This window comes from Cinclus cinclus, unplaced genomic scaffold (genome assembly GCF_963662255.1).
Source record: "Cinclus cinclus unplaced genomic scaffold, bCinCin1.1 SCAFFOLD_32, whole genome shotgun sequence".
Classification (NCBI taxonomy): Eukaryota; Metazoa; Chordata; class Aves; order Passeriformes; family Cinclidae; genus Cinclus; species Cinclus cinclus.
In genome coordinates this window covers 3,748,127-3,816,891 of record NW_026912098.1, presented here as the reverse complement: position 1 = coordinate 3,816,891, position 68,765 = coordinate 3,748,127, and the positions used below count along the sequence as shown (strand labels likewise).

The window sequence follows — 68,765 nt, the reverse complement described above, 5'->3', positions numbered from 1 at the left end:
ATAGTCTCCCTCTCAGTGAACTTTTCTCCTTGACTCTATGTGCATGCTCGTTTTAGTCCTTTGGTCATCTTCCAAATTTTGATACCAGTTTTCCTTGTTCAGTGGTCTGAAGAATCCCCTCATAGAAGGCTGTCACATCACAGAACAGTCTATGACAACCCAGCAGGGCTGTGTGAGGTCACTGGGTTGGTCACTCTGCCACGGCCCCCACTCAAATTATCCCCCCCAGGGAAGTCTTCCCTGCTGCTCATGCAGAGCAGGGTCCTCTGTCCCCCTGGGTCCCCCCTGCCCCAGCGCTGCTGCCTCCCCAAGGATGTTCCACAAATCAACCCCAGAGCCTGACACGGGGACAAGGGGCCAGGGCTGTGGGACCAGGACATCAAGGACGTGGATTATCCAGGGCACTGGGGCCTGGTTTGGGTTCCCCAGGGCAGGAAAGATGTCTGGCAGCTGGAGCAGGGTGAGGGAAGGGCCTCCAAGGTGGGGCTGGAGCCCTTTGGCTGTGAGCAGAGGCTGAGGGAGCTGGGCTTGTCCAGCCCGGAGCAGGGAAGGCTGAGGGGCTCCTCATCCCAGCCTGGCAGTGCCAGCCAGGAGCTGATGGAGAACACAGAGCCAGGATCTTCACCGGGGGGCCTGGGTGGAGACAAAAGACAATGGGTGGAAAGGGGGAAAGAGGGGAGATCAGACAGGACATGTGGAAAACCTTTGTTCCCATGGGCTCAGACAGGTTCTGAAATGATGCTCTGTCACTGTCTTTTGAGATTTCCTGATTCAAACCAAATCTGACCTCAAACCACTTGACCTGACCCAATTTCTGACAGCTTGGGAGTCAGAATTACTGAGATCTCACCCAACCTCAGTTCCCTGATGCTCCCAGGACAATGCTGCTCCTGATTTTGGAATGGGCCAGAGCAGATGTTTATGGGACAGGAACCCTCTGGGGCTGTAGGGAACCTGACGCTTGTAAGGTGCACGAGCACATCTCACTAGCTGGGGCATTTGAGTACTTTAAGAAACACCCAAGATTTCCCACCAGGTGAGAAATTTTCTGGATGTGTACTGATGGCAGGAGAATAAATCCTGTTCTTCCCCTCTACCTGTGTTACCACTATGCTGTCTATTATTTCATGTCCCTCTCCATTTGGGTGTTTCCACATCTCTTGTTTAAATGGTCATGTCTAAGGACACCTCTTCACTAGACCAGATGGTTCTATGGCCTTCCCATTGCTCCCAGATTTCCTTCTCCAGTTGTTTCCTGATAATTTCAAATCAGTCTTAGTTCTGTTTCAATTGTCATGATATCACCCTCTTCTAATGGCTTTGTCTAAAACTGTTCCTCTATGGAAATCCCTTGTGCACGGTGGACACATCAGACACTGCTTTGACATTGCACAGACCAGAGGGAAGAAACTGGATTCTTATTAAACTATATCATTGTTGCATTTCTTATGTTGGCCATGAAGAGAAACCTTTCTGTGCCTCTGAGTCTCAGCAGTTCCTGACCCCCAAAGGACACAAACCTGATGAGCTGTGGTGCCCACTGCACTGGGGGCTCTTGCACCTCCCTCCATAGGCACAGCAGAGCTCCCTTGTCCCACAAAGTCCCTGGCAATGCAGGGATGAAGGAAACAGGACAGGCTGTGGGGATCAGGGGCAGGGCACGGCCAGGGATTTGGGGTGGTTGTGAGCCCAGGGCAGGAGCCGGCCCTTGGCCTTGCTGAAGCTCATCCAATTGTCCTGGGCCCATGGCTCCAGCCTGGCCAGATCCCTGTGCAGAGCTTGCTGCCCTGCAGCACAGCCACACTCCCAGCCAGCTTGGGCTCCCCTGGACACTGACTCAGGGTGCCCTCCATGGCCTGGTGCACATCAGCAAGGAACACATTGAACTGCCCTGGCCCCAGTCCTGAGCCCTGGGGACACCCCTGCATGTGGCTCCATTGCCCAGCACTCCTTGGGCTGCACTTGTGTTTGCCATGGAGCTGGGCCTGCCTTGGCTTCTGTTTGCTGACCCCAAATGAACATCCCTCTGTGTCTGGGGCAGCTCCTTCTCCAAGGAAAGCAGCTGGGACTTGGTGCCAAGGAGCTGAAAGCTGCAGGCACAGCCTGGACTGGAGGAAGCTCAGATTTGCACTGGGCTGCTCTGAGTGCCAGGGCTTGGATGAGGGAAATGGTGGGATGGGGGTAGGGGCAGAGTGTGATTGATTGTCAGCCATAAAGGGTCTTGATTTTCATATCTGTTCAGAGTGCATGAGGAAGTTCAATATCAATTGGACATTGCTCATATCCATCCACATACAGGAAAAAGATAAACAGGGCCCAATACAGAAATCTTTTCACTTGTACTATTAACATAGTGTATCCAATTTGAACAGACTTCTCAAATTGATCAAATTAATGACAGAAGAGTAGAGCACATAACTTTTTCTCAGAGTCATGGCTTTTTAAGGTTTTCTGAATGCTCATGAGCTCTGGGGCACTGAATTCCTGAACTGAAGAGCTGAAGGCTGAACAAGCCTCTGGACCAGTAAAATTCAGCAGCAGCCTCCAGGTTGCTGAGGATGTCAGCAGCCCCCAACTGAGGCCATCCCTGCCCTGAGACCAAGGGGGAATGGGCAGACAAGGAGAGCATCCCCGGGTTGGGGAAGCAGAACTCAGAGGCACCAGTGGGTCCAGTGGAAATGGAGTGTGGAATTTGGCTGTGAAAGCCCTGCCTGGTCTGTGCCAAGCAGGACAGACAAGCCCTGAGCCCATCCCCTGGGAATGGGGAGCAGTGGCCTCACAGGATGCTCGTGGCTGTCCTGAGCAGTGGGATGTGGGGTGGGAATGGTGAGGGCAGGAGAGCAGCAGGAGCCCTCCAAAGCTCTCTGGGGTTGGGGAGGAGGCCACGAGCCCTGGGGCTGGGAGGAACTGGTGTCTTCTCATGGGCCTCATTGGGAGGGACAGCCTGCACAGCCAGGGCACACAAATCTCATTGCTGCTGCCAGGGGTGGTCCCAGCCCCCCAAGGATTTGGTCACCCCCACTGCAGCTCTCCTACCCTAACACAGACCTGTGCTGGTTCCCTGGCAGACTTTTCCAACGCCCCATTTCCCCAGCTCCCTCTGACCCTGGGAGCTCCCAGAGCTTTACTGATGTCCCTCTGGCCTCCCTCTCTGTCACTTCAAACCTCCACCTCTGCTCACAAGAACTGCCCCTGCAGAGACCAAGAACGGCTCAGGAAGCATCCTGAACATACAAGTCAGGGAAGTAACTTATATACATTGAAATGCCAAGGGAACAAACTTTCTGAAAGTCTTTTTATTTCAATACAAAAGGGAGATATTAAGGCATTTATGCTAAGAGAAATAATACAGGATTTTACAAATGACACTGCAATAGTAGAAAAAGAATCAGAAAACAGACCAACAAAAATTTGGGAAAATGCTTTTAAAAGGCTAAGCTTGTAATGCTCAGCAGTACAAGAGAGATAGTTTATTATTTCTGAATTGATCCAATCATCAGTTTCCTCAGGGCATCCTTGAGCTCCTGGTTCCTCAGGCTGTAGATGAGGGGGTTCAGGGCTGGAGGCATCACTGAGTACAGAACTGACAGGGCCAGATCCAGGGATGGGGAGGAGATGGAGGGGGGCTTCAGGTAGCTAAATGTGCCAGTGGTGATAAACAGAGACACCACAGCCAGGTGAGGGAGACAGGTGGAAAAGGCTTTGTGCATTCCCTGCTCAGAGGGGATCCTCAGCACAGCCCTGAAGATCTGCACATAGGAGAAAACAATGAACACAAAACAACCAAAAGCTAAACAGGCACTGAGACCAAGAAGCCCAAGTTCCCTGAGGTAGGAGTGTGAGCAGGAGAGTTTGAGGATCTGGGGGATTTCACAGAAGAACTGGCCCAGGGCATTGCCATGGCACAGGGGCAGGGAAAATGTATTGGCTGTGTGCAGCAGGGAATAGAGAAAGGCACTGGCCCAGGCAGCTGCTGCCATGTGGGCACAAGCTCTGCTGCCCAGGAGGGTCCCGTAGTGCAGGGGTTTGCAGATGGACACGTAGCGGTCGTAGCACATGATGGTCAAGAGGAAATACTCTGCTGAAATGAAGAACGCAAAGAAAAACACCTGAGCAGCACAAGCAGAGTAGGAGATGTTGTTGGTGTGCCAGAGGGAATTGTGCATGGCTTTGGGGACAGTGGTGCAGATGGAGCCCAGGTCAGTGAGGGCCAGGTTGAGCAGGAAGAAGAACATGGGGGTGTGCAGGTGGTGGCCGCAGGCTACGGCGCTGATGATGAGGCCGTTGGCCAGGAGGGCAGCCAGGGAGATGCCCAGGAAGAGGCAGAAGTGCAGGAGCTGCAGCTGCCGCGTGTCTGCCAATGCCAGCAGGAGGAAGTGCCTGATGGAGCTGCTGTTGGACATTTGCTGTGTCTTGGCATGGAGACCTGTATAAAAAGAAATCATGGATCAGTTCAGACTGGAGATGACTTGAAATATCCCAGCCCAGCTTGGTGTCACTTTCCCCCCACTGCCTGCCCAGGGCTCTGCTGCCTGGAGCTCTCCCTGCCAGCTGCTGCTTCCCTGTGCCCAGGGCTGGGCCCTGCCAGTGCTGCCAGAGCCCAGCCCAGCCCTGGGGGCTCAGCTCTGCCCTGCAGACCCCTGCCAGCACAGGGCACTGCCAGGGCCAGCTCTGCCTCTGCAGGCTCTGATGGCAAAGTCAGAGCAACCCAGAGGAGGCTGGAAAGGCAACACTGATCGTGCCTGTAAGGGACCCTGTGCTGATTTCTTTCTTTGCCTGGTTTATTCAGACCTGAAAGAAATTGTTCTTATTGTTCTCAACCTGAACACACATATGAATATCAATGTTCAATTTTCCATCTAGGCAACCCTGAGCAGTAGATTATAAAATCAGGATTTTCCCTTTTATGCAGCCCCTGACTTGCTGTGCTCCCTTTATAATCTATTTGGAAATGTTCTGTAGTTAAATGTCGTGCTGGAGTCAGTCCTGATCAATGCACCATCCTCACCACACAAGGAGAACACTTCCAAGTCTCACCAGCTGTCTCCTTCCACCCAGACCTTGTCCCCCAGTGCTGGCAGCAGCTCCCAGGGCTGGCTGAGAGCTGTCCCTGGCAGGCAGCAGAGTCCCTGCCCAGCACAGCACCCTGGGCTGCAGGACCCTGCTCTGCAGGACAGCCCTGGGCACCCCTGGCTGCTCTACAGGAGAGAGAATCAGAGAATGTACTCACAGAGTCTGTGGGCATTGGGATGTTCCAGCTTTAGGAGATCCCTGCAGGAGCTGCAGCTGCATTGTCCTGCAGCCAGAGGCTTCCTGTGTCCAGGGCTGGGAGTGATTCTGCCCCAGGCACTTGTGAGCATCTTCCCAGCCCTGACTGATTGAAGATCTCTGTGCTGTGCCTGGTGTGGCTGCAGTCAGTGCCCTCAGCCCTGCTGGGCTGGGAGAAGAGCTGCAAATCAGCAGAAAGGTCTTTTTGAAGCTTTTCATGGTTGCCAGGAGCTGCCTCTGTGTTAGGAGCCCAGCCCAGCTCACTAGCAGAGACACAGCACAAGGACTTTAATGACCCTCTTGAGGCTTTGATGCTGTTTACATCAGACACAGTCCCCCATACTGTGCTTAAAATCTTCACAAAAACCCAAAGTGATATTCAAACTGCAAAGTTTCTTGAAGTTTTAACAGACTCCAGTAAGGAACACAACTGAGAAAATGTCCCCATGTTCCAGTTAGAGCAGAACAATGGAGGCAGTGATGACAGGTGGGGACAAACAAGGGAAAGGTGTCTGTGATGCTGAGCAAACCTGGATGTGTCTCAGCAATGCCAAGGGCCAAGGGCTGAGCCCCAGCCCCTGGCAAGGCAGATCCTGTCCCTCCCTCCTTGCTCAGGGCTCTTCCCGGGGCACTGGGCTCTGGGGATGTGCAATGCCAAGGGCAGCACCATGGGGCGGCCCCTGCCAGGCTGCTGAGCAGGGACAAGGAGGCAATGAGGCCCCAGCCCTGCCATGGGATGGAAATTCCTTTCTCCTCGTGTCCTGTCTGTGCTCTCCTCTGCTCTCTTCAGTCTCCACTCCTCTGGGCACAAAGCTCCTTTGTCCCTACATAGTGGTCGTTTGTTTGTAGCCTCCAAACACCATCTTGAGAGATTTTTGGGCCCTCTCAACGTTGCTGGCAAATTAAAACATTCTTCTCATAATCTAACCAAATCAACAGAGGGCAAGACAGCCAAATAGTTGTGTCCTGGATACTTTTGTCTGGGCACAATTCTTGGCTCGCGCCTACATACCAAAATGATGGTCCCCATTAAATTTTAAAAAAATTGTAAGTTTGGTCTGTCTCAATATCAGTGGTTAATTCTCCCTTTGCAGCTTCAGGGAATGAAGCCATGTTACCCCAGTTCGCTCCCCCAAATTCATGTTTATTTATATTTTCAGACCCTGCGGCTGTAGGGTGTCCTTGAGTTTCAGGCCTGGAGGAATTGTTTTGCCTGATCAAAATGTGAAGATGGTAAACTGACATTTTCTATGGCATTTAGAGGTATGCACTGATGCAGTACAGGATTTGAAAAATACCAAGGCTAAAAGCTTAAGGCATCACAGTTGTCACTGAACCAAGGGGCCACTGTGACACTTTGCAGCCCCACGAAACCAAGGAGTCCATTGTGACACTGCAGGGCCCCATGGAACTAAGGAATCATGGAACAGTGTGGGACCCCATGGAACCAAAGGTCCATTGTGACACTGGGGCCTCATGGAATCCTGGAGGCCATGAGGACACTTTGAGGCCTCGTTGAATCGAGGGGCTCTGAAGGGATTCATGGAACCAAGGAGACCCTTGTGACACTGTGAGTCCCCATGGAACCAAGGGTTCATTTTGGTGGCACAAGGCACCAAGGAGACCCCTGTGACACTGCAAGGCCACATGGGAGCAAAGAACCACTGTGACACTGTGGAGCCCCTTGGAAACAAGAGGGCAGTGTGACACAGCTGGGTCTCATGGAACCAAGGATCCAACATGACACAGCCATTGTGATACTTCAGGGCCCTGTGGATCCAAGGGAACATGGAACAGGTCTGGTTGGATTGGCCTGACTGCTCCAACTGCCCTTGGCATGTCAAGGGTCTCTTCTCGTGTTGCCATGAAACACTTGGGCTCTGGGATTTCCTTCGAATGGAAAAGAACTGTCCTTCTCATTCAAGCATCCATGGCCAAAATTAGATTCCCCTTCCAAAATTCCCAAAATCCAGGGAAAGCTCGCAGACAAAAGCTGCCATTACCAACAAGTCTGGCTGCCCTTGTCTTCCTTAGAGCCAGCTCTCACCTTCCTTCAAACCCTGGGGCTCAGTGCTTTCCTTCCTAAGGAAAAGAACCATCCCTCCTGTACAAGCACCCAAGGCCAAAATGGGAACTTTTCCTCCCAGATTTCTATCCTCAAGGGTTTCTCCCAGAAAATGCTGCTAGCACAGATAGGTCTGTCTGGTCTTGGCCTCTGCTGACTGAAGTTTGTCAGCCCCTGAAACACTGGGGCTCTGTGGTTTCCTTTCTGTGCAGACCATTGTGATATTGAGGGGCCCCATGGCACCATGGAGACAAATGTGACACTTTCAGGACTTGTGAAATGACACTTTGTGACACCATCAAAACCCCTTGGAACCAAGTTCATCACTGTGGCACTGCTGGGCTGCATGGTGCCAAGGGGCCGGTGTGAAGCAGCAGGGCTGTGTGGAACCAAGAGGCCATTGTTGCATTACAGGGCCTCGTGCAGCCAAAGGGGAACTGTGATCCTGCAGGGCACCGTGGATCCATGGAGAACATTGTGGCATTGCAAGGCCCCATGGAATCATGGAGACCATTGTGACACTGTGGGGTCCCATGGAACCAAGGGGTCATGGAACAGCTCTGGTGACTGGGACTCCCACAGATTACCTGGCAGGTCTGGCAGAATTTAGCATGTCAAGGGCTGCCTCTCATCTGCCCTGGAGCACTGAGACTTTGTGATTTCCTTCCTATGGAAAAGAACCATCTGCGTTTCCTGTAACCCATAGCTGAAACTGGAGCTCCCCCTAAAACTTCCATATATAAAAGGGTTACTCTAAGGCAAAAGATACAAGACCAGACCGCTCCAGCTGGCCTTGGCCTCCGGTGGTGAATGCTCATTCGCCCCAGAAACACTGGTGCATACTTCCTTCCTTTCTAAGGAAAAAAACCTAGCTTCTTGTCCAGATGCAATGGCTAAAATTGGCCTCCAAAATTCCATGTATCCAAGCATAGCTCCTAGAAAGTATTAGGCAGAACAGAGAGATCTGGCTGCCTTGGTCCTCTGTTTTTTTCAGTAGACTATGAACAGAATGTTTTCAATTGCAAACAACTCTAAGAGGGCCCAGAAATCACCCAAGGTTGGTTTTGGAGGCTTTGGGCACATGACCACAATATAGAGACAAAGGAGCTCTGTGCACGATGGAGTTGAAACTGAGGAGAGCAGAGGAGAGCCCAGACAGGACCCAAGGAGAAAAGAATTTCCCTCCCAGAGTAGGGCTGAGTGCAGCACGTCCCCCAGAAGGAATCTGGAGGAGCCCAAGGCTTTGTGTGTGCAGGCAGAGGCAGGCAGGACGCAGAGCTGTCAGCAAAGGAAGGGGCCAGCCAGGTGGGGCAGCCGGGGGATGAGGACAGCCTGCAGGGACAGAGGGGCAGGGCATGGACACCGTAGGACAGCCTGGGCTGCAGAGGGCACAGGGATGGGCAGCAGCTGAAAGGCCCTGCCAGAGCCAAGTGCTGCAGCACTTTGGCCATGGCTGCTGGCCCTGGGCCCTTGGCCAGCAGGGGACAAGTGAGCCTTGCTGTGCTGGGGCCTCATTGCCTCCTTGTCCCTGCTCAGCAGCCTGGCAGGGGCCGCCCCATGGTGCTGCCCTTGGCATTGCACATCCCCAGAGCCCAGTGCCCCGGGAAGAGCCCTGAGCAAGGAGGGAGGGACAGGATCTGCCTTGCCAGGGGCTGGGGCTCAGCCCTTGGCCCTTGGCATTGCTGAGACACATCCAGGTTTGCTCAGCATCACAGACACCTTTCCCTTGTTTGTCCCCTCCTGTCATCACTGCCTCCAGTGTTCTTCTCTAACTGGAACCTGGGGACATTTTCTCAGTTCTGTTCCTTACTGGAATCCATTAAAACTTCAAGAAACTTTGCAGTTTGAATATCACTTTGGGTTTTTGTGAAGATTTTAAGCACAGTATGGGGGACTGTGTCTGATGTAAACAGCATCCAAGCCTCAAGAGGGCCATTAAAGTCCTTGTGCTGTGTCTCTGCTAGTGAGCTGGGCTGGGCTCCTAGCACAGAGGCAGCTCTTGGCAACCATGAAAAGCTTCAAAAAGACCTTTCTGCTGATTTGCAGCTCTTCTCCCAGCCCAGCAGGGCTGAGGGCACTGACTGCAGCCACACCAGGCTCAGCACAGAAGCACAGAGATCTTCAATCAGTCAGGGCTGGGAAGATGCTCACAAGTGCCTGGGGCAGAATCACTCCCAGCCCTGGACACAGGAAGCCTCTGGCTGCAGGACAATGCAGCTGCAGCTCCTGCAGGGATCTCCTAAAGCTGGAACATCCCAATGCCCACAGACTCTGTGAGTACATTCTCTGATTCTCTCTCCTGTAGAGCAGCCAGGGGTGCCCAGGGCTGTCCTGCAGAGCAGGGTCCTGCAGCCCAGGGTGCTGTGCTGGGCAGGGACTCTGCTGCCTGCCAGGGACAGCTCTCAGCCAGCCCTGGGAGCTGCTGCCAGCACTGGGGGACAAGGTCTGGGTGGAGGGAGACAGCTGGTGAGACTTGGAAGTGTTCTCCTTGTGTGGTGAGGATGGTGCATTGATCAGGACTGATCCCAGCACGACATTTAACTACAGAACATTTCCAAATAGATTATAAAGGGAGCACAGCAAGTCAGGGGCTGCATAAAAGGGAAAATCCTGATTTTATAATCTACTGCTCAGGGTTGCCTAGATGGAAAATTGAACATTGATATTCATATGTGTGTTCAGGTTGAGAACAATAAGAACAATTTCTCTTAGGTCTGAATAAACCAGGAAAAGAAATAAATCAGCAGAGGGTCCCTTACAGGCACCATCAGTGTTGCTTTTCCAACCTCCTCAGGGTTGCTCTGACTTTGCCATCAGAGCCTGCAGAGGCAGAGCTGGCCCTGGCAGTGGCCTGTGCTGGGAGGGGTCTGCAGGGCAGAGCTGAGCCCCCAGGGCTGGGCTGGGCTCTGGCAGCACTGGCAGGGCCCAGCCCTGGGCACAGGGAAGCAGCAGCTGGCAGGGAGAGGTCCAGGCAGCAGAGCCCTGGGCAGGCAGTGGGGGGAAAGTGACACCAAGCTGGGCTGGGATATTTCAAGTCATCTCCAAATCAAACTATTCCATGATTACTGTTCTTACAGATCCCCATGCCAAGACACCAAAAATGTCCAACAGCAGCTCCATCAGGCACTTCCTCCTGCTGGCATTGGCAGACACGCGGCAGCTGCAGCTCCTGCACTTCTGCCTCTTCCTGGGCATCTCCCTGGCTGCCCTCCTGGCCAACGGCCTCATCATCAGCGCCGTAGCCTGCGGCCACCACCTGCACACCCCCATGTTCTTCTTCCTGCTCAACCTGGCCCTCACTGACCTGGGCTCCATCTGCACCACTGTCCCCAAAGCCATGCACAATTCCCTCTGGGACACCAACAACATCTCCTACTCTGCATGTGCTGCTCAGGTGTTTCTGCTGGTCTTCTTCATTGGAACAGAGTTTTCCCTCCTGACCATCATGAGCTACGACCGCTACGTGTCCATCTGCAAACCCCTGCACTACAGGACCCTCCTGGGCAGCAGAGCTTGTGCCCACATGGCAGCAGCTGCCTGGGCCAGTGCCTTTCTCAATGCTCTGCTGCACACAGCCAATACATTTTCCCTGCCCCTGTGCCATGGCAATGCCCTGGGCCAGTTCTTCTGTGAGGTGCCCCAGATCCTCAAACTCTCCTGCTCACACTCCTACCTCAGGGAACTTGGGCTTCTTGGTCTCAGTGCCTGTTTAGCTTTTGGTTGTTTTGTGTTCATTGTTTTCTCCTATGTGCAGATCTTCAGGGCTGTGCTGAGGATCCCCTCTGAGCAGGGAATGCACAAAGCCTTTTCCACCTGCCTCCCTCACCTGGCTGTGGTCTCCCTGTTCCTCAGCACTGCCTTTTTTGCCTACCTGAAGCCCCCCTCCATCTCCTCCCCATCCCTGGATCTGGCCCTGTCAGTTCTGTACTCAGTGGTGCCTCCAGCCCTGAACCCCCTCATCTACAGCCTGAGGAACCAGGAGCTCAAGGCTGCACTGTGGACACTGATGACTGCATGGTTTCAGAAACTGTGAACTTTGCCAATTTCTGTGAGTTGCCATTTTCTCCTAGTCAGTTGTAATATGAGTAATTTTTGAGAATTCTTTTTTTTTTCTTTCTTGACGAATGTTTTTACCTTTGTTTTAGTCTAATAATTTGTGCACAAAATCACGTCTATATTTGTGATATTTTTTTGTCTCTCCACCTTTTCTGTGGCCCCGGACTCTGTCCATGAGGGGCTCTGTTCTCTGTAGCTTTAAATGAACTAAAGGATCTCCCCAATTTTTTTTTTTTTATTGGGGATCTCATTTCTTTGAAGCTTCCTTCTGCTCCCTTCTCTAGAGCTGCAGCAGCAATATCTGTGTGCAGAGGTGGGGGCAGGTCAGGGGTGGCACAGCAGCTCGGCTCCTGATGGTCACACCATTCCTCATCCATTAATATTTTTACAGCAAAAAAAACTTTACACTACTTTAAAAAAAATACTATATATATACAAGTCATAGTAAAATTACACAAAATACCATAACAAAACTACAAAAAAATTATTAAAAAAAGCACAAAAAACCCCCCAACAAAATTAATATAAATCATAGTTTAACCATTCCCCATAACCATACCCCACCCTCTTATCATCTCTTACCAAACTAATAATAGTACTAATTTTAAATTATCATTTAAACCTTATATTCTTAACAAAATAATTACTATTATAAAAATCCACCTAAAAACTACCCATTTAATACTCATCCAAACTAGATATAAACCAAAAAAAAACCCCCAATCTTAACTAAAACTCGAATTCTAAAGCATCAAAAATTACAACAGTTCAATAAACAAAATAAAAAATAATAAAACAAAATGCAATCAATATTTATTCACCAAACCTAATTCACAACAACAAAAAAACCCAAAATGTATATTTCCCAAAATTTAAATACAAATATAAAACCTAACTACAAACATGAAATCTAACTACAACCATCCAATAAAATAAACAAAAAATAAAAAATCCTAAATATTATATAACAAATATATAAATATACATCAAAACACCAAAAAAATAAAAAACCTTCATCCACACAACGACTAGAAAACAAAAAAAACCATAACAACACACCACACATACACAAAACACAACAAAAAAGATACAAAACACAAAAAATTAAAAATATATAAATCAAAACTATCAAATAAAAAATCATGAACCATTAATAAAACAAAAGTCCCCAACCACCCAACACTATTTTACTTACTATCACTTATTAAATAAATTATACTAAATCTAATCAAATTTAATTCTATCAATTCCTATAACTCACTTATAACACAGGCCAGGTGCCATTGCCCACCTGGGCACACTGCTGGCTCATGTCCACCCTGCTGTCCATCACTGCCCCCAGGTCCCTTTCTGCCTGGCCCCTCTCCAGCCACTCTGTCCCCAGCCTGGAGCACTGCAGGGGTTCTTGTGGTCAAGGTGCAGGGCTCTGCACTTGCTCTTGTTAAACCACACCTTGGTGGATTTGGGCCCTGGATCCAGCCTGTCCAGGTCCCTCTGCAGAGCTCTCCTACCCTCCAGCACATCCACACTCACACCCAGCTTGGTGCCATCTGCACATTTGCTGATGGTGCACTGTGCTCCCTTCTCCACATCATCAATAAAGATGTTAAACAGGACTGGGCCCACACTGATCCCTGCAGGACACCACTGCACACACGCTGCATGTGGCACCATTCCCCACCACTCCCTGGGCCCTGATGTCCATCCAGTTCTTAGCCCAGGTACGGGTGAACCGCTCCAAGCCACAGGCTTCAGCTTTTCCAGGGAATGCTGTGGGATGGGGTGTCAAAGGCTAAAGTTCAAGTAGACAACATCCCCAGCCCTCCCTGTATCCACCAGGCCCTGTCAGAAAACTCCTGGTGGGCAGGAGCTGGGCAGGAGGCAGCCGTGTGCCCTGGCAGCGAGGCAGGGCAGGAGCACCCAGGGCTGTGGGACCAGGACATCAAGGACGTGGATTATCCAGGGCACTGGGGCCTGGTTTGGGTTGCCCAGGGCAGGAAAGATGTCTGGCAGCTGGAGCAGGGTGAGGGAAGGGCCTCCAAGGTGGGGCTGGAGCCCTTTGGCTGTGAGCAGAGGCTGAGGGAGCTGGGCTTGTCCAGCCCGGAGCAGGGAAGGCTGAGGGGCTCCTCATCCCAGCCTGGCAGTGCCAGCCAGGAGCTGATGGAGAACACAGAGCCAGGATCTTCACCAGGGGGCTCTGGGGGAGACAAAAGACAATGGGTGGAACGGGAAAGAGGGGAGATCAGACAGGACATGTGGAAAAGTCTTGTTCCCATGGGCTCAGACAGGTTCTCAGATAATGCCCTATCACTCTTCTTTTGGATAATCAAATTCTGATCACATCTGGCCTTAAACCACTTGGTCTGACCCAGTTTCTGACAGCTTGGGCTGCAGACTTGCTGAGGTCCCTTCCATCCTCAGCACCTTGATGATCCTGGAACAATGCTGCGCTCGATTTTGGAATGGGCCAGAGCAGATTTTTATGGGACAGGAGCCCTCTGGGGGTGTAGGGAACCTGACACTTGCAAGGTGCATGAACACATCTCACTAGCTGGGGCATTTGAGTACTTGAAGAAATATCCATGTCTTCCCACCAGGAGAGAACAGAAATTTCCTGGATATGTACTGATGGCAGGAGAAGAAATCCTGCACTTCCCCTCTACCTGTGTTACTACTATGCTGTGTATTATTTCATGTCCCTCTCCATTTGGGTGTTACCCGCTCTCCTGTTTAAATGGCCATGTCTAAGGATATCTTTTCACTAGACAAGATGGTTCTATGGCCTTCCCATTTCTCCCAGATTTCCTTCTCCAGTTGCACTCTGATAATTTCTCATCAGTCTGAGTTGTGTTTTCATTAGTAATAGAATCACCCTTTATAATGTCTTTTTCTAAAACTGTTTCTGAATGGAAATCCTTTATGCATGGTGGACATATCTGATACTGCTTTGACATTGCACAGAGGTGAGGGAAGAATTCTGATGTTTATTAAATTATAACATTTATTCACTTCTTATCTTGGCATACGAAGAGAAACCTTCCTGTGCCTCTGAGTCTCAGCAGTTCCTGACCCCCAAAGGACACAAACCTGAGGAGCTCAGGTGCCCACTGCACTGGTGGCTCTTGCACCTCCCTCCATAGGCACAGCAGAGCTCCCTTGTCCCACAAAGTCCCTGGCAATGCAGGCATGAAGGAAACAGGACAGGCTGTGGGGATCAGGGGCAGGGCACGGCCAGGGATTTGGGGTGGTTGTGAGCCCAGGGCAGGAGCCGGCCCTTGGCCTTGCTGAAGCTCATCCAATTGTCCTGGGCCCATGGCTCCAGCCTGGCCAGATCCCTGTGCAGAGCTTGCTGCCCTGCAGCACAGCCACACTCCCAGCCAGCTTGGGCTCCCCTGGACACTGACTCAGGGTGCCCTCCATGGCCTGGTGCAGATCAGCAAGGAACACATTGAACTGCCCTGGCCCCAGTCCTGAGCCCTGGGGACACCCCTGCATGTGGCTCCATTGCCCAGCACTCCTTGGGCTGCACTTGTGTTTGCCATGGAGCTGGGCCTGCCTTGGCTTCTGTTTGCTGACCCCAAATGAACATCCCTCTGTGTCTGGGGCAGCTCCTTCTCCAAGGAAAGCAGCTGGGACTTGGTGCCAAGGAGCTGAAAGCTGCAGGCACAGCCTGGACTGGAGGAAGCTCAGATTTGCACTGGGCTGCTCTGAGTGCCAGGGCTTGGATGAGGGAAATGGTGGGGTGGGGGTAGGGACAGAGTGTGATTGATTGTCAGCCATAAAGGGTCTTGATATTGATATTTGTTCAGAGTGCATGAGGAGGTGCTGGGGGATCAATTATAACTGAAGATAGGCGATATCAATCTATAACCTGGGAAGAAAATAAATGGGAAAACCGTATCTTCTTCCTCATTATTTTTAAATGAAATATGTTACAAATTGAGTGAAAGCTTAGACAAGTCCTGCCTTATGCTCAGGTTTCTGGCAGTAGCTCTGTTTCAGGATACCTGAACCCCAAATTCCCTTTGCTCACAATTTCTTGAAAATGTAAATTTAGGTCAATTATAAAATGAATTATTTACTGAATGGAGTGGACTCAAGATTAACAGACAAGAGACGTTAAATGGACTATTTACTGCCCAGGATAAACCAAACAAGTACAGGTAGATACAAACCCAGTGCACAATAAAGTTACCTATATTACAGCTAGTGAAGAAATAGCAGAGATCAGGAGTCAATGTAACTTACCACTGAACTGATGAGGGAGTGCACATGGAGCCCTTTCACTCAGCTTCCAGAAAAGGAACCACAAAGATTCATCCAGACTTGGGAGTGAAGCCCTGCCAGTTTCCAGGGACTGTGCAGAAGAGTTTTGTATGGTGAAAATTCTGTGTATATTTGATAGTTTGTACAGTGAAGTGTGTGTCACTCAGAAATTCAAGGCTTATCTCCCTCCCTTCAGTCTGCTCTCAAGGCAGGATGTTCATGGGCAGCTGGGAATTCCACCTCCCTGGCACCAGAGATAACTCAGCACAGGACAGATGTCCAGCCTGGGTTATGTCAGCAATTGCTGAGAGGGGGAAGATGCCCTGAGTGATGGCCCAGCTGATGGACAGAACAGATGAGCTGTGCTGTGCCACAGGGGAAGTCCTGCTGCAGGAACCTCCTGGAACCAGGGGCGTGTTGTGACATTGTGATGGCTCCTGGAGCCAAGGAGAGAGACCATGGTGACACCAATGAACCTCATGGAACCAGGGAGAGAGACCATGGTGACACCAATGAACCTCCTGGAACCAAGGAGAGAGACCATGGTGACACCATTGAACCTCCTGGAACCAAGGAGAGAGACCATGGTGACACCATTGAACCTCCTGGAATCAAAGAGAGAGACCATGGTGACACCAATGAACCTCCTGGAACCATGGAGAGAGACCATGGTGACACCAATGAACCTCCTGGAACCAGGGAGACAGACCATGGTGACACCAATGAACCTCATGGAACCAGGGAGAGAGACCATGGTGACACCAATGAACCTCATGGAACCAGGGAGAGAGACCATGGTGACACCAGTGTACCTCATGGAACCAAGGGACCTTTGTGACACTGCAAGGCCTCAGGGAACCAAGGAGTTCAAAGGTCTCAAACATTCTTTCCAGGTTTCTGCCTTGGGGAAGGGGGAACCTCCTTGGTGGCACCTTGGGCTGGCACACACCTGAGGAGTAACTCTGTTTTTAATGGAGAAAGTTAGGAATTCTAGATTCTTCTAAAAAAAGTAAAGGAAAATCCTGTCTCTGTCTGAGTGCAGCCAGTTCTGCAAGCAAAGCTGGTCCCAGATGAGGGAGGACAGACAGGATGGAGTTGGGGAATATGGAGCAAGGTTATCCACACCGGGTCAGACTTCAAGTCACAGCTCCTCTGAGCAGGCCAGACCTCCTGAGGAGAGACCCTGGATCAATATCAGTCACAGAGAGCTGCAGTCAACTCTGCTCTAAACAGAGCAGTATTAAAAACCATTCATTCAAAATAGGAATGGATATTTCTTAGAAGCTCTTTGAAATATTTCTCCCTAAGTGGATTTGAAAACATTCTTGATGAACTGCAACAGACCAGAGGGAAATCAAGGCAGAGCCGTGGTTTGTCAGGAGTTCTTTGATCCCAATGAGCCCCGTGGTGCATTTGGTGCTGAGCCCTTGAACCTCAGGGCCTGACAGGAGATTGCAGTTATCTTTCAAAGAGTGAGAGTCAGAAGAAAAACCCAAAGTGTCTCAAAGCATTAATGGGTGCCACTGAGGTCCATCCCCAACACAGGATCCTCATGGACTCCTTGGAGGAGAGAACTGGAGGCCATGATTGCACAAAAACCTCCCAGACTTAAAGAACAAAGGACAAAGGAAAGTACCTCAAAAATTGAAGTATCTTTAAGATCCCATGAGGCCCACTGAGTGTTGTTACTGACAAAGGCTCTCAAGAGACTAATTAAAGCAGAAAATGGGAGGCCATGATTGCACAAAGTTCTCAGAGACTCCAAGACAAGAGCAAAACCCAAAGTCCATGGAAAAACCTGCAGTCCCTGGGAGCATGAAGGAGCCCCCAGGGCCATTCCTGACCAAGGCTCCCCAGGGACTGGTCCCAGCAGATCCCTGAGGCCACTGGCATGTGGGGGCATGCTGAGGGCAGGACAAGGGCTGACAGTGCCCAGCCTTGCTGGGGCTGTGCCAGGAGGCCCCAGTGGCTCAGGACAAGGTGTCTGCTCACAGCCCTTGGTGGCACAGACCCTGCTGTGCCCCAGGCCACCAAGACTTGGCTTCTCTTTGTCCCCTCCTGTCATCACTGCCTCCAATTTCCTGCTCTGACTGCAACCTGGGCACACTTTCTCAGTTGTGTCCCTCAGTGGGATCCATTAAAAGGAAAAGAAACTTTGGACTTTGATTCTGACTCGGAGTTCTTGAGAGGGTTCCTAACAAACCACAGCTCTGCCTTGATTTCCCACTGGTCTGCTGCAGTAATGAGGAAAGTTTCAACTCTACTTATGGAGAAATATTTCAAGAATAATTTCTAAGAAACGTAACTATATTCCTATTTTAAATGGTGTCTTTTATTACTGTTCTCTAGAGAGCAGAGGTGATTGCAGCATTCAGTGACCGATATCGATCCCTGGTCACGCCTCAGGAGGTCTGGCAAAGAGGGGTTTTCCCTTTTTTCTTGAAGCAATCCAAAACTCCTAGTTTCCCCCACTGCAAACAGACACACTCCTCAGGTGTGTGCCAGCCCAGGGTGCCACCAAAACCACTGCAGAGCTGCCCTGGGCCAGCTGTGAGGGTGGATCATCATCCCAACCTGCACTGGGCACTGCCAGGGGCTGTGGCCATGGACACTGCACTGACCCCACTGCTGGGTTTGGGTGCCATGGAAACCATGAGAAGCTCAAATTTCCTTGGAAGTACTAGGGAGGACTGGGACATACTGGGGAACATTGGGAATGCTGAGGGGGAATCTGGGTGGACTGGGATGGACTGTGGGCGGGCACAGAAACACACTGGGACACACTGGGACATACCGGGACTAAGACAGGGCAATACTGGAGCAAATTTTGAATACTTTGAGTGATACTGGGGTATACTGAGACAAACTGGAGACACTCTGAACAGTGTGGGGATGACACTGGGGAGAACTGGGCGAGAGTAGGAATGAACTCAGGTGTATTGGGAGGGCCTGGAGAGGTGCTGGGGTTGTATTGAACTGTACTGGGGATGAACTGGGCTGTACTGGGAGGGACTGGAGGGGTTCAATGGGCTGCTCCCACCCCCGCCCATCACTGCCCGCAGCCAATCAGCGCCGGGGATCGGGGACTGGGGGCGGTGCCTGGCGACGGCGCCATCTTTCCTTTTTGCCTCTAACTCCCATCATGCACCGCGGCCCCATAGAGCCCCATTGGAGCTGGGACTACAACGTCCATCATGCCCCGCGCTCCACAGAACTCCGCTATCTGCCCCCTCCCCTCATGTCCCATAAGCGTCCCCCACACTCTCCAGGATCCTGAAGTGCCCCCTCACCATCCTCTCAGAATCCCCCAAAAGCGGCTCCGGATTCCCTGAATGCTCCCAGCCCCACAGATTCCCGTTACAATCACTTCTAGGAATTCATCTGTCACCTCCCGCGGCCCCGCATCACATCATAACAGAGGTTCCCGCTTAAAATTCCTGCCGTATCCTGCGCCCTAAAGGGCCCCGTTAGACCTCCCCAAGCTCCCCCCAAATGCTCCCGAACCGTACACGTTCCACCCTGAGCACCTCCAGTCACAGCTCGGACTCAAAAGTGTCCCCCAGGAGCCTTCCCGGACCCCAAATGCCCCGTCCGGGACACTTCCGGGACTACAGCTCCCGTCATGCACCGCGCCCGACAGAGAGACATTGCAGCTGCGCCTTCAACTCCCGTGATGCTCCGCGGCTCCTTTGAACAGTATTCTACCCGCGCCTACAACTCCCATGATGCCCCGCGCCCCAGAGAGCCCCGTTCGAGCCCCCCAAGTGCCCGCCCGGACCCCGAAGGGCTCCACATTCCCCTCCCTGACCTCCAAGTTTCCCCCCTGGACACCCAAGAGCTCCCCTGGACGCCGAGGTGTCCGTCAGAATCCCTCAGTGCCCTGCCCAGTGCCCACCCGGCTCCCTGAAGTGTCCTCCAGACCCTCAAGTTCTCTCTGAATTCCCTCCACAGACCCAAATCTGCCCCAAATGTGCCCCAGAAATGTCTCCATGGACCCCAGAGTGGCCTTTTTTATTCTGAATGTGAAAATGATAAAAAGGATTAGAAGAGGACTGAAAAAAAGACTAATTAGCATAAGGAGGGAGAAAACAAGAGGCAATAATTAATGGAATTGTGCTACTTAGAACCCATGACCAGGAATATCTCTGGCTTCTAAAAATGTATAGATATTAATATAAATATGAAAATTAGGTAATAAAAATAATATTACTTTTTAGAAATAGAAAAATAAATTTATTTATTAAATTGAGTTAGTTTTCTTTTATTAAATGGTAAACAGATAATATTTCCTTTTATAAAGAAAAAATATTTGTAGTTTTATTATTTATTAAAGTGTAATTATAAGAATAAATTTATAGGGAATTTTTATGTTTCTGGATATCAGTCCCAGGTGGGCAATATCAGACACGGTGAGGTTGGGGGTGAGGAGCAGGTTGTCCAAACAGGGTCAGCCCTGAAAGGGATCATTCTTCTCTGTGCCCAGATCTCCTAAGGAGACATTCAGCATCAACATCACCTGGGGAATGATCTATCATTTTTCTATCTCCTCTGCAATGAGCTGAAAAATAAAAATAATATGCCCTTGATTAAAACCAAAAATCATGAGGTGCACTTTGAAATCCCCCTCCTTAACAGAGCTCCAAAGTGACTGCAAGCAGCTGCACAAGCCCTGGAGGCTTGAAGACAATGGAAGGAAGAAAAAGAGCTCCCAAGGCCTTTGTGTATTTTAATGATGCCCAGATTTGGGGATTTGGGGCTGATGGCAGGAGCCTGAGGCACTGAGAGAAGGTTGAAGAAGCTGCTGCAGGAGTCAGCAGCAAAACTGCAAGTGCCTTGGAGCATCAGTGGCCGCCATGAGTGAGGGCAGGGAGTGCCCAAGGCTCCCCAGGGCCTGGGGAGAGCAGATCCTTGAGGGCAGGATTGCAGGAGCCAAAGGCTGTGAGCAGGGAACTGCAATGCTGAGCAAGGCCTGGGCTGGCTGGAGGAAGCAGAAAGGCCAAGGCTGAGCCCAGGCCTGGGACAGCAGGGCCTGTCCCTCACGGGTGGCTCGGGGCTGTTGCTGGGGCAGTGGGATGGCAGGGGCAGCAAGGACAAATGGCATCAGCCTGCAAGCCCTGCCAGCCTCCTCAGGGAGGGCCGAGGCAGAAGCAAAGTGCGGCCCCTGCCAGGAAAGTTCCTTCTGTGGGGCCTGCAGAGGCCCTGCCCGAGCCCAGGGGACAAAGGCCTGGGTGCCTCTGGCCCTGCCAGCCCTGCCCAGCCCTCGGCCATCTCTCCTGCACCCTGTGCCCCCTGTGCGTGCTGCTCCTCTGCCCTGGCCGGCTGCGCTCGCCCATCTCGCTGTCCCCCCCAGCATTTCTCAGCCCAGCATTTCTGTGCCCTCCCCGGGCTCCCTGCACCCGGCGCTGCCGGCTCCTGGCACACAGAGCCGTGCCGTGGCCCGGCCTCACGCTGGGACACCTCGGCCACCGACATTCTGCCCTGGGAGGGACTTTTGTGTTCCCTCAGCTCCCGGGTGAACCTTCCAGGCTGCACTTTGGGGAGGATTCCTTCTCTTTCTGCCAAGGAAAGCTCTGTCTGCTGCTGTTCACAAAGGGAGAAGGGCTGGTGGGAGGTTATGTGATGTGGTGGTCAGAGTCTGTTTGGGGTACAGGGACCATGAAATTATTGCGTTTTTAAATATTCTGTGAAAGAAAGAGGAGCAGCAACAAAACTTTTACACTTGAATTATGGAGAGAAGTCTTCATACTCTTCAGGATGCAGATTTGGAGAGTAACAAATTCAGGTACTGATTTTTTAAAGGGAACATTTCTTAAGAACAAAGGGGTCCATGAAGCATGGCCACAGTTCAAGAAAGAAATATTGAAGGAGCAGGAGCACACTGTCCCTGTGTTCCAGAATGTGAGCTAGTGAGGAAAATGTCTGGCCTGGTTGGGCACGGAGCTTTTTCCAGGAACTCGGGGGAAGAAGAAGGTGTGTCACTTTTGGACAGAGGGAAAGGAAGCTCAGGTAGTGTTTAAAGATGTCTTTAGGTCATGCAGAAAGAAAAGCAGAGAGGTGAAAATTCCATTAGAGCTTAACCTGGCAACGCCAGTGAAAAAGAATGAAAAAATATTTTTATAACTGCATTAACAGCAAAAGCAGGGACAAGGAGAACCTTATCTCTTTATTGGCTGCAGTGGTGAATATACTAACTGAAGATGAGGAAAGGTTTGAAGTACTTAACACATTTTTTGCCTCAGTTTTCAACAATAAGACAGGTTGTTCTCAGGACCAGTGCTCTCCTGAGCTGGTGGATGGGGACAGGGAGCAGAACAGAACCCTGTAATCCAGGAGGAAGCAGCTGGGGACCTGCTGAGCCACTCAGATGCTCACAGGTGTCTCTGGGAGCAGATGGGATCCATGCTAGGGGGATGAGGCAGCTGGTGGATGAGGTCCCCAAGCTGCTGTCCATCATTTCTCATCAGTCCTGGCTCAGCAGGGAGGTCCCAGAGGACTGGAGGTACCAATGTGACCCCATCCCCAGGAAGGGCTGGAAGGAGGATCTGGGGAACTCCAGGCCTGTCAGCCTGAGCTGGGTGCCTGGTGAGGTGATGGAACAGATCACCTTGAGTGCCACCACAGGGCACCTCCAGGATGGCTGAGGGATCAGAGCCAGGCAGCGTGGATATCAATATGTGCATTGATGATCTGGATGAGGGCATTGAGTGCACCATCAGCAAATGTGCAATTGGCACCAAGCTGGGTGTGAGTGTGGATGTGCTGGAGGGTGGGAGAGCTCTGCAGAGGGACCTGGACAGGCTGGATCCAGGGCACAAATCCAACAAGGTGAGGTTTAACAAGAGCAAGTGCAGAGCCCTGCACCTTGACCACAACAACCCCTGCAGTGCTCCAGGCTGGGGACAGAGTGGCTGGAGAGGGCCAGGCAGAAAGGGACCTGGGGGCACTTGTCTGTGGAAAAGTGAAGTTCTCCAAGGGGATCTTGCCTGAGCTGCGTGCAGAGGAATCCACATCAGGCCAGGCTGGGGGTGCTCAGTGGCCAGTCAGTTGCGTTGACTGGAAGCTTCTCATGGAGCATTTCCAGGGATGGAATATTGGGTCTGCCACTGCTGTGGTGTCCCAGAGGGGGGAATGTTGGCACTGCCCTGCTCCTAGCCAGCAGGAGTAGGACAGTGATTCTTCACCTGTACTCAGCACTGGTTGGGCAGCACCTGGAGTGCTGTGTCCAGTTCTGAGCCCCCCACTATAGGAAGGACATGGAGGGGCTGGAGCAGTAACAGAGGGGGGCAACAAGGCTGGTGAGGGCTCTGGAACACAAGTCCTGGGAGGAGCAGCTGAAGGAGCTGCTATCCTTTATCCTGGACAACAGGAGGCTCAGTGGAGACAAGGTGGAGTCAGGGAATAGACGGGACTTGATGATCTCCAAGGTCTTTTCCAGCCCTGCTCAATCTGTGATTGTCTGAAACCACCCCTGCAGCAATTGCAGGATGAGCCCTGGACCTCCTCCTCAGAAGGTGCAGCAGCCCAGGTCCCTCAGCTTCTCCTCACAGCCCCCAAAGCCCATCCTGTCAGTCCTGCAGAGCCTCTCCAGCCCCTCCTCATTGCCCACAACAGGGAGCCCCACAGCCAGACACACCAGCCCAGATGTGCCCCCCTGGCCTGGGGTGCCTCTGGAAAGAGCAGCACCAGGCACTGCAGGACCCTGCAGACAATTCCTGAAGCACTTGGAGGTTGATTCTGCTCCTTAAGGGATGTTCCTATTGAGCTAGCTCAGGAACTGAAATGGGGAGTGGGGCCAGAGAGAAAAGGGCAAACAGGGATGGACTGATTGCATGGGAGGGCACAGGGAGGGCAAGAGGAAGAAATCTGGATAAGGAAAGACTAAAGAAAGGAAATGTGAAGCAAAGGAAATGCTCAGGGCAGTTTGGGCGTGGCTGCCTGGCAGCCCTGGCTCTGAGCAGCAACGTCTGCAGTGGGACAGGAAAGTCACAGCTCATGGGAACAAACTTTCTGTCTGACTTCAGAGGCCACGACAAACCTGAGTGGTTTCCCTCTGGTCCCGCAGCCCTTGCTGGCCCCAGGGGCTGATGGCATTTGTGCACCCTCAGGTCCCTCTGCCCACAGCAGCACCATGGCGGTGCTGACGCCTGCTCTGTGCAATGCAAACAGGGGCTCCTGAGGCAGTGCTGCCGTGTGTGTGCCTGCAAGGATGGGGCACCTGTGTGAGCTGGGGGAGAGGCCAGGGCTGCAGAGGGGGGATGTTGTTGGCAGGTGCACGAGGACGCTCTGGGACGCTGCCCTGGGGTGTCCAGCGCACTGGGGATGGATCAGCCCCTGCTCTGCTGCTCCTTGCCAGGCTCTCCCCTTGCAGGGACCTTGCAGAGCACCAGCCATGCTGTTTGGGCCCAGCCTGCCCACGGCCAGCCTGGGGCTGCTCCCGGGGCTTTTCTGTGCTCAGCGTTGGCCTGGCCAGGTGTTCTGGAGAGAGCCTGGGCAAGGAGCCTCCAGCCCCCAGGCCCTGCCCTGAGGTGTCAGCGCTGCCCCAGCAGTGCCCATGGCCTGTCCCTGCTGCAGCCCTGGCACTGCCACCCCCAGGGCTGTGCCCGGCCCTGAGAGCACTCAGGCCCTGCAGCAACACCAGGGGCAGGAGGGCAGCGGGGCAGTGGCACGGGAGCAGCACTGGCAACACCAAGTGCTGCTGCTGCTGCTGCTGGGCACAGCTGCTGTGCCAGCACTGATCTGCCCCAGCTCTGCACACAGACATTGCTGCTGCAGCTCCAGAGAAGGGAACAACAGGGACATCTCTGGAAAAAAATGTGCTGGGAGAGAGATCCTTTAGTTCATTAAAGACCCTTAGATCACAGCTACTTACTGAAACCCTCTGTGGACACAGTGAATGTGGAGAGAAACAAAATGAGAAATGGAACAAACAAAGGCTTGTCTTTGTATACTATGTTAAAAAATACAGAAAGAAAGGAACAAAAATGCACAACCAAACCAACAAGAACTATCAAAAATTGCTTTTATTAAATGGGATTAGGCCAGCAGATTAATGTTTTTGTAATACTTGAGTCATCAATCTCCACAGTGCAGCCTTGAGCTCCTGGTTCCTCAGGCTGTAGATGAGGGGGTTCAGGGCTGGAGGCACCACCAAGTACAGAACTGACAGGGACAGATCCAGGGATGGGGAGGAGATGGAAGCGGGTTTCAGGTAGGCAAACGTGCCAGTACTGAAGAACAGGGAGAGCACAGCCAGGTGAGGGAGGCAGGTGGAAAAGGCTTTGTGCCTTCCCTGCTCAGAGGGGATCCTCAGCACAGCCCTGAAGATCTGCACATAGGAGAAAACAATGAACACAAAACAACACAGTGATAAACAGGCACTAACAGCAATGAGCCCAAGTTCCCTGAGGGAGGAGTGTGAGCAGGAGAGTTTGAGGATCTGAGGGATTTCACAGAAGAACTGACCTAGGGCATTGCCATGGCACAGGGGCAGGGAAAATGTATTGGCTGTTTGCAGCAGAGCATTGAGAAAGGCACTGGCCCAGGCAGCTGCTGCCATGTGGGCACAAGCTCTGCTGCCCAGGAGGGTCCCGTAGTGCAGGGGTTTGCAGATGGACACGTAGCGGTCGTAGCCCATGATGGTCAGGAGGGACAACTCTGCTGAGATGAAGAACACGAAGAAAAAGAGCTGTGCAGCACATGCAGAGTAGGAGATGTTGTTGGTGTCCCAGAGGGAATTGTGCATGGCTTTGGGGACAGTGGTGCAGATGGAGCCCAGGTCAGCGAGGGCCAGGTTGAGCAGGAAGAAGAACATGGGGGTGTGCAGGTGGTGGCCGCAGGCTACGGCGCTGATGATGAGGCCGTTGGCCAGGAGGGCAGCCAGGGAGATGCCCAGGAAGAGGCAGAAGTGCAGGAGCTGCAGCTGCCACGTGTCTGCCAATGCCAGCAGGAGGAAGTGCCTGATGGAGCTGCTGTTGGACATTTCTGCACTCTGGGCATTGGGTTCTGGCATGGAGAAAAAGACAGTGAAGAGATAGAGGACACACCTGTAACCAAAATCAAAGCCATTTCCCTTTCATCCTCTTGTCTAAGACAGTCTGACACCCTTTAGTGTTTAAGAATTCTAGATCAGTTTTTTTTACACTTCCCCCCATACATCTCCTGGTATTCCTGGATAGCAGAAATCTCAACATTTGTGCTGCCCTCAGGGTGATCAGAGCATTTTCTCTAAGACAAAGTGATGAATGGAGAGAGAAGAAAAATGGTTTTTCATCTTGACCTGTTCACATTTTCTTTGGGCTTTAAACTTGTTCAGTTGCAGCATGATCACCGTCCCAGGTTTCTCTTATAAACCACCAGGTACTGCTGAGAGGAGATGGACCCACCATAATCCACTACCACATTTGTAATCTAGGAGCCATGTGGGTCATTTTATGACCCCAATTACTTTTTCACTGTCAAAATACCTCTGCCTTTACCTGTGAGTCTTTCAGATAAACTAAAAGTATTCTAGGAGAGGTTTGTGTCCTGGAGAAAGGCTCCCAGTTTGGACTGAAATCTCAGGGAGAGTTCCAAGTGTCCCAGTGATGGCACTGGAGTAAGGGAGATGCAGCTCCTTCCCTGGCTGCACTGACAGCATTGCCCACAGCCGGGCACTGGGGACAGCGTCACCCTGAGCCAGCTGTGCCCCCTCCCAGAGCCCCCAGTGCCGGGCAGCTGCTCCCAGCCCTGTGCTCTGCAGAGGGAACTGGGCCCGGGGCTGCAGAGCTGCCCCACGGCTCTGCTGCAGCTCTGCCTGCACAGGAGGGGCTTCACGCCTTGGAGCCCCAGCCCTGAGGGCAGAGGCTTGGCTGGGGGACAGGAGGGAGGGGGCTTCTTCAGACCGAGGGGCTGCACTGCTGAGGGGGATCCTCTGGAGATCTCTAAACTCCCCCTGCCACAACATTTCTGGGTTTTATTTTCTATCAGTGCCTGATCTTCTCTCTGCTTCCTGCAGGTTTTCCTCCTGGAGATCCTTCCCTGTGCCTGATGTCTCCCTGCCAGCACTCACACACCCCAAATCTCTGTGCACTCTCCTTGGCCCTACAGAACCCTGCCTGTTTTCAGGGCACTGACTGGGGGCAGGTTCTGTTTGCAGCTTGGAGAAAGGACAGGTCAGACTGAGCCTGATGGATCCAGCACAGGGGATGCTGGTGCTGTCCAAGGGCAGAGGAGTGGCTGAAAGCACATTAGGAAACGCCTGTGATCATATTGATCACTAAAAATAACAATTTGCATGCCTCAGGCACTTGTCAAAATTCATACCACCTTTAATATTTATCCCCTTCCACCCCGCCATTCTCCCATACTAGGAAACCGAATACAACGTCTTAGAAAATTTCTTCATTTTTCTTGAAATCCTTCCCTTGGAAATATTCTATGACGTATCAGAAATCCTCAGCATATCAGAGCTTCCTGAGCATGTCACCTCCCCTGCACCAGAAACACACAGATTTTAACTCACAGAGTCTGTGGGCATTGGGATGTTCCAGCTTTAGGAGATCACTGCAGGAGCTGCAGCTGCATTGTCCTGCAGCCAGAGGCTTCCTGTGCCCAGGGCTGGGAGTGATTCTGCCCCAGGCACTTGTGAGCATCTTCCCAGCCCTGACTGATTGAAGCTCTCTGTGCCTCTGTGCTGTGCCTGGGGTGGCTGCAGGCAGTGCCCTCAGCCCTGCTGGGCTGGGAGAAGAGCTGCTCAGCAAGAGAAATGGGTTTTTAAAGCTCTTCCTGGTTGCCATGATTGTCCTCTTTGCCAGGATCCCAGCCCAGCTCAGCAGCACAGACACAGCACAAGGACTTTAATGAACCTCTCTGGGATTTGGTGCTGAGACCCTGAACATCAGTCCCTGAGAGGGAGGTGGAGAAACCTCTCAAGAACCCAAAGTCAGAATCAAACTCCAAAGATTCTAAAAGTTTTAATGGGTCCCACTGAGGGACACAACTGAGAAAGTGTGCCCAGGTTGCAGTCAGAGCAGGAAATTGGAGGCAGAGATGACAGGAGGGGACAAAGAGAAGCCAAGTCTTGGTGGCCTGGGGCACAGCAGGGTCTGTGGCACCAAGGGCTGTGAGCAGACACCTTGTCCTGAGCCACTGGGGCCTCCTGGCACAGCCCCAGCAAGGCTGGGCACTGTCAGCCCTTGTCCTGCCCTCAGCATCCCCCCACATGCCAGTGGCCTCAGGGATCTGCTGGGACCAGTCCCTGGGGAGCCTTGGTCAGGAATGGCCCTGGGGGCTCCTTCATGCTCTCAGGGACTGCAGGTTTTTCCATGGACTTTGGGTTTTGCTTTTGCCTTGGAGTCTCTGAGATCTTTGTGCAGACATGGCCTCCAATTCTCTGCTTTAATTAGTCTCTTGAGAGGGCTCCTCAGTAACAACACTCAGTGGGGCTCATCAGTGTTACAAGGTTCTTCAGTTTTTTGAGGTACTTTCCTTTTTCCTTTCTTCTCTGAGTCTGGGAGGTTTTTGGAGAATCATGGCCTCCAATTCCCTCCTCCAAGGAGTCCAAGAGGATCCTGTGTTGGGGATGGACCTCAGTGGGACCCATTAATGCTTCGAGACACTTTAGGTTTTTCTTCTGACTTGCACTTGTGGAAAGATTTGTGCAATCTTTTTTCAGGCCCTGAAGGTCAAGAGCTCAACACCAAATGCACCACGGGGCTCATTGGGATCAAGCAAGTCCTGACAAACCACGGCTCTGCCTTGATTTCCCTCTGGTCTGTTGCAGTTCATCAGGAAAGTTTTCAAATCCATTTATGGAGAAATATTTCAATGAACTGAGACATATGTATTCCTAGTTTAGAGAGTGTCTTTTATTGCTTTTCTCTTTAGAGCAGAGGTGATTGTAGCACTCTGTGGTTGAAATGGGTCCAGGGTCTTTCTTCAGGAGGTGTCCTATCCTGCTCAGAGAAGCTGTGCCTTTAGATCTGACCCAGTGAGGACAACTTTGCTCCACAGTTCCTAATGATTTCAGGAATCAGGAGCTGACAACCAAAATTGTGGAGAGTATGTTTTATTTCCAGCTGGGCCACCCAGAGTGGATATCTCCTCCAAACCATGCATACCTGGTCAAGACAGGTTCCAGGTAGAAATACACATTGATGCCACCAGCCCACACCTCCCTGCCCACCCATCTCCACCTTCTCTCCCTTTGTATTATAATTAGCTGCCACACCTCCTGGAGGTCGTGTCCGGTGGTTTTTGGGATGAAGGCCGTGTGTCTTCCTCAGTGATCAGTGTTTGACCTCTCCTTCTGGGCAGGTGCAGTGGAGGTTTGTCTCTGCCTCAGGTCAGCTTGTCCTGCTCAAAACCACCCGTCTGCTCCTGGCTGGTTTCTGGAGCCACAGGTTTCTGCTTTGTAGGGTTTGTGCAATAGCCAGGTCTTGCTTTGCTGAGTTTTCACAATATAGCTTATCTTAATGGATTTTTATGGGCAACTAAGTTCCTGTGTGGTTTGTTCCATACTGTTCCTGCCATGTGTTCTATTTCCCCTCTACCTGCTTAAGCATCTTATAGGCTTCTAAAATTCTGAATTTTCAAACCCATATATACCATGTATTTCAAAACCATACCCCATCTCACTAGACCCCACTTGGAGCCTCTAGACCACACTGGAAGCAGGTTTGGGCACATCAATCCTTACTGGTTTATACTGGGAGCTGCTGCCAAAGGACTCAGGGGTTCAGGGGTGTCTCCCAGTGCTTACTGGTTTATACTGGTGCCCTCCCAGTCCATGCCTGGGAACAAGAGCAGGCACTGGCAGCGGGGCAGAACCCCGAGGCCCAGCTAGCCTTCACTGGAGCCCTGCTGAGCCACTGCTTCTCCAACTTCTCAGCCTGGAACCTGCACTCACCAGGAGCTCCAGCAAGGGCGAGGACAGTGCTAAAGGAAGGAGAGGGATTCCATGTAAAAATTCCCAGAACTTTATGAGGAAATCCAAAAGCCCCAAATTTTCCAGCCTGTCCCTCACCTAAAGTGGGAGGTGGTGGGTTCTGTTGGGTTTAATGCATAGACCTGGTGTCCCTAAATCCCCATTGACTTTAATGGGTAGACCTGAACTCCTGGGTATTCACATATTGGTGTGTCCCCCACTGCCCCCCTGAGATTTTGGTTTACCCCCTTTGCCACCCCAGAGCTGGAGCTGGTGCAGAACTCTGTCTTCACCAACCCCACAGACCAAAGCATCTCGGTGTACCTGTGCTGCATCCTCTCCTGAGGTGACTCAGGCCTCCCTCCCACCCCCGGGGCCCTCACCTGGAGTTTTGGGCTGCCTTCTGAATACTGGGGTCCCTTTTGGCAGTCCCCCACTGCTGAGGGTCATCTGTGTCCACATTGACTGGGCTGTCATCTTCCCCCAGCCCATCAGGGTAAGTTGGGACACTTGAGTGCCCCAGAAGTTCCCTGGATATCCCCAGAAATTATCTGGGTACACCTGGGTACTACCCAAAAGCTCTTGGATCCCCCCGGTAATCACCTGGGTACACCTAGATCCACCAAAAATCACCTGGATACACTTGGGTACCCCCAGAAATATTCTGGATCATCTCAAAGAACACCTGGATCCACCTGGTTACCTCTTGGAAACCTGGATCACTGAAAAACCCCCAAAACTGGTGACGCAAACATCCTCATGGCTTTGACTGGGTGGACTTGATGCCCCTGAATCCCCAATGACTTTCATGGACAGATCAGGTGTCCCTAAATCCCTTTTGATTTCAATGGGGTAGATCTGGAGTCCTGCTCATCCTCATTTATCTCTCCTAATCCCTCCCAGTGGTCCCACTTTTGCCCCAGTGCTTCCAGTAATCCCAGTGCCCTGCCTTAGCTGCTCCCAGTGCTCCCAGTTTAACCATGAACCTTCCCAATCAAATGCTATTAAGGGATAGACCTGGTGTCCCTCAATCTCCATTGACTTCAGCCAGTCAACCTGATTTGCCATAGATTTTGGTGCTCAAAATCCCATTTTTGGGGTGACAATGGAGATTTTTGGGCTTGCCTAGAGGCACAACTCCAGAAAAGGCTGCAGACATGAAATAAGGGATTTGGGATTGGCTTCCAGGAATTCATCCAGGACTTCTGCAGTCTCAGCACCATGATTCTGGAGTGGAAATTCCTGCAATTCAGCCCTAGATTTTCCCCAAATTTACCCAGTTTTCCAAATTTTACCACTAAATTTCAAAAAAATCCCCACTGACTTGAATGGATAGACCTGGTCTCCCTAAAATCTTCATTAATTTCAATAGGGCAAATGTGATGTCCCTAAATCCATATTGACTTCAACAGGATAGACCTGGTGTCCCTACATCCCTATTCAATTCAATGGAGTACTGCTGATGTCTGAAAAATCTCTATCAGGAGATTAAAATTACAAGAGACAGGGCAACTGAGACATGTTGAAAAAATGCTTTATTGCTTTATTGCATCAGTCTCATTGAAGGGTGAGATATTAAAGGTGTTACATCCAACACCAAAATATCAGAAGCCAACTAATTCTTAGTTACAATGCCATATGTCAGGTTTTTAGCGAAGCAAATACTTCTGTGAACTTTGCTAGTGTCTTTTGACACCAGTCATTAATTGCTTTGCTACTCATGGCTTTGCTGCAATGTGTCATTTTTCAACCAATCATAAAACACTTCAAAAACCTTCACTGATGCATCTTAAACTTTTAGCTTTATAACAGGTTCTGTTGCTAATCTTTATAATCTTTTACCATCTTATTTAACATACTGCTTTGCTTACATAATACATGTTTCTGTTTGCATACAACATATTTCTATTTAAACTACAAAATTGTGTTCTTGCTTTTTGTCTATTTTACTTTTAATGCTCTACTTTGAGCAGGGACAAGGAGGCAATGAGGCCCCAGCACAGCAAGGCTCACTTGTCCCCTGCTGGCCAAGGGCCCAGGGCCAGCAGCCATGGCCAAAGTGCTGCAGCACTTGGCTCTGGCAGGGCCTTTCAGCTGCTGCCCATCCCTGTGCCCTCTGCAGCCCAGGCTGTCCTACGGTGTCCATGCCCTGCCCCTCTGTCCCTGCAGGCTGTCCTCATCCCCCGGCTGCCCCACCTGGCTGGCCCCTTCCTTTGCTGACAGCTCTGCGTCCTGCCTGCCTCTGCCTGCACACACAAAGCCTTGGGCTGCTCCTGACTCCTTCTGGGGGATGTGTTGAATTACAGCCCTGCCCAGGGAGAGAAATTCCTTTGTCCTTGTGTCCAGTATGGACCATCCCAGCTGCCCTTGGCATTAATTGTTTCGTTCTCTTGCTGTTTTCAGCTATAACAGAACAATCCACCATTTCTGAAGCCACCCTTCAGTCCTTCCCAGTGCTCTTCTCTGCTGTCCTCAGTCTCTACTCCACAGAGCTCTGAACTCCTTTGTTCCTGTAAAGTGCTTGTGGGCTTGAGGCCCACAAACCCTCCTTGGGAGATTTCTGAGCCCTCTCCAAGGTTTTGGGAAATGAAAAGATTCAGCTCATAGTCTAAGAAAATCACCAGAGGAACAAGGCCAGGCTGGCTTCTCTGTTCTGGCTTCCTTTGTCTGGGTACAATAATCCCACAGATAGAATTTGGGAGGCTAAATCCCAATTTTGGCCATGGTCACCAGAGGAGAAGGCCAGTTCTTTTCCATAGGAAGGAAGGAAGGAACAGAGCCCCAGTGTTTGGTGGTAGATGTGAGACAGCCAGCAGGAGGCCAAGGCCAGGCAGAGCTGTCTGTCCTGGCAGATTTTGGCTGGGACATCCCTTGTATATAAGGAACTCTATAGAGGGAGTACCAATTTCAGCCATGGGCACCAGGAAAGACTAACAGCTCTTTCCCTAGGAAGGAAAGCACAGAGTCCCAGTGCCCAGGAGCTGATGAGAAGAAATCCTCAGCTCTCCAGGATCAGCCAGACCTGCCAGGTGGCCCCCGGGACGACCAGACCAGCCAGACCTGTTCCATGTGCCCTTGGCTCCACAAGGCTCCACGGTGTCACAATGTTCTCCTGGATTCTGCAGTGTCACAATGGCCCCTTGCTTCCATAGGACCCTGCAGGGTCACAGTGTCCCTTTGGTTCTGTGGGGCCCCACAGTGTCACCATGGTCTCCATATGAAGGAAACCATGGAGCCCCAGTGTTTAAGGGCCTTGATGAACTGCATCCACCAGAGGCCAAGGCCACGCAGAACTGTCTATCCTGGATGGTTTGTCTGGGTGCAACCCTTGGATGTATGGAATTTTGAATGTGGAATGCCAGTTTCTGCCCTTTCTACCTGGAGGAGAAGGCCAGTTCTTTTCCATAGAAAGGAAAGCACACAGCCCCTGGGTTTGGAAGGCAGGTGAGAGCTGTTCCTCAGGAGGCCAAGGCCAGCAAGACCTGTCTGCAATGACAGCTTTGGTGTAGGAGCAATCTCTGGATCTAGGAGGTTTGGAGGCAGAATCCCAATTTTGGCCATGGGCACCTGGAGAAGAAGGATGGTTCTTTTCCATAGGAAGGAAAGCACTGAGCCCCAGTGTTTGAAGGCAGGTGAGAGCCAGCCCTCAGGAGGCCAAGGCCAGCCAGGGTTTTTGGAAATATCAGCTTTTGTCAGGGAGCAATCCCTGGATATAGGGATTTTGGGAGGCAGAATCCTGTTTCAGCCATGGGCGCCTGGATAAGAAGGACAGTTTTTTTCCATTTGATGGAAATCCCTGAGCCCCCATGTTTCAGGGGCACATGAGAAGAGACCCTCGACATGCCAATTGTAGTTGGACCAGTCTGGCCAATGCAACCTGACCTGTTACCTGCTCCCTTGGATCCATGGAGCCCTGCAGTGTCACACTGGTTGTGTCATATTGGATCCTTGGCTCCATGAGACCCAGCTGTGTCACACTGGCCCCTTGTTTCCATGGGGCTCCATCGTGTCCCCATGCTCCCTTGCTGCCATGATTCCCTGCAGTGTCAGAATGCTTTCCTTGGTTCCACAGGACTGCACAATGACACAACGACCCCTTGGTGCCACGAGGCCGCAGAGTGTCACAATGGTCTCCATTATTCCATCAGGTCCTGCAGTGTCACAATGGCCCCTTGGCTGCACGAGTCCCTGGTGTGTCACAATGGGCCCCCCTTTCTTCCATGAGCCCTTGCAGTGTCACAGGGCTCTCCTGGGTACCACAGTCTTGGGATATAAATATTACGAGAGACGGGGCAACTGAGAGACATTGTAAAAGATGGTTTATTGCCTCATGGCATCAGTCTCATAGAAGGGTGAGACATTAATTCTTAGTTACAATGCCTTATGTTAGTTTCTTAGCCAATCAAATACTTCTGTAAATCTCACTAGGGTTTTTTACCTCAATCATTAATTGCTTTGCTTTTCATGGCTTTGCCACAAGGCGTCATTTTTCAGCCAATCATCTAACACTTCATAAACCTACATTGATACATCTTAAACTTCTAAATTTTTAATAGGTTCTACTGCCTGTAAGATCCCAAATGAGGGTGGGGGGCTCCAGGTGCTCTTTAAAATGCTGTTTATTGTATCCAAATGCTGCAGCAATTCACAGGTGAAAAGAGCCCAGCCCACAGCCTTTTCAGCCACAGCTCTGGGTTCCTCTGAAGCCAACTCTAGTTCTGGTCACAGTGCATTATATACTTTCCATTTCAGAGCATCTTAAAACAAGACAACCAATTAATACTTTTACTGTTACCTACAGCCTATCAGATCTGCTAACATTATTATACTTATGTTACTATCCAATCACAAAAAGTTAGTGCGTTATTACAGTTCAAGCTGGAAGATGTTTTGCAGTTTTCTTCAAGTGGAAAATTTTGAGATCTGCCTCTCTACTTGCAACATGGCACTGTGGCTTGCCTGTGAAAATCTGTTTGCTTGGTAAAAGCATTTTTTTTTTGAGGTGGATTTGTCGTTTGCTCAGAGACAAAAAAATCCCCTTCCAACTAACTTGCTCTTTGCCTTCTAGTTATCCTGTAAAACTGGCTCAGCAATTCTTTTCTTCTATATCTAAACTTGCTATCATTTCTATTTCTTCTTAAGATTCTACATTCAAAGATCTTTCTGTTATACAAACATATCTGTGAGACCTTCCTGTCAAATCCTGAACTTTTCCAACAATTGCTAAACTTGAAAATATTTTACTATCTTATTTAACATATTGTTTTGCTTACATATTTCTGTTTGCCTAAAATATATTTTTACTTAAACTGCAAACTTATATTCTTGCTTCATGTGTGTTTCACTAAAATTGTAAAAATGGCCTCCATGGATTCATGAGGCCCTGCTGTGTCACACTGGACCCTCGGCTCCCTGATGCTCCACAGTGTCACAATGCTCTCCTTGGTTCTGCAGTGTGAGAATGTCCCCTTGGTCCCTTGGAGCTCACAGTGTCACTCTTGTGCCCTTGGTTCCATGAGGCCCTGCAGTGCCACAAAGATCCTTTGGTGCCACATGGCCTCCAAGTGTCATCATGTTCTCCATGGTTCCACTGGGCTCTGCAGTGTCACAATGGCCTCCATGGTTCCATGAGGCCCTGAGCTGTAACAAAGGTCTCCTTGGTTCCACGGTGTCAGAATGGCCCCTTTGTCCCACAGAGCCCCACATTGTCACTGTGCTCCCCTTGATTCCATCAGGCCCTGCCATTCTACAATGGCCCCAATGGCTACAATGGTCTGCCGTGAGACTCTCCATAACTCCCTGAAAAGAGGCTGTGGTCAGGTTGGGTTGGTCTCTTCTGCCAGGAAACCACTGACAGAATGAGAGGACACAGTCTAAAGTTGACCCAGGGGTAGTTTAGGTTTGACATCAGGAAAAAATTCTTCATTGGAAGAATGATTGGGCACTGGAATCTTCTGCCTGAGGAAGTGATGGAGTCACCAGCCCTGAAGGCATTTAAAAAAAGACTGGATGTGGCACTCAGAGCCATGGTTTAGTTGATGAGGTGATGTTAGGGCAGACGTTGACCTTGATGATGTCCAAGGTCTTTTCCAATCTAATTAATTATTTGATTCTGTTTCATAATAGTCTCCATTGTTCCATGAGTCCTGTGTGCAATGGACCCTTGGTTCCTTGAGGTTCCTCAGTGTCCCAATGGTCTCCTTGGATCCACAGTGCCACAATGGCCCCTTGGTTCCATGAGGCCTTTCTCTGTCACAATGGACTTTTGGTTCCAGGAGGTTTCTCAGTGCCACAATCATCTCTTTGGATCTGCAATCTCACACTAGACCATAGCTTCCATGTGGCCCCACTCTGTCAAAATGGATTTGGGTTCCATGAGCACCCACAGTGTCAGAAGGTGTCGCAGCAGCCAGAGCTGCACTCACTTTGTCACTACGGTCCCATGCCTAGAGTGAGTTCCAGCCGGGAACAGGAGGCCTTAGATGTGGCTAGAGCTATGGCTCCATGGCCTTTTTAGCTGTCAGATCATGTTCGAGGGAGGCAAGGAGAAGGGGGAGGTCTTTTGCACATCATAAAATTGATTCGTTACTTTGGGGAATTCGTGGGACAAAAGACAAAAATGGTGAAGGTGCAACAATTGAAATAAGGGGGAGGTTCAAGGGGAAGGTACAAATTCCTAGCAAACTGGAGAAATTCTGAGGAGGGATTAAGGGTAGGGTTTCCAAAGGCGTTGTCCAGTGAGAGAGGTATGGGAGAAAACTGGGTGACATGGACAATGAGACCTGGAGTTTTAGGGGATTTCCAAAGAAGAATTCCAAGCAGGGGGCTGGCACAAAGCAGGATTGACAAGTAATTCAGAATAGATTGACAAGGTGGATGGGAGGGTATAATTTTGGACTAAACCATTAGCTTGGGCAATAACAGAACATAGCATTAACAAGAAACACGCTGCAACAGCAGGGTATCAAAGAAGAAGGCTCAGGTAGTGAAACAGAAAGTGATCTACCTGGGATACGAGATCTCTGCTGGACAACGGACCTTGGGGCAAAGTCGTGAAGAAGAGATATGCCAAACTCCAAAACCTGAGACAATCAAGGAACTGCAAACCTTTTTAGGAATGACAGGGTGGTGTAGATTGTGGATCTGTAATTATGGACTACTTGTAAAACCATCGTATGCTCTCATTGCAACTGGGAACAGGGACCTTCAGTGGACAAAAGAGGCCACACGAGCCAACTTAGAGAAGGCTCTTACGTTGGCCCCAGCTCTGGGAATGCCAGATGTAAGTAAACCATGATTTATATTTTCCCATGCAGAATAAGGGATTGCCCTGGTGACACCAGCCCAAGATCTGGGCCCATATCAAAGGGCAGGTGCTTACTTCTCTAAGCAGGGAGACACGATGGCCAAGAGCTGGCTGGGATGGCTCAGAGCCGTAGCAGCAGTTGTGCCAAACATCCAGGAAGCACACAAATCCACCCTGGGCCAGAAAGTGACTGTGCTAGTGTCTCACACAGTGTGTGCAGTGCTGGAAGTAAAGGGCAGGCACTGGCTCTCCCCACAAAGGTTCCTGAAACACCAAGCCACCATGGTAGAACAAGATGATGCAGAGATAATTGTGACTAACATTATCAACCCAGCTTCTTTCCTTAGTGGAAATCAAGGGGAGCCAGTACACCACGACTGCCTGGAGACTATCGAAGCCTCCTCCTCCAGCTGCCCAGATCTGAAGGACACCCCTTGGGATGATGCAGAAACCTGGTTCACTGATGGGAGCAGCTACGCCGTCAGTGGAAAGCAACATGCTGGGAATGCAGTTACCACCTGCAAAGTGGAAATTGAATCTGGACCTTTACCAATAGACACCTCTGCACAAAAAGCTGAGATAATTGTTGTAACTCACATGCAGGAGATCATGAAAGGAAAGAAAAGAAACATTCATAGAGACTGTAGATATGCATTTGGAATTGTACTCACACATAGAGCCATCTGGAAGGAAAGGGACTGTTGAATTCGTAAAGGAAAAACATCAAACATGCAGAGAAAATATTTCTGCTACTGGAAGCAGTTCAGCTACCTGAGCAGGTAGCAATGATGCACATTAAGGCACACCAGAAGGTGAGCTCAGAATTGGAGGAAGGAAATGAGCTGGAGGACAGAGAGGCCAAAGAAGCAGCAAAAGGTGCAGTAGCAACTGAGGGAGCCTTGATTGCAAATGGACAGATTTCCTTAGAAGGTAAACCAGTATGTAACAAAGAGGAGAGGAAACTAATTACAAGTCAAAGAGGAAAATATAACCCAATGGGATGGGCTGTCACTAAAAAAGGAAAAGGGAAGCTGGTCATCCCCTCCAATTAATTGTGGTCACTGGTAAAGGAAGAACAGCAGAAAACACACTGGGGAGTAGAGGCCTTGTACAAGGACTTAATTGAAAGAATTGTTGCTAGGAAATTGTATGCCACTGTCACTCCAGTGACTCGGCAGTGTGATCTTTGCCTCCAGACTAAACCCAAAAACATCCCCAAGCCTAAACTTGGCAAAATTGGAAAAGGCCAGGGGCCTGGGCAACAATGGCAAATTGATTGTTCAGAACTTCCAAGAAAAGGGAGGTATCTGTGTTTGCTGGTGTTAACAGACACCTCTTCAGGATGGCCAGAGGCTTTCCCCACCAGGATTGCTAAAGCTCCAGAGGTGACCAAGGTACTGTTACAAGAGATAATAGCACGCTTTGGAGTTCCAGCCACCATGGCCTCAGGCAGTGCATCAGGTTTTATCTCAAAAATAGTGCAGCAGACCAGCCATCATTTGGGCACAAATTGGAAACCCCACACTCCATCTCACCCTCAGTCAAGTGGCCAAGTGGGGATAATGAATCATTTAATCAAAGAACAAATTGTGAGGCTGGGGCAGGAAGCTGATTTGCCCTGGGCTCAAGTTCTCCCACTGGCACTGCTGCAAATTCGAACTAAACCTGGAACCAAAGAAAAGCTAAGCCCTTTTGAAATGGTTTATGGGAAACTGTACGGCATCCAGAAGGAAATGTCTACCCATGCTGGGGAAAAAACACTGACTGCATATATGGTGGCTTGATAAATAACTCAGAGAAATAGAAAAAACATGTGGTTGGAACTCAAAGTGAAGGGCTTGATGGACCAGTACATGACATACAGCCTGGAGATGATGTGTTTGTTAAGTCTCCTGCAGAAAACACCTTGAAAACAGAGTGGGAAGGACCATACCGAGTGCTTGTCACCTCCTTTACCACGATTAAGATCAAGGAACAGAGTGCTTGGATACACCACACTCGAGTGAAGAAAGCTCCCAAAGCTCCCTGGAAAGTAACACCGGGCAATGATGAACTAAAGCTAAAATTCACTCAAGCAAAATGAGGCCATTTCAATCTGAAAATATTAAGAATTGAATTAAGAAAGCTGCTCTGTTTGTAATTATATTTCAAGAGTTAGAAAGTACTTCTAGCCAGAACGATATTGGATGGCCTTGGTCCAAAGCCTTTAACTGAGCCACTGGTTACATGGGAGACTGGCAAAGAGTTAAAGATCTAAACTTATCAACTGTGGGCATACATGGGGACCAGATATAAAAAAGGCATGATTGGGAATATATAGAGTCGGGGTTGTGGGAAGGATGGACACCCAGGAACTACAGGAGAGGTCATCAGAGTAGGGTGCTGAATGATTAATGGGACTACCCATGAGGAAGTACCCAAAATCTGTGTCACAACAGCTACTGTAGAGGAATTATGTAGTTGTCCAAATGAATTAGACTGTTGGTATAATTTTACTCTAACACAGACTGTTACAGTGATTTGTCTTTGGGGTCTGGAATACTATGGGACTCTCATTTAAATTTAAAATAAATGCCACCCCTACAACAACTGAGTCCATTACAACAACTCAATTGGCTGTAGGCCCTCAAGCCCAGACTTCACCACCCAAGCTGGAACCTAAAATCTATGAAGTCAGTCCCTGTGTAATAAGAAATATGGGCCAACAGCAATTATTGTTTAATCCACAGTGATTTCTCAAAGGTGTTGAATTGCTAATGCAAATTAATATCCCAGAAGTTCAGCCAGTCACTAGCCACTAGCCACTTCTTGCCTAGACACATCCTTTAAGGGATGGATGACATTGCTACAGAAGCAGGCACACTTCAGGAGTGGAAGGGATCTTACTGGGATATTAGGAACAGGACTGGGGGTTTTAAATCGAATTGATTCAAAAATCATAATGAATAAGCTGGCCATGGCAACCAATGATTTGACAAAACTAGAACAACCCCTACAGTCATCCCTATTAGTGTCAGGAACTAACCAATGGCAGATCTCAAGAATGCTACCAAAATGGGAAAAGGTGGCGGAGCAAGAGCACAAATTAATACTAGATGCACTCCATGTGGCCCAGGATAATGTGTCTTTAGCTCTCAGCTGGATACAAGCACAGTTATGGATACAATCAATAACTACTTTGATCATAAGGGGAGGGAATGAAGGAGCTTTCCAGACTGAAATTCCACAGGCAGTTTGGGATAATGCCACAGGTTTTGAAAGAAAGTTCCAATCATGGTGGACCCTGGTGAATTCCACCTCTGATCCCATTGATGATGTGGACACTGCCTTTGTTCTCACTATCCGTAATGGCACGATTCATGTCACTCACCCCATTATTGCACTAGGATTAAACCATGAGGGGACAGTGCTCCACCCTACAGAACATAGAATGGGGGCCCAAAAACCGAATGAGAAATGGCAAACTGCAAACCTAGAATCCTGCATCACCCGAGAACAGCGAGGATTTATTTGCGAGGGTAATACAATTGATGCCCAAAATATATGTCTGGACACTGAGCAAGGAGTCTGTCACTCTGACATTCATCCAAATCCGAGTCAAAAGACTGTGCCTGTATATATTGACCAAGGCTGTGTATGCCTAAGAACTGCTTGTGCTTTTACAGAAATAGATAACAGCAATTATGCAATTTTGTCTGATAAGAATCACTCCAATTTTCATATTTGTCATTTTGCTAAGATTGTTGGATGTGACTTCTCATATTTTGCACCATTGGATCCCACCAGCTGATAAGATCTAATTACACAATGTATCACAAATTATTACCTACACTTATTGGAATGGACCTTACAATGGTAAGACAATTAGCCAAACATCAAGACCTGGCTAAAACCTTGAAGGAGACCTGAGAACATGGACAAAAAGCTCTAGTTACTGTCTAGCATGACACAAAAAGGATACTCAAAATTGTACAGAGTCTGACACAGGACACAAGTCATCACTGGTGGGATACACTCTTTGCATGGTCAACAATTGCAAGTGGAATTTTAAACACACTGCTACACCCAATAACTCTAATATTGATACTAGTTGGTATCAGGTTTGTAGTATCCATTATGATAAGTGTTTGGAGTTGGAGAAAGTTGAAACACATAGCAATTTTAACAGCATTGTCAAAGGTGCACAGAAAGGCACTGAGAGACACCATCGTAACATTTGGCAAGCAAGAGAATCCTTGTAGTAAGTAAAAGAATTTACTTAAAATTTTCCAGAAAAGGGGAGGGGGAGTGAGACGGGGAACTGATGAGTAAGGAATAGTTCATCAAAATTAGTTAACCAAGACAATGAGGAATGCCTGACATTTACTGTACTTGCAAAACTGGGAGGAGAGGCAGACAGGATTGTGATAAACAGATCCAGAACTGGCAAACAGGGCGAGGGGTGCAAGACTTCCAGTGATACGTGATAAATCCAAAACCTTAAACCAGTGACAACTAATCTCAAGGTCTGGAAAACCCCAAAGTGTCTCAAAGCATTAAGGGATCCCACTGAGGTCCATCCCTAACACCAACTCAGCTTGGACTCCTTGGAGGAGTGAATGGGAGGCCAGGATTGCACCAAACAATGTCTCAGAGAATAAGAGAAGAAAGGACAAAGGAAAATACCCGAAAAAACTGAAGTAACTTGAAGATCCAATTAGCCCAACTGAGTGTTGTTACTGAGGAGCCCTCTCAAGAGACTAATTAAAGCAGAGAATGGGAGGCCATGATTGCACAAAGCTCTCAGAGACTCCAAGGCAAGAGCAAAACCCAAAGTCCATGGAAAAACCTGCAGTCCCTGGGAGCATGAAGGAGCCCCCAGGGCCATTCCTGACCAAGGCTCCCCAGGGACTGGTCCCAGCAGATCCCTGAGGCCACTGGCATGTGGGGGGATGCTGAGGGCAGGACAAGGGCTGACAGTGCCCAGCCTTGCTGGGGCTGTGCCAGGAGGCCCCAGTGGCTCAGGACAAGGTGTCTGCTCACAGCCCTTGCTGGCACAGACCCTGCTGTGCCCCAGGCCACCAAGACTGGGCTTCTCTTTGTCCCCTCCTGTCATCACTGCCTCCAATTTCCTGCTCTGACTGCAACCTGGGCACACTTTCTCAGTTGTGTCCCTCAGTGGGACCCATTAAAACTTTTAAGAAACTTTGCACTTCTATTCTAACTTGGAGTTCTTGAGAGGTTTCTCCACCTCTCTCTCAGGGACTGATGTTCAGGCCCTCAGCACAAAATCCCAGAGAGATTCATTAAAGTCCTTGTGCTGTGTCTGTGCTGCTGAGCTGGACTGGGATCCTGGCACAGAGAACAGTCCTGGCAATGAAGAAGAGCTTCATAAACCCATTTCTCTTGATGAGCAGCTCTTCTCCCAGCCCAGCAGGGCTGAGGGCACTGCCTGCAGCCACTCCAGGCACAGCACAGAGGCACAGAGAGCTTCAATCAGTCAGGGCTGGGAAGAAGCTCACAAGTGCCTGGGGCAGAATCACTCCCAGCCCTGGACACAGGAAGCCTCTGGCTGCAGGACAATGCAGCTGCAGCTCCTGCAGTGATCTCCTAAAGCTGGAACATCCCAATGCCCACAGACTCTGTGAGTACATTCTCTGATTCTCTCTCCTGTAGAGCAGCCAGGGGTGCCCAGGGCTGTCCTGCAGAGCAGGGTCCTGCAGCCCAGGGTGCTGTGCTGGGCAGGGACTCTGCTGCCTGCCAGGGACAGCTCTCAGCCAGCCCTGGGAGCTGCTGCCAGCACTGGGGGACAAGGTCTGGGTGGAGGGAGACAGCTGGTGAGACTTGGAAGTGTTCTCCTTGTGTGGTGAGGATGGTGCATTGATCAGGACTGATCCCAGCACGACATTTAACTACAGAACATTTCCAAATAGATTATAAAGGGAGCACAGCAAGTCAGGGGCTGCATAAAAGGGAAAATCCTGATTTTATAATCTACTGCTCATGGTCGCCTAGATAAAAAATTGAACATTGATATTCATATCTCTATTCAGGTTGAGAATAATAAGAACAATTTCTCTCAGGTCTGAATAAACCAGGCAAAGAAAGAAATCAGCACAGGGCCCCTTACAGGCAGCATCAGTGTTGCTTTTCCAACCTCCTCAGGGTTGCTCTGACTTTGCCATCAGAGCCTGCAGAGGCAGAGCTGGCCCTGGCAGTGCCCTGTGCTGGGAGGGGTCTGCAGGGCAGAGCTGAGCCCCCAGGGCTGGGCTGGGCTCTGGCAGCACTGGCAGGGCCCAGCCCTGGGCACAGGGAAGCAGCAGCTGGCAGGGAGAGCTCCAGGCAGCAGAGCCCTGGGCAGGCAGTGGGGGGAAAGTGACACCAAGCTGGGCTGGGATATTTCAAGTCATCTCCAAACCAAACTATTCCATGATTACTGTTCTTACAGATCCCCATGCCAAGACACAGCAAATGTCCAACAGCAGCTCCATCAGGCACTTCCTCCTGCTGGCATTGGCAGACACGCGGCAGCTGCAGCTCCTGCACTTCTGCCTCTTCCTGGGCATCTCCCTGGCTGCCCTCCTGGCCAACGGCCTCATCATCAGCGCCGTAGCCTGCGGCCACCACCTGCACACCCCCATGTTCTTCTTCCTGCTCAACCTGGCCCTCACTGACCTGGGCTCCATCTGCACCACTGTCCCCAAAGCCATGCACAATTCCCTCTGGCACACCAACAACATCTCCTACTCTGCATGTGCTGCTCAGCTCTTTTTCTTTGTGTTCTTCCTCTCAGCAGAGATTTCCCTCCTGACCATCATGAGCTACGACCGCTACGTGTCCATCTGCAAACCCCTGCACTACGGGACCCTCCTGGGCAGCAGAGCTTGTGCCCACATGGCAGCAGCTGCCTGGGCCAGTTCCTTTCTCAATGCTCTGCTGCACACAGCCAATACATTTTCCCTGCCCCTGTGCCATGGCAATGCCCTGGGCCAGTTCTTCTGTGAAATCCCACAGATCCTCAAACTCTCCTGCTCACACTCCTACCTCAGGGAACTTGGGCTCATTGGTCTCAGTGGCTGTTTAGCACTTGGCTGTTTTGTGTTCATTGTTTTCTCCTATGTGCAGATCTTCAGGGCTGTGCTGAGGATCCCCTCTGAGCAGGGACGGCACAAAGCCTTTTCCACCTGCCTCCCTCACCTGGCTGTAGTCTCCCTTTTCCTCAGCACTGTTCTATCTGCCTACCTGAAGCCCCCCTCCATCTCCTCCCCATCCCTGGATCTGGCCCTGTCAGTTCTGTACTCAGTGGTGCCTCCAGCCCTGAACCCCCTCATCTACAGCCTGAGGAACCAGGAGCTCAAGGCTGCACTGTGGACACTGATGACTGGATGGTTTCAGAAACATTAAACCTTTCCATTTTCTGCAAGTTGCCAATTTCTCCTAGTCACTTTTCATATTAATAGTTTTTGAGAATTCTGTATTTTTTCTTCATTGTGGGAAGTTTATACCTTTGTTTTACTGTAATAATTTGTCTACAAAATCATGTCCATGTTTGTGATATTTTTTTGACTCTCCACCTTTTCTGTGGCCCCAGAGTCTGTCCATGAGGGGCTCTGTCCTCTGTAGCTTTAAATGAACTAAAGGATCTCCCAGCAATTTATTTTACTGGAGATCTCCTTTGTCTGGAGCTTCCTTCTGCTCCCTTCTCTAGAGCTGCCGCAGCAATATCTGTGTGCAGAGGTGGGGGCAGCTCAGGGGTGGCACAGCAGCTCAGCTCCTGATGGCCACACCATTCCTGATCCAGGCCAGGGGCCATTGGCCTTCTTGCCCACCTGGGCACACTGCTGGCTCATGTCCACCCTGCTGTCCATCACTGCCCCCAGGTCCCTTTCTGCCTGGCCCCTCTCCAGCCACTCTGTCCCCAGTCCTGGAGCACTGCAGGGGTTGTTGTGGCCAAAGTGCAGGACCTGGCTCTTGGTCTTGTTAAACCTCACCCTGTTGGATTTGGGCCCTGGATCCAGCCTGTCCAGGTCCCTCTGCAGAGCTCTCCTGCCCTCCAGCACATCCACACTCACACCCAGTTTGGTGCCATCTGCACATTTGCTGATGTTGCACTGTGCTCCCTTCTCCACATCATCAATAAAGATGTTAAACAGGACTGGGCCCACACTGATCCCTGCAGGACACCACTGCACACACGCTGCATGTGGCACCATTCCCCACCACTCTCTGGGCCCCAATGTCCATCCAGTTCTTAGCCCAGGGAGGGGTGAACCGCTCCAAGACACAGGCTTCAGCTTTTCCAGGGAATGCTGTGGGATGGGGTGTCAAAGGCTAAAGTTCAAGTAGACAACATCCCCAGCCCTCCCTGTATCCACCAGGCCCTGTCAGAAAACTCCTGGTGGGCAGGAGCTGGGCAGGAGGCAGCCGTGTGCCCTGGCAGCGAGGCAGGGCAGGAGCACCCAGGGCTGTGGGACCAGGACATCAAGGACGTGGATTATCCAGGGCACTGGGGCCTGGTTTGGGTTGCCCAGGGCAGGAAAGATGTCTGGCAGCTGGAGCAGGGTGAGGGAAGGGCCTCCAAGGTGGGGCTGGAGCCCTTTGGCTGTGAGCAGAGGCTGAGGGAGCTGGGCTTGTCCAGCCCGGAGCAGGGAAGGCTGAGGGGCTCCTCATCCCAGCCTGGCAGTGCCAGCCAGGAGCTGATGGAGAACACAGAGCCAGGATCTTCACCGGGGGGCCTGGGGGAGGCAAAAGACAATGGGTGGAAAGGGGGGACAGAGGGGAGATCAGACAGGACATGTGGAAAACCTTTGTTCCCATGGGCTCAGACAGGTTCTCAGATAATGCCCTATCACTCTTCTTTTGGATAATCAAATTCTGATCACATCTAGCCTTAAACCACTTGGTCTGACCCAGTTTCTGACAGCTTGGGCTGCAGACTTGCTGAGGTCCCTTCCATCCTCAGCACCTTGATGATCCTGGAACAATGCTGCGCTCGATTTTGGAATGGGCCAGAGCAGATTTTTATGGGACAGGAGCCCTCTGGGGGTGTAGGGAACCTGACACTTGCAAGGTGCATGAACACATCTCACTAGCTGGGGCATTTGAGTACTTGAAGAAATATCCATGTCTTCCCACCAGGAGAGAACAGAAATTTCCTGGATATGTACTGATGACAGGAGAAGAAATCCTGCTCTTCCCCTCTACCTGTGTTACTACTATGCTGTCTATTATTTCATGTCCCTCTCCATTTGGGTGTTACCCGCTCTCCTGTTTAAATGGCCATGTCTAAGGATATCTTTTCACTAGACGAGATGGTTCTATGGCCCTCCCATTGCTCCCAGATTTCCTTCTCCAGTTGTTCTCTGATAATTTCACATCAGTCTTAGTTGTGTTTTCATTTGTAATAGAATCACCCTTTCTAATGTCTTTTTTTAAAATTGTTTCTGAATGGAAATCCCTTGTGCATGGTGGACATATCTGATACTGGTTTGACATTGCACACAGCTGAGGGAAGAATTCTGATGTTTATTAAATTATAACATTGATACACTTCTTATGTTGGCCATGAAGAGAAACCTTTCTGTACCTCTGAGTCTCAGCAGTTCCTGACCCCCAAAGGACACAAACCTGATGAGCTGTGGTGCCCACTGCACTGGTGGCTCTTGCACCTCCCTCCATAGGCACAGCAGAGCTCCCTTGTCCCACAGAGTCCCTGGCAAGGCAGGGATGAAGGAAACAGGACAGGCTGTGGGGATCAGGGGCAGGGCACGGCCAGGGATTTGGGGTGGTTGTGAGCCCAGGGCAGGAGCCGGCCCTTGGCCTTGCTGAAGCTCATCCAATTGTCCTGGGCCCATGGCTCCAGCCTGGCCAGATCCCTGTGCAGAGCTTGCTGCCCTGCAGCACAGCCACACTCCCAGCCAGCTTGGGCTCCCCTGGACACTGACTCAGGGTGCCCTCCATGGCCTGGTGCACATCAGCAAGGAACACATTGAACTGCCCTGGCCCCAGTCCTGAGCCCTGGGGACACCCCTGCATGTGGCTCCATTGCCCAGCACTCCTTGGGCTGCACTTGTGTTTGCCATGGAGCTGGGCCTGCCTTGGCTTCTGTTTGCTGACCCCAAATGAACATCCCTCTGTGTCTGGGGCAGCTCCTTCTCCAAGGAAAGCAGCTGGGACTTGGTGCCAAGGAGCTGAAAGCTGCAGGCACAGCCTGGACTGCAGGGAGCTCAGATTTGCACTGGGCTGCTCTGAGTGCCAGGGCTTGGATGAGGGAAATGGTGGGGTGGGGGTAGGGACAGAGTATGATTGATTGTCAGCCATAAAGGGTCAGAGAGCATGAGGAGGTGCTGGGGATCAATATCAGCTGAAGATTGGCGATATCAGTCTATAACGTGGAAAAGAATAAATGGGAAAACAATATATTCCTGCTCATTGTTTTTAAATAAAATATGTTACAAATTCACTGAAAGCTTAGACAAGTTCTGCCTTATGCTCAGGTTTGTGGCAGTAGCTCTGTTTCAAATACCTAAACCCCAAATTACTCTTGCCCACAAGTTCTTGAGAATGGAAAATTAGGTCTATTATAAATTTAATTATTTATTTAATGTACTCATGAATAACAGACAAGAGACGTTAAATGGACTACTTACTGCCCAGGATAAACCAAAGAAGTACAGGTAGATACAAACCCTGTGCACAACAAAGTTACCTATATTACAGCCAGTGAAGAAATAGCAGAGATCAGGAGTCAATGTAACTTACCACTGAACTGATGAGGGAGTGCACATGGAGCCCTTTCACTCAGCTTCCAGAAAAGGAACCACAAAGATTCATCCAGACTTCGAAGTGAAGCCCTGCCTGTTTCCAGGAACTATGCAGAAGAGTTTTGTATGGTGAAAGTTTTGTGTATATTTTATAGTTTGTACAGTGAAGTGTGTGTCACTCAGAAATTCAAGGCTTATCTCCCTCCCTTCATTCTGCTCTCAAGGCAGGATGTTCATGGTCAGCTGGGAATTCCACCTCCCTGGCACCAGAGATAACTCAGCACAGGACAGATGTCCAGCCTGGGTTATCTCAGCAATTGCTGAGAGGGGGAAGATGCCCTGAGTGATGGCCCAGCTGATGGACAGAACAGATGAGCTCTGCTGTGCCACAGGGGAAGTCCTGCTGCAGGAACCTCCTGGAACCAGGGGGCCGTTGTGACATTGTGATGGCTCCTGGAACCAAGGAGAGAGACCATCGTGACACCAATGAACAACATGGAACCAACGAGAGAGACCCTGGTGACACCAATGAACCTACTGGAACCAAGGAGAGAGACCATGGTGACACAAATGAACCTCCTGGAATCAAAGAGAGAGACCATGGTGACACCAATGAACCTCATGGAACCAAGGAGAGAGGCCATGGTGACACCAATGAACCTCGTGGAACCAGGGAGAGAGACCATGGTGACACCAATGAACCTCATGGAACCAAGGAGAGAGACCATGGTGACACCAATGAACCTCATGGAACCAAGGGGCCTTTGTGACACTGCAAGGCCTCAGGGAACCAAGGAGTTCAAAGGTCTCAAACATTCTTTCCAGGCTTCTGCCTTGGGGAAGGGGGAACCTCCTTGGTGGCACCTTGGTCTGGCACACACCTGAGGAGTGACCCTGTTTTTAATGGAGAAAGTTAGGAATTCTAGATTCTTCTAAAAAAAGTAAAGGAAAATCCTGTCTCTGTCTCAGTGCAGCCAGTTCTCCAAGCAAAGCAGGTCGCAGATGAGGGAGGACAGACAGGATGGAGTTGGGGAATATGGAGCAAGGTTGTCCACACTGGGTCAGACTTCAAGTCACAGCTCCTCTGAGCAGGCCAGACCTCCTGAGGAGAGACCCAGGATCAATATCAGTCACAGAGTGCTGCAGTCAACTCTGCTCTAAACAGAGCAGTATTAAAAACCATTCATTCAAAATAGGAATGGATATTTCTTCGAAACTCTTTGAAATATTTCCCCCTAAGTGGATTTGAAAACCTTCCTGATGAACTGCACCAGACCAGAGGGAAATCAAGGCAGAGCCGTGGTTTGTCAGGACTTGCTTGATCCCAGTGAGCTCCGTGGTGCTTTTGGTGCTGAGCCCTTGAACCTCAGGGCCTGAGAGGAGATTGCAGTTTTCTTTCAAAGAGTGAGAGTCAGAAGAAAAACCGAAAGTGTCTCAAAGCATTAATGGGTTCCACTGAGGTCCATCCCCAACACAGGATTCTCTTTGACTCCTTTGAGCAGAGAACTGGGGGCCACGAATGTCCAAAAACATCTCAGAGACTGAGAGATGAAAGGACAAAGGAAAGTACCTGAAAAAATTGAAGTACCTTAAAGATCCCATGAGCCCCACTGAGTGTTGTTACTGAGAAAGGCTCTCAAGAGACTAATTAAAGCAGAGAATGGGAGGCCATGATTGCACAAAGCTCTCAGAGACTCTAAGGCAAAAGCAAAACCCAAAGTCCATGGAAAAACCTGCAGTCCCTGGGAGCATGAAGGAGCCCCCAGGGCCATTCCTGACCAAGGCTCCCCAGGGACTGGTCCCAGCAGATCCCTGAGGCCACTGGCATGTGGGGGGATGCTGAGGGCAGGACAAGGGCTGACAGTGCCCAGCCTTGCTGGGGCTGTGCCAGGAGGCCCCAGGGGCTCAGGACAAGGTGTCTGCTCACAGCCCTTGGTGGCACAGACCCTGCTGTGCCCCAGGCCACCAAGACTTGGCTTCTCTTTGTCCCCTCCTGTCATCTCTGCCTCCAATTTCCTGCTCTGACTGCAACCTGGGCACACTTTGTCAGTTGTGTCCCTCAGTGGGACCCATTAAAACTTTTAAGAAACTTTGGACTTTAATTCTGACTTGGAGTTCTTGAGAGGTTTCCTAACAAACCACAGCTCTGCCTTGATTTCCCTCTGGTCTGGTGCAGTTGATGAGGAAAGTTTCAACTTCAGTTATGGACAAATATTTCAAGAAGAACTTCTAAGAAATGTAACCACATTCCTATTTTAAATGGTGTCCTTTTTATTACTGTTCTCTATAGAGCAGAGGTGATTGCAGCATTCAGTGTCCGATACTGATCTAGGGTCACTCCTCAGGAGGTCTGGCAAAGGGGTTTTCCTTTTTTCTTGAAGCAATCTTCTGATTTCCCCCACTGCAAACAGACACACTCCTCAGGTGTGTGCCAGCCCAAGGTGCCACCAAAACCACTGCAGAGCTGCCCTGGGCCAGCTGTGAGGGTGGATCATCATCCCAACCTGCACTGGGCACTGCCAGGCGCTGTGGCCATGGACACTGCACTGACCCCACTGCTGGGTTTGGGTGCCATGGAAACCATGAGAAGTTCAATTTTCCTTGGAAACCCTGGGGAGGACTGGGACATATTGGGAAACACTGGGAATGCTGAGGGGGAAACTGGGTGGACTGGGATGGACTGGGGGCTTACAGAGACACACTGGGACATACCAGGACACACTGGGACTAACACTGGGCAATACTGGAGCAAAGTTTGAATACTTTGAGTGATAATGGGGTATATGGGGACAAACTGGAGACACTCTGAACAGCGTGGGGATGACGGAGGGCACTGGGGTGTACTGGGGCTGACACTGGCGAGAACTGGGCGAGAGTAGGAATGAACTCAGATGTATTGGGAGGGACTGGAGAGGCGCTGGAGTTGTATTGAACTGTACTGGGGATGAACTGGGCTGTACTGGGAGGGACTGGAGGGGTTCAATGGGCTGCTCCCGCCCCCGCCCATCACTGCCCACAGCCAATCAGCGCCGGGGATCGGGGACTGGGGGCGGGGCCTGGTGACAGCGCCATCTTTTATTGCCTCTAACTCCCATAATGCACCGCGGCCCGATAGAGCCCCATTGGAGCTGGGACTACAACGTCCATCATGCCCCGCGCTCCACGGAACTCCGCTATCTGCCCCCTCCCCCCATGTCCCATAAGCGTCCCCCACACTCTCCAGGATCCCGAACTGCCCCCTCACCATCCACTCAGAAGCCCCCACGAGCGGCTCCGGATTCTCTGGATGCTCCCAGCCCCACAGATTCCTGTTACAATCACTTCTGGGAATTCATCTTCTGTCATCTCCCGCGGCCCCACAGCACCTCATAACAGTTTCACTCTTAAAATTCCTGCCGTGCACCGCGCCCTAAAGGGCCCCTTTAGAACTCCCCAAGCTCCCCTCCAAATGCTCCCGAACCGTACACGTTCCGTCCTGAGCACCTCAAGTCACAGCTCGGACTCAAAAGCGTCCCCCAGGTGCCTTCCCGGACCCCACATGCCCCGTCCCAGACACTTCCGGGACTACAGCTCCCATCATGCTCTGCGATTCCCGTCGGTTGCTATTCCAGCCGTGATTTCATCTCCCGTCATGCACCGCGCACTCCAGAGAGACTTTGCGGCTGCGCCTTCAACTCCCGTGATGCTCCGCGGCTCCATTGAACAGTATTCTACCCGCGCCTACAACTCCCATCATGCCCCGCGCCCCAGAGAGTCCCGTTCGAGCCCCCCAAGTGCCCGCCCGGACCCCGAAGGGCTCCACATTCCCCTCCCTGACCTCCAAGTTTTCCCCCTGGACTCCCAAGAGCTCCCCCGGACGCCGAGGTGTCCGTCAGAATCCCTCAGTGCCCTGCCCAGTGCCCACCCGGCTCCCTGAAGTGTCCTCCAGACCCTCAACTTCTCTCTGAATTCCCTCCACAGACCCAAACCTGACCCACATATATCCCAGGAGTGTCTCCAGGGACCCCAGAGTGGCTTATTTTAACTTAAATGACAAAATGATAATAAGGATTACAAAAGGACTGAAAAAAAATCCTAATTAGTATAAAGAAGCAGAAATGGAGAACCAATAATTAAGGGAATTGTGTTACCTAGAGCCAATGATAAGTAATTTCACTGGTTGCTAAAAATGTATAGATTTTTAATAGAAATGCAAAAACAATAGGTAATAAAACATTATTTCTTCTTAAAAATGGGAAAAAATTAGTAAATTTAATTATTTTTCATTTATTAAAATTAATAAAATTTCCTTTTATAGAGATAAAATATATAATGTAATTATTTACTTTATTTAGTATAATAATTTTTGGGGGATTTTTTTATGTTTCAGGATGTCAGTCCCAGATGAGCAATGACACAGTGAGGGTGGGGGTGAGGAGCAGGTTGTCCAAACAGGGTCAGCCCTGAAAGGGATCATTCTTCTCTGTGCCCAGACCTCCTAAGGAGACATTCAGCATCAACATCACCTGGAGAATGATCTATCATTCTTCTATGTCCTCTGCAATGAACTGAAAAATAAAAATAATATGCTCTTGATTAAAACCAAAAATCATGAGGTGCACTTTGAAATCTCCCTCCTTAACAGAGCTCCAAAGTGACTGCAAGCAGCTGCACAAGCCCTGGAGACTTGAAGACAATGGAAGGAAGACAAAGAGCTCCCAAGGCCTTTGTGTATTTTAATGATGCCCAGATTTGGGGATTTGGGGCTGATGGCAGGAGCCTGAGGCACTGAGAGAAGGTTGAAGAAGCTGCTGCAGGAGTCAGCAGCAAAACTGCAAGTGCCTTGGAGCATCAGTGGCCGCCATGAGTGAGGGCAGGGAGGGCCCAAGGCTCCCCAGGGCCTGGGGAGAGCAGATCCTTGAGGGCAGGATTGCAGGAGCCAAAGGCTGTGAGCAGGGAACTGCAATGCTGAGCAAGGCCTGGGCTGGCTGGAGGAAGCAGAAAGGCCAAGGCTGAGCCCAGGCCTGGGACAGCAGGGCCTGTCCCTCACGGGTGGCTCGGGGCTGTTGCTGGGGCAGTGGGATGGCAGGGGCAGCAAGGACAAATGGCATCAGCCTGTGGGACACTCCACATGCTCATGGAACCAAGGCACAGGGTGACACTGTGGGGCCTCATGGAAACAAGAGGCCATGGTGAGCCTGCAGGGCTGTAACACCCCAGAACAATGAAATGCTGGGGGTAACCAAAGGTTCCTTTACTCAAGCTTGGTGCACGAGAGGAACCCCAGCCAGATATTTTCAAGAGCTCAAAATGGCACAAAATTTTACTTACAAAATATAGAATATCAAGGAACTTTGGAAAAGGGTTTAATATAGCGTCTAGCCAAAATAAAGGTCTTATCATAACAGTAACTTCATTAACTTTGCCTTTTTAATCTAGAAACCTCTAAATACTTAACTTGATGAGGTAGCCAAACTGTTCCATATAAAGAACATTAGAATTAGAGGAAAGAGAGAGAGACCGAAGGACAGAAGCTCTCTAGAAAGACACACACACATGGCTACCAACTCCTAGGGTTCCAGTGTGGGTGAGACACAGACCCCAGGAGAAGGCAGGGTACAGACCATGGGATGAGCTCCTGCTCTGTGTTCTCAGCCCCTGGCCCTTCGTGGGCCTCCCCCCAGGTGGGACTTGGGATGGCTCGGGCAATGAGAGCCTGGGTCAGCACCAGCCCACTGTGGGACTGACTGACAGCTCATCCCGAGGTGTCTGGGGATATGGATCTCATCCAGCCTCTGACAGTGACCATGGTGACACTGCAGAACCTCATGGAACCATGGGTCAGTTGTGACAAGGACAGCAGCAGATCCAAGGACACCATGGAGACACTATGGATCCTCATGGAACCAAGGGGCCATTGTGACAGTGTGGGAACGTGTCTCCTCACAGAACTCAGGAGTCCATTGTGACTGATGATGAAGAAGCCTTTACAGACAATTCAGTCACTGAACATATGGCTTCACAAGGCTACAGGTGTGGTCGGTGGATGTGGTCAGTGGGTGTGGTCATTGGGATGTGGTCAGTGAGGGGTGGTCTCTTGGTGCGGTCTGTGTGGGCAGTGGATGTGGTCATTGGGGGAGGTCAGTGGGTGCAGCCAGTTGCGGTGGTCATGAGGATATGGGCACTGTTTTTTTGGTATGGATGGAGTCAGTGAGTGTGGTCAGTGTGGGTGTCAGTGATTCTGGTCAGTGCAGGTGGTCAGTGGGGGTATGGTCAGTTTGGGGGTCATTGGGGTGTGGTCAGTTTCTGTGGTCAGTAGGTGTGGACTGTGGTTGTGGTCAGTAGGTGTGGTCAGTTGGGTGTGGTCAGTAGATGTGGGTAGTGGGGGTGGTCCGTGGCAGAATTTGGTGGGCTGTGGTCAGTGAGTGGTCAGTGGGGTGGGGGCATTGCTGTCTTGGCAATAGGTGTGTTCACTGGGTGTGGTCAGTGGTTATGGTCAGTGGGTGTGGTCATTGTACATGGTCGGTGTGGTGTGGTCAGAGGGGGTTGTCATTGGGTTGGTCATTGGGGTTTGGTCAGTGGGTGTGGGGAGTGGATGTGGGTTGTGGGTGTGGTCCCTGGGTGTATCATCAGTTGGGAGGTCTTTTGGGTGTGGTCAAGGGGTGTGGCCAGTGGGGTTTGGTCAAGGGGGAGTGGTCAGTGGATGTGGTCATTGGGGTGTGGTCAGTGAGTGTGGACATTGGTTTCTTGATATGGGTGTGGTCAGTGGCTGTGGTCACTGGTTAAGGACAATGGAGCTGTTCAGTAGGGGTATGGTCAGTTTAGGGGTCATTGGGGTGTGGTCAGTGGGAGTGGTCAGTGGGGTGTGGGCATTGGTTTTTTGGATATGGGTGTGGTCAGTGGGTGTGATCAGTGGTTATGGTTGGGGGTTGTTAGCTGGGGTATGGTCAGCTGGGAGTTCTTTGGGCTGTGGTCAGTGGGTGTGATCACTGTGTGTGGGCAGTTGGAAGGTCTCTGGGGGTGGTCAGTGGTGTGGGCTGTGGTCACTGGTGTGGTCATTTGGGTGTGGTCATTTGGGTGTGGTCATTTGGGTGTGATCATTTGGGTAGTCATTGGGTGTGGTCAGTTGGTTGCTGGGGGGTCGTGAGTGGCTTTGGGCAGTGAGAGGGTGGTCAGTGGGTGTGGTAAATGGGGTGGCCAGTGCAGTGTGGTCAGTTGTTGGTGTGGTCAGTGGAGGTGGTCTGTGAGCTGTGAGGAGTGGTGATTGGGGCTGGTCAGTGGCTTTGCTCAGTGGCTGTGTGTAGTGGCTAACAGCTGGCCTTGAGGCCTTACAGTTATAATTAATCCTGACTGTAATTTTATAACTGAAATGTTAGTAATTACTGTCACATGAACATGAAGTTTTGTGTCATCCCTTCTGTCTCCACTGCCATGAGTGATCAGCAATAACCTGACCATGGGGACAGCAGTGGAGATGGAACCCCAGCAGAGGAAGGTGAACGGGAAGAGTTGCCAACAGCTGAGATCTGTGGAGGTCTGGACCTTGTGAATGGAAAAACCTGCTGGGGATCCTTGGAAATAGAAGACTCTTATAAAAAGAAGAAGCGGCTGGAGATATGGGAACGTGATTTTCCCCAGCAGAAAGAGAAGGGGCTCAGAGCCATGCACTGGACACAGCCATGAGAGCCCAACAGAGATGCCGTGGGCACCACCCACCAGGGAAGCAGCAAGGAGAGTGAGTGCACCCTCGGGAACGCAGCATGGGAGGAGAGGCAGGAAGTGCAGGAAGCCGAGGGAGGGATGGTTGATATCCAGGACCCCCATCCTTTCCTTGCCACCCTGCTGCATTGACAGCGGAGCTCCCACAGCACTGCTATTGGCATCCCCTGTATCGTGTGTGGGTTTGACCACACTGCGAGTGCCCGAGCTGCTGCCATCACCATTGGGTGAGCAAGTGCAGCCCAGAGAGGACTGAGCCCCGGCCATGGGGGAAGGTGCTTGGCCAAGGCCAAAGGAGGCTCCCTGTGTGCCCTGCTGCCCTCTCCCTGAGCTCCTGAGAGCTCTGCAGCCCCTCCTGCCATCCCATCTGCCCAGGCCAGCACAACAGCCCCGGCCTTGGGGCCCTCCAGAGCTGCTCCTGCTCCAGGCCCAGGGCCCATCCCAAAGCTGGGGCAGCCACAAAGCTGGGCTCATTTCTGCTCATTACTGCTCTGATGAGGATGGATCCTCAATGATTTAGAGGTTGCTGAAGAATTTTACTACTCCAGAAGCCTCTTTTTTATGGAGTTCAGAGCCTCAGAGAGAAAAGCTCATAAACATTTGTTCAAAACAAATGAAGAAAAAAGCATAAGTGAATAAGTGGGAATAAGTGAAGTTATCAAATCCTCTGTTATTAATTAGATGCGTTTCAGAACTGTATTCCAAGAGAATATACCATATTGACAACAATGCAGAGAGAAGTATTTTGTCCTGTTAGGTTTACTTTTCCTGTTTCTAGGTTGACATCAGCAATGTCCAATTAATATTGACCCCCAGAACCGTCTAGTGCAGTCTGAAGAGATATGAAAATCAAGAACCTTCATGGCTGACAATCAGTCACACTTTGTCCCCACAGCCTTCCTCCCATTTCCGTCATCCAGCTCCAGTGATTTCTATGGATCAGGAATGGTGTGGCCAGCAGGAGCAGGGCAGTAATCCTTCCCCTTTGTTTGGCATTGCTTAGGCAGCACCCTGAGTGCTGTGTCCAGTTCTGGGCCCCCCAGTTTAGGGAGGACATGGAGGAGCTGGAGTGTGTCCAGAGAAGGCGACAAGGCTGGTGCAGGGTCTTGAACACAGCTCCTCTTAGGAGTGGCTGATGGAGCTGAGGATGTTTATCCTGGAGAAGAAGAGGCTCAAGGGAGACCTCATCACTCTCTACAAATCCCTGACAGAAGGGAGCAGCCAGGTGGGGGTCAGGCTCTTCTCCCAGGGAGCAAAGACATGAGAAGAGGATGCAGCCTTAAAGCTGCACTAAGGGAGATTTAGGCTGGACATTAGGAAATATTCTTCACAACATTGGTGATTGGAAGGTCATTGGAATGGGCTGTCCAGAGAGGTAGGTGCGTCACCATTCCTAGAAGAGTTTCAGGAAAGACTGGATGTGGCACTGAGTGCCATGGTCTGGGTGACAAGGTGGTGTTGGGTCACAGGTTGGACTTGATGCTCTCTAAGGACTTTTCCAGCCCTGGTGATTCTGGGATGATTGTGACACTGCAGGGCCCTGGGGAAGCAAGGGGCCACTGTGACACTGCGGGGCCTGGTGGAACTGAGAGGACCGGAGTGACACTGTGTATGACATGGCACCATAGAGCCCAGGGGCCATTGTGACACTGTGGGGATAAATGGAATCAAGGAGTCCATGGTGACAGTCTGGGTCCTCGTGGAACCACAGAGGTCACTGTGACACTGCAGGGCCTTGTGGAACCATGCAGAGCATTGTGACAGAGCAGGGCCTCGTGTAATGATGGGGCCATTGTGACACTGTAGTGCCCCATGGAACCAAGGGGCCAGGTCTGCTCGACAGGGACCCTTAGAATGAAGGAAACATGTATGACATTGGTGCCTCTTGAGACCAAGAGGCAATTGTGACACTGGGAGGACTCATGGAATCATGGAGACAATTGTGAGACTTCAGGGACTCATAGAACTGCGGTGGTACCAAGTTTTCTGGCAGTGTTCATGTGCAAGAGAGTAGGAGGGCTCTGCACAGGGACCTGGACAGGCTACATCCAGGGCACAAATCCAACAAGGTGACATTTAACGAGACCAAGAATGGGGACCTGCTCTTTGACCACAACAACCTCTGCAGTGCTACAAGCTGGGGACAGAGTGGTTGGAAATGGTCCAGGCAGAAAGGGACCTGGGGGCAGTGATGGACAGCAGGCTGGGCATGAGCCAGCAGTGTGCCCAGGTGGGCAAGAAGGCCATTGGCACCTGGGCCTGGATCAGGAATGGTGTGGCCAGCAGGAGCAGGGCAGTGATTCTTCTCCTGTGCTCTGCACAGCACCTTGAGTGCTGTGTCCAGTTCTGAGCCCCCCAATTTAGGAAGGACATGGAGGGGCTGGAGTGTGTCCAGAGAAGAGCAACAAGGCTGGTGAGGGGTCTAGAATACAAGTCCTGTGAGGAGGGGCTGGGAGAACTGGGATTGTTTATCCTGGACAAAAGGAAGCTCAGGGAGACAAGGCAGTGTCAGGGCACAGGTTGGACTTGATGATCTCCAAGGTCTTTTCCAGCCTTCCTCGTTCTGTGATTCTCTGAAACCACCCCTTGAGCAGTTCAGGATGAGCCCTGGGCCTCCTCCTCAGAAGGTGCAGCAGCCCAGGTCCCTCAGCTTCTCCTCACAGCCCCCAAAGCCCATCCTCTCAGTCCTGCAGAGCCTCTCCAGCCCCTCCTCATTGCCCACAACAGGGAGCCCCACAGCCAGACACACCAGCCCAGATGTGCCCCCCTGGTCTGTGGTGCCTCTGGCAAGGGAGCGGCACCAGGCACTGCAAGACCCTGCAGACCATTCCTGAAGCACTTGGAGGATGATCCTGCACCCCAAGGGACATTCCCAATGTGCCAGATCAGGAAGTGAAATGGGGAGTGGGGACAGAGAGGAAAGGGATGGGTGGTTTGCAGGGGAGGTTACAGGGAAGCGCAACAGGAAGAAATCTGGATCAGGAAAGAGTAAAGAAAGCAAAGATGAAGCAAAGGAAATGCTCAGAGCAGTGTGGGGGTGGCTGCCAGGCAGCCCTGGCTCTGAGCAGCAACGTCTGCAATGGGACAGGAAAGTCACAGCTCATGGGAACAAACTTTCTGTCTGACTTCAGAGGCCACGACAAACCTGAGTGGTTTCCCTCTGGTCCCGCAGCCCTTGCTGGCCCCAGGGGCTGATGGCATTTGTGCTCCCTCAGGTCCCTCTGCCCACAGCAGCACCATGGCGGTGCTGACGCCTGCTCTGTGCAATGCAAACAGGGGCTCCTGAGGCAGTGCTGCCGTGTGTGTGCCTGCAAGGATGGGGCACCTGTGTGAGCTGGGGGAGAGGCCAGGGCTGCAGAGGGGGGATGTTGTTGGCAGGTGCACGAGGACGCTCTGGGACGCTGCCCTGGGGTGTCCAGCGCACTGGGGATGGATCAGCCCCTGCTCTGCTGCTCCTTGCCAGGCTCTCCCCTTGCAGGGACCTTGCAGAGCACCAGCCATGCTGTTTGGGCCCAGCCTGCCCACGGCCAGCCTGGGGCTGCTCCCGGGGCTTTTCTGTGCTCAGCGTTGGCCTGGCCAGGTGTTCTGGAGAGAGCCTGGGCAAGGAGCCTCCAGCCCCCAGGCCCTGCCCTGAGGTGTCAGCGCTGCCCCAGCAGTGCCCATGGCCTGTCCCTGCTGCAGCCCTGGCACTGCCACCCCCAGGGCTGTGCCCGGCCCTGAGAGCACTCAGGCCCTGCAGCAACACCAGGGGCAGGAGGGCAGCGGGGCAGTGGCACGGGAGCAGCACTGGCAACACCAAGTGCTGCTGCTGCTGCTGCTGGGCACAGCTGCTGTGCCAGCACTGATCTGCCCCAGCTCTGCACACAGACCTTGCTGCTGCAGCTCCAGGGAAGGGAACAACAGGGACATCTCTGGAAAAAAATGTGCTGGGAGAGAGATCCTTTAGTTCATTAAAGACCCTTAGATCACAGCTACTTACTGAAACCCTCTGTGGACACAGTGAATGTGGAGAGAAACAAAATGAGAAATGGAACAAACAAAGGCTTGTCTTTGTATACTATGTTAAAAAATACAGAAAGAAAGGAACAAAAATGCACAACCAAACCAACAAGAACTATCAAAAATTGCTTTTATTAGATGGGATTAGGCCAGCAGATTAATGTTTTTGTAATACTTGAGTCAGCAATCTCCACACTGCAGCCTTGAGCTCCTGGTTCCTCAGGCTGTAGATGAGGGGATTCAGGGCTGGAGGCACCACCGAGTACAGAACTGACAGGGACAGATCCAGGGATGGGGAGGAGATGGAAGCAGGTTTCAGGTAGGCAAACGTGCCAGTACTGAAGAACAGGGAGAGCACAGCCAGGTGAGGGAGGCAGGTGGAAAAGGTTTTGTGCCTTCCCTGTTCAGAGGCAATCCTCAGCACAGCCCTGAAGATCTGCACATAGGAGAAAACAATGAACACAAAACAACACAGTGATAAACAGGCACTAACAGCAATGAGCCCAAGTTCCCTGAGGTAGGAGTGTGAGCAGGAGAGTTTGAGGATCTGGGGGATTTCACAGAAGAACTGGCCCAGGGCATTGCCATGGCACAGGGGCAGGGAAAATGTATTGGCTGTTTGCAGAAGAGCATTGAGAAAGGCACTGGCCCAGGCAGCTGCTGCCATGTGGGCACAAGCTCTGCTGCCCAGGAGGGTCCCGTAGTGCAGGGGTTTGCAGATGGACACGTAGCGGTCGTAGCACATGATGGTCAGGAGGGACAACTCTGTTCCAAGAAAGAAGAAAAAGAGAAACACCTGAGCAGCACATGCAGAGTAGGAGATGTTGTTGGTGTGCCAGAGGGAATTGTGCATGGCTTTGGGGACAGTGGTGCAGATGGAGCCCAGGTCAGTGAGGGCCAGGTTGAGCAGGAAGAAGAACATGGGGGTGTGCAGGTGGTGGCCGCAGGCTACGGCGCTGATGATGAGGCCGTTGGCCAGGAGGGCAGCCAGGGAGATGCCCAGGAAGAGGCAGAAGTGCAGGAGCTGCAGCTGCCGCGTGTCTGCCAATGCCAGCAGGAGGAAGTGCCTGATGGAGCTGCTGTTGGACATTTCTGCACTCTGGGCATTGGGTTCTGGCATGGAGAAAGGGACAGTGAAGAGATAGAGGACACACCTGTAACCAAAATCAAAGCCATTTCCCTTTCATCCTCTTGTCTAAGACAGTCTGACACCCTTTAGTGTTTAAGAATTCTAGATCAGTTTTTTTTACACTTCCCCCCATACATCTCCTGGTATTCCTGGATAGCAGAAATCTCAACATTTGTGCTGCCCTCAGGGTGATCAGAGCATTTTCTCTAAGACAAAGTGATGAATGGAGAGAGAAGAAAAATGGTTTTTCATCTTGACCTGTTCACATTTTCTTTGGGCTTTAAACTTGTTCAGTTGCAGCATGATCACCGTCCCAGGTTTGTCTTATAAACCACCAGGTACTGCTGAGAGGAGATGGACCCACCATAATCCACTACCACATTTGTAATCTAGGAGCCATGTGGGTCATTTTATGACCCCAATTACTTTTTCACTGTCAAAATACCTCTGCCTTTCCCTGTGAGTCTTTCAGATAAACTAAAAGTATTCTAGGAGAGGTTTGTGTCCTGGAGAAAGGCTCCCAGTTTGGACTGAAATCTCAGGGAGAGTTCCAAGTGTCCCAATGATGGCACTGGAGTAAGGGAGGTGCAGCTCCTTCCCTGGCTGCACTGACAGCATTGCCCACAGCCGGGCACTGGGGACAGCGTCACCCTGAGCCAGCTGTGCCCCCTCCCAGAGCCCCCAGTGCCGGGCAGCTGCTCCCAGCCCTGTGCTCTGCAGAGGGAACTGGGCCCGGGGCTGCAGAGCTGCCCCACGGCTCTGCTGCAGCTCTGCCTGCACAGGAGGGGCTTCACGCCTTGGAGCCCCAGCCCTGAGGGCAGAGGCTTGGCTGGGGGACAGGAGGGAGGGGGCTTCTTCAGACCGAGGGGCTGCACTGCTGAGGGGGGTCCTCTGGAGATCTCTAAACTCCCCCTGCCACAACATTTCTGGGTTTTATTTTCTATCAGTGCCTGATCTTCTCTCTGCTTCCTGGAGGTTTTCCTCCTGGAGATCCTTCCCTGTGCCTGATGTCTCCCTACCAGCACTCACAGACCCCAAATCTCTGTGCACTCTCCTTGTCCCTACAGAACCCTGCCTGTCTGCAGGGCACTGGCTGGGGGCAGGTTCTGTTTGCAGCTTGGAGAAAGGACAGGTCAGACTGAGCCTGATGGGTCCAGCACAGGGGATGCTGGTGCTGTCCAAGGGCAGAGCGGCTGAAAGCACATTAGGAAATGCCTGTAATGCTATTGATCACTAAAAATAACAGTTTGCATGTCTCAAGCATTTGTGAAAATTTATATTACCTTTAATATTTATCCCCTCCCTCCCTGCCATTCTCCTATACCAGGAAACCAAATACAATGTCTTAGGAATCTCCTTCATATTTATCAAAAACCTTGTCTTGGAAATACTCTATGACATATTAGAACACCTCAGCATGTCAGAGCTTCACGAGCATTTCATCTCCCCTGCACCCGAAATACCCAGTGCTGTACTCACAGAGTCTGTGGGCATTGGGATGTTCCAGCTTTAGGAGATCCCTGCAGGAGCTGCAGCTGCATTGTCCTGCAGCCAGAGGCTTCCTGTGTCCAGGGCTGGGAGTGATTCTGCCCCAGGCACTTGTGAGCATCTTCCCAGCCCTGACTGATTGAAGCTCTCTGTGCCTCTGTGCTGTGCCTGGGGTGGCTGCGGGCAGAGCGCTCAGCCCTGCTGGGCTGGGAGAAGAGCTGCTCATCAAGAGAAATGGGTTTATGAAGCTCTTCTTCATTGCCAGGACTGTCCTCTGTGCCAGGATCCCAGCCCAGCTCAGCAGCACAGACACAGCACAAGGACTTTAATGAACCTCTCTGGGATTTGGTGCTGAGACCCTGAACATCAGTCCCTGAGAGGGAGGTGAAACCTCTCAAGAAACCAAAATTAGAATCAAACTGCAACATTTCTTAAAGTTTTAATGGGTCCCACTGAGGGATACAACTGAGAAAGTGTGCCCAGGTTGCAGTCAGAGCAGGAAATGGGAGGCAGTGATGACAGGAGGGGACAAAGAGAAGCCAAGTCTTGGTGGCCTGGGGCACAGCAGGGTCTGTGCCACCAAGGGCTGTGAGCAGACACCTTGTCCTGAGCCCCTGGGGCCTCCTGGCACAGCCCCAGCAAGGCTGGGCACTGTCAGCCCTTGTCCTGCCCTCAGCATCCCCCCACATGCCAGTGGCCTCAGGGATCTGCTGGGACCAGTGCCTGGGGAGCCTTGGTCAGGAATGGCCCTGGGGGCTCCTTCATGCTCCCAGGGACTGCAGGTTTTTCCATGGACTTTGGGTTTTGCTCTTGCCTTGGAGTCTCTGAGAGCTTTGTGCAATCATGGCCTCCCATTCTCTGCTTTAATTAGTCTCTTGAGAGGGCTCCTCAGTAACAACACTCAGTGGGGCTATTTGGATCTTCAAGTTACTTCAGTTTTTTTGAGGTACTTTCCTTTGTCCTTTCTTCTCTTAATCTCTGAGACATTGTTTGGTGCAATCCTGGCATCCCATTCGCTCCTCCAAGGAGTCCAAGCTGAGCCTGTGTTAGGGATGGACCTCAGTGGGACCCATTAATGCTTTGAGACACTTTGGGGTTTTCCAGACCTTGAGATTAGTAGTCACTGGTTTAAGGTTTTGGATTTATCATGTATCACTGGAAGGCTTGCACCCCTTGCCCTGTTTGCCAGTTCTGGATCTGTTTATCACAAACCTGTCTGCCTCTCCTCCCAGTTTTGCAAGTACAGTAAATGTCAGGCATTCCTCATTGTCTTGGTTAACTAATTTTGATGAACTATTCCTTACTCATCAGTTCCCCGTCTCATTCCCCCTCCCTATTGTGGAGAGCATAACAGAAGAATGGCTGCGTTGCAAAGGCCACCATACAATCAGGCCAGTCAAAGTGTAGCCGTGGCCTACGTGACTGCCTGCAGGGACACAGTATCCTTGAGCACAGATATTATACAAAAACAAGGGTGTTGAAAGCAGAAGGAGTGCAGAAAAGTATCTAAAATAGAAGAACTAGCAACTGCAAGGCTTACTGCGAAGGTCATATGCGTCATGAACTATATAACCAATGAAGAGCTATAAGTTTGCAATACGTATGAGCTAATTATTACATGTATAAAAGTAATTATCTAGCGCATAATAAACGAGGCTTGTTGGTCATGATAGCATGAGACTCGTCTCCCGTGTTTCTTCTGACAAATGGTGACCACCGACGTGATAAACGTGATACGCCATGGATTTTGGAGAACACGTTGGGTCCGGGTCCTGCAGCTAGAGGGACGAGTACAGAGCTAAAAAAAAAAGTGCTCCGTGTCCTGAGTGACCACAGCGGTGGGCTTGGCCGGTACGTGCTGCCGAAGCCTGGAGGGGCTGCAACAGTGCGCTGACGTGAGTATGGACAGGCAAGGGGCATATGATTTATTTACAGCCTTCTTGAGAAAGAGGCAGATTAAAGGAATAGATTTAGCAAAGGAACTCCCATCCCTTTTGCAGTATGCTTATTCGTATGGGTATTTTATAAACCCTCATACTGTGCACGAATTGTCAGAATGGAAACAGTTTGGAGATAAGTTGTGGGAATTAGTGCTAGAAGATGATAAACCAGCAAAAAAGATAAGCAAATTGTGGAAAGTAGTACACAATGAACTCTTGATGAGTCAGGCGGAAAAAAGAGCGGCACAGGAGGTAGCGACAGCCCAAGAGAGAAATAAAGTTTATGACCCTCAATGGAATGCTAGTGCTCCAAATCCTCCCACTTTCACCAGTGTTAATTTACTGGCTTCAGTGCCGCCAGCTCTGTCTGCACCTCCTGTTGAAGATTCAGCAGACCCAGGTCAGGCACCGCAAGCCCCAATGAGCCCTGAGCCTGTCTCTGTGCTGCCCGATCCCAAAGAGTAAAACACAAATCAACAAAGTTGTTTTGTGCGGTGCTTTATTCAGGGCCCGGGGACCTGAGGACTAGCGTCCAAAGTCAAAGTCCCAACCCGTTAGTGAATCTTACACAGTTTTATACCCTTTTACAAATCTTGCTTCACCATGGCTACATGCTATGGTCCACATACTTCACATCAAAGGCAGCAGTCATTTTCGAGATAACATTTCTAAAGGTTATAACTCTTGCACGCCTGCCTAAGTTAAGACAATAAGATACCTTTCTAACGGTTATAAATCCTACATGCTTGTCTAAACTAGAACTATAGATTAATCCCACACCTGTTTATTGTACTTCATCAGTAAATTCCCTACTGTTCCTATAAATAACCAGTTGGTCCTTCTTCGCCCCACTGGCCCTTAACTCATTATTCTGTAGTTCAGCACATTCCCTGGCTTAGTTCCCAGGGCCTACCTTGTACTAGCTACAAACTGCAGCCTTAGCATTACTACCACTAACTATTAAATGTATATGTATATGCTAACAACTCCCCCCTTTTGAGCATCCTTCAATCTTCTGCAAGGATGCTCAACTTCTTCCCTCCATTCTTCATGTAACCGTCTCTAAGCACGAAGGAGGCGGTGTGTTCCCAGCCGGTTGTCCGTTCCTGGTCATAGCCTTCATTATTCTCCGGGTATGAATTCTTTCTCTGGTGATTACTCCTAGAAGACATCTGTAAACTCCATACACAACTCCAATTAATATCAACAATATTATTGCATATTGAACAATTGAGGATAGCCAACCAGAGACCTGGATCCCTAAAGAGCTGAATATTGCTCCAATCCAGTTATGTTCCGCATCTTTTGCTATTTCCCTAGTTTTAGATTCAATATTCTCCAATTGATCTATATCTTTTTCTACTTCCTTTGTCACATTTGGGATATGAATACAGCAATGATCTGTTTTCCCATGCAGATATCCACAAACTCCATGCTCTCTTAGTAACAGCATATCTAATGCCATCCGGTTTTGCAATGTCATCCGAGTAGTTGCCTGTAATTGTGAATTTAAATCTTTAAATCCCTTCTTGGTGGCTGCTGCTAATCTTTCGGTCTGTCCCAGGAGTCTATACAACATTTCCCTATTTCGATATGTGGAGATAGGTGCAAATAAAGATTCTAGTGCCCATCCGAATTTTACTCCCCCTGACGGTTCATGCCACTCATTTTCTTCAATAATTTCATCTCCTATGTCTCTCCTTTGCCTGGCCTGTATTTCTTGTTTATTAAGTTTAGATTGTTTCCAGAATGGACATAAGGTAGGAACTCCTAAAGTTATTTGAGTTACCATCCCATCGATCGGTATATGAGTGGTCCATTTCCCATGTCCCATTACCCAGACTAAGTTACCAGGGCTTCTGATAGTGGTAGTTTTGCAATCTACTTGTTTGTTACCGGCCATCTCTCCCCTAATTGTATGATTGTACCCTCTACATTCACATCCCCACTTGAGTAACACTCTTACTGGTACCAAACCTATTTCTGCTTCAGGAGTATCACAAGTAATAACTCGTGAACAATTCCATATCTCTGTTGTCCCAGTTGATGTCCTCTGAGCTGTCTCTGTTGTTAATACTCTAGTATAAGTCTGGTTCTTATTTTCTATCCATTGAATGCACCAATTCACGGTTCCTAGGTAACTATATGTCTCGAATAAACTTGGTCCCCAAATTGCTCCCCAATCGTCTTCTAAAGACTGTGATTGCGTAATGTTTTGACATACTTCTTCATTTCTTGTGCGTTTTACCTGCATCCAAACCTTATTACAGGGTTCCCTTATTGGTCCTTCCACAATGCATTTGTTCATTTTACTAACCCACGCATAGTAGCCTGGCATTTGCTGGCAATCTTTTTCCAACATATTCCTAATTAATTGGCATCCTTCCTTCTTTTCTACATACTCCTTTGGTATCAATTTACAACTCCAAGTAAAATCCACGAATGCCCTGGGTAAAGTTTTTACTGGGATGATTCCCCACGGTATCGGCTCCCCGGCTGCCTGTGGTAAAGGTAAACAAGCTGTAATCGAGGAAACATTCTGCACTTTACCAAAGTCCCGAATTAATCCTACTATCAAATTTTCCTGTTCCTGACTGCGGGGAAATGTTACATCTATGGCTCGATTTCTTCTGTGAGTTCCTCTGATGCTATTAAGATAAACTGCAGTTATTCCATGTCCCTGCCCACTATAGACCCCACGTTGGCCAGTGATTCCACCTCTCAAATGCGACCAAGCCCTGATGTTTCGTATTCCAAAGTCACCCATTTCTCCACATGAGACTATACACAAGTATCTACTTCCGAATTTCCCAATCTTCAGATCAGTAATATTTAACCATCCTCCTCCCACGGTTCCTTCGGACCACCAGCTAACTCCTTCGCTGATTTGATTCCACATTCCCTGAGAATTTTCCCTCCACCACTTAACTTGTATCCCATATTCACACTCATTTTCCAATCGGAAAGTACAATTCATTCGCAAAGGGGGACTGTCCCACATGTCTACATAGGTTGAGGTTGGAATGACCTCAACATCCCCCTTCTTGGTACCATGCCCTAATAATGACATTACCCGTAATTTCAAGTTACCGTAGTCGAAACTATCTCTGATCCAGACTCCACATAAATACTTGTCTTCAGATCCCGAAGTTACATTTGTCAATTGTAGGGTAGTGTTTCCCATTTGTGTTTTCATATCCCAAGTTGTGACAATACCTGTGTCTACCCAATCCATATCCTTTTTCCATCTTACATTGACTTCTTCGGATCCAGCTCCCTGGTCATCGGTGAATGAACAAGTCAGATTTACATTCATTCCTTCAACCGCCATAGTCACCGGCTCTAGAACAGTAATAACAACAGATTCATGAGTTAAAGTTACTTGACATGACATGATCAGTCCAATGATTAAGATGTAGGCCTTGGGTCGGTGGGTTTGGCTCGAATAACCATCTTGGTGGAAGACAGTGGCTGCACTTCCCAATGAGTAGGGACTTTCTTGATCCGGGTGTAGTGGATCCAGTTGTTGATGCCCTCGACTTTTGCCGCCGTGAAGGTTGTCATAATCACCTGACGTGGACCCTCCCATGATTCCTTCAAGGGGTCCGTGCTCCAGTTCTTTACATACACCCGGTCTCCTGGTTGGATGTCATGGACTGGATTTTCCAGCGGCAGAGGGCGGTTCCACTGCAAAGCACCTCTCAAGGCTGTAAGAGTCTTGTTAAGAGATAGAACATAGTTAAAGAGCATTTGGTCCCCAACCACGTGAGGATCACCTTTTAACGTTGTTGCATGATATGGTCTGCCATATAGTATTTCATATGGACTTACTCCTACTTTTTTCCCTGGGTTTAATCCTGATTCTTAACAAAGCCAATGGTAATGCTTGTGGCCATTGAATCTTAGCTTCTTGACAGATTTTCTTAATCTGACCTTTCAATGTCTGATTCATTCTTTCTACCTGCCCACTTGATTGAGGTCTCCATGGGGTATGTAAATTCCATTGAACATCAAGCACTCGTGCTATGTTTTGTATTATTCCGGCCACAAAATGTGGTCCCCTATCTGATGAAATTCCCAGGGGTACTCCAAACCTAGGAATAATTTCCCTTAATAAAGTTTTGACCACCTCCTTAGCCTGGTTAGTTCTGCACGGAAAAGCCTCGGGCCATCCCGAAAAAGTACATACATATACCAGAAGGTATCTGTACCCTTGAGCCCTGGGCAACTCTGAAAAGTCAACCTGCCAATAATCACCTGGCTCTGGTCCTACCTGTAATTTTCCTAACTGAATCTGCTTCCTCACTACGGGATTGTTCTTTATACAGACTGGACACATTGCGTTAACTCGTTTAGCTAAAGTCAACATCTGGTTAGAAATGATTTCTTTCTTTAAAAATTTAACCAATACCTCTGCCCCCCAGTGGCATTTGTTGTGCTCTGCTTCTAGAATTATTTTCATGATCTTGACAGGTACTAATACTTGCCCTATTGTCCTGGTTTGAAGGACAGGTGTTTGCCAAGGAAAGCAGAAGCTTCCCCTTGGACTGAAAGAAAATGTGATTCTTCCAATTATTATAATTTCGGAATTAAGAGAGCTCTCAGGCAAAGATATGGGGGTAGGAATAACAGTTCTTTACTAGTATATTTAGCAAGACAAACAAGAACAACAACAGCTATGAAATTGCCCACAAACAGAACAGTAACTCAGTCCCAGTGTTTTCTGGCTGCAGGCACCTTTTCCCTGAGCTGCAGTTCCCGGTGCTGGGGGCGGGCAGGTCCCGCAGAGCTGCAGGAGGGCTGGGGGTGATGGCAGCGCTGTCCCAGGGGGAGAGAGAGATGGAGAGAGAGCTCTCCGCTCACGGTGTGGGTCCCAGTGCTCAGCAGAATGCTGGATGGTGGGAG

General features: G+C 50.4%; 4 protein-coding genes across 4 annotated transcripts; 2 read left to right on the top strand and 2 right to left on the bottom strand.

Annotated features, from left to right (window-relative positions):
• Positions 1–3,473: 3,473 nt before the first annotated feature.
• On the bottom strand, positions 3,474–7,367 carry LOC134057408 (olfactory receptor 14J1-like). Its single transcript, XM_062514396.1, has 2 exons — positions 7,316–7,367; positions 3,474–4,081 (listed from the first exon to the last, which is right to left on the bottom strand). Exons 1-2 carry the CDS (start codon positions 7,365–7,367, stop codon positions 3,474–3,476), a joined length of 660 nt encoding a protein of 219 aa, XP_062370380.1.
• A 3,411-nt stretch (positions 7,368–10,778) lies between these two features.
• On the top strand, positions 10,779–11,366 carry LOC134057407 (olfactory receptor 14J1-like). Its single transcript, XM_062514395.1, has one exon. It carries the CDS (start codon positions 10,779–10,781, stop codon positions 11,364–11,366), a length of 588 nt encoding a protein of 195 aa, XP_062370379.1.
• A 26,283-nt stretch (positions 11,367–37,649) lies between these two features.
• On the top strand, positions 37,650–55,268 carry LOC134057406 (olfactory receptor 14J1-like). Its single transcript, XM_062514394.1, has 5 exons — positions 37,650–37,794; positions 38,206–38,258; positions 43,477–44,202; positions 54,219–54,346; positions 55,052–55,268. Exons 1-5 carry the CDS (start codon positions 37,650–37,652, stop codon positions 55,266–55,268), a joined length of 1,269 nt encoding a protein of 422 aa, XP_062370378.1.
• A 4,192-nt stretch (positions 55,269–59,460) lies between these two features.
• On the bottom strand, positions 59,461–60,393 carry LOC134057385 (olfactory receptor 14A16-like). Its single transcript, XM_062514374.1, has one exon. The coding sequence runs from the start codon at positions 60,391–60,393 to the stop codon at positions 59,461–59,463; it is 933 nt and encodes a 310-aa protein (XP_062370358.1).
• Between the last annotated feature and the right edge of the window lie 8,372 nt (positions 60,394–68,765).

Bases quoted from the DNA above. Each gene is read 5' to 3' on its own strand.
- LOC134057408 (XM_062514396.1), bottom strand. From the start codon at position 7,367: ATGGTTCTTTTCCTTAGGAAGGAAAGCACTGAGCCCCAGGGTTTGAAG. The intron at 4,082-7,315 runs GTGAGAGCTGGC...TCTTCATTTCAG, and splicing joins GCCCCAGGGTTTGAAGGAAG to CAGAGTATTTCCTCTTGACC.
- LOC134057407 (XM_062514395.1), top strand. From the start codon at position 10,779: ATGAGCTACGACCGCTACGTGTCCATCTGCAAACCCCTGCACTACAGG.
- LOC134057406 (XM_062514394.1), top strand. From the start codon at position 37,650: ATGATGCACATTAAGGCACACCAGAAGGTGAGCTCAGAATTGGAGGAA. The intron at 37,795-38,205 runs GTAAACCAGTAT...ACACCTCTTCAG, and splicing joins TGGACAGATTTCCTTAGAAG to GATGGCCAGAGGCTTTCCCC. The intron at 54,347-55,051 runs GTCAGTGGCTGT...CCATGGGGACAG, and splicing joins GGTTTCTTGATATGGGTGTG to CAGTGGAGATGGAACCCCAG.
- LOC134057385 (XM_062514374.1), bottom strand. From the start codon at position 60,393: ATGTCCAACAGCAGCTCCATCAGGCACTTCCTCCTGCTGGCATTGGCA.